The sequence below is a fragment of the Tachyglossus aculeatus genome, chromosome 6, assembly GCF_015852505.1.
Source record: "Tachyglossus aculeatus isolate mTacAcu1 chromosome 6, mTacAcu1.pri, whole genome shotgun sequence".
Taxonomy (NCBI): Eukaryota; Metazoa; Chordata; class Mammalia; order Monotremata; family Tachyglossidae; genus Tachyglossus; species Tachyglossus aculeatus.
Genome location: NC_052071.1, coordinates 39680291 through 39749673, shown reverse-complemented (window position 1 = coordinate 39749673; position 69383 = coordinate 39680291). Strand labels below are relative to the sequence as shown.

The 69383-nt window shown below is 52.2% G+C and overlaps 3 protein-coding genes across 6 annotated transcripts in view; all 3 read left to right on the top strand.

Annotated features, from left to right (window-relative positions):
• The window catches only part of LOC119929769 (dynamin-1-like protein), a 24018-nt gene extending 2999 nt beyond the window's left edge, over window positions 1-21019 (top strand). The window contains exons 2-18 of the mRNA XM_038748046.1: window positions 3495-3616; window positions 4315-4465; window positions 5504-5550; window positions 6426-6497; window positions 6591-6677; window positions 7453-7615; window positions 8269-8389; window positions 9844-9975; window positions 10078-10284; window positions 10447-10567; window positions 11163-11318; window positions 14999-15088; window positions 16076-16174; window positions 16583-16729; window positions 17983-18092; window positions 18528-18687; window positions 19706-21019. Coding sequence (XP_038603974.1) covers window positions 3515-3616; window positions 4315-4465; window positions 5504-5550; window positions 6426-6497; window positions 6591-6677; window positions 7453-7615; window positions 8269-8389; window positions 9844-9975; window positions 10078-10284; window positions 10447-10567; window positions 11163-11318; window positions 14999-15088; window positions 16076-16174; window positions 16583-16729; window positions 17983-18092; window positions 18528-18687; window positions 19706-19762 — 2022 coding nt within the window. The 5' untranslated portion in view covers window positions 3495-3514 and the 3' untranslated portion in view covers window positions 19763-21019. The remainder of the gene's footprint in view (window positions 1-3494; window positions 3617-4314; window positions 4466-5503; window positions 5551-6425; window positions 6498-6590; window positions 6678-7452; window positions 7616-8268; window positions 8390-9843; window positions 9976-10077; window positions 10285-10446; window positions 10568-11162; window positions 11319-14998; window positions 15089-16075; window positions 16175-16582; window positions 16730-17982; window positions 18093-18527; window positions 18688-19705) is intronic.
• A 7125-nt stretch (window positions 21020-28144) lies between these two features.
• Window positions 28145-57673, top strand: FAM3A (FAM3 metabolism regulating signaling molecule A). Of its 3 annotated transcripts, XM_038748000.1 has the most exons (10): window positions 28145-28329; window positions 36637-36747; window positions 37840-37863; window positions 41897-42001; window positions 42833-42956; window positions 43095-43153; window positions 50303-50353; window positions 50501-50585; window positions 53936-54062; window positions 56157-57673. In XM_038748000.1, exons 1-10 carry the CDS (start codon window positions 28317-28319, stop codon window positions 56253-56255), a joined length of 798 nt encoding a protein of 265 aa, XP_038603928.1. In that variant the 5' UTR covers window positions 28145-28316; the 3' UTR covers window positions 56256-57673. The 3 variants fall into 3 exon arrangements, with proteins under 3 accessions (XP_038603928.1, XP_038603930.1, XP_038603929.1); XM_038748002.1 differs by lacking the exon at window positions 41897-42001; XM_038748001.1 differs by lacking the exon at window positions 41897-42001 and having other exon boundaries at window positions 42800-42956.
• Window positions 57674-62059: 4386 nt separating this feature from the next.
• Window positions 62060-69143, top strand: SLC10A3 (solute carrier family 10 member 3). 2 transcript variants are annotated; one of them, XM_038748004.1, is made up of 3 exons: window positions 62063-62089; window positions 65143-65703; window positions 67382-69143. In XM_038748004.1, exon 3 carries the CDS (start codon window positions 67516-67518, stop codon window positions 68869-68871), a length of 1356 nt encoding a protein of 451 aa, XP_038603932.1. In that variant the 5' UTR covers window positions 62063-62089; window positions 65143-65703; window positions 67382-67515; the 3' UTR covers window positions 68872-69143. The 2 variants fall into 2 exon arrangements, with proteins under 2 accessions (XP_038603931.1, XP_038603932.1); XM_038748003.1 differs by lacking the exon at window positions 65143-65703 and having other exon boundaries at window positions 62060-62089.
• The last annotated feature ends 240 nt before the right edge of the window (window positions 69144-69383 follow it).

Below are 69383 nucleotides of genomic sequence, written 5' to 3'. Positions count from 1 at the left end.
TTCAGTTGTATTTATTGAGCACCTACTGTGTGTAGAGCACTGTACTAAGTGCTTGGAAAGTACAATTCGGCAACATTGCGCCCTTCCAAGCGCTTAGTACAGTGCTGTGCACACTTTAAGCGCTCAATAACTACGAATGACTGGACTTTAGGCTCTGTATCCTGCACCCCTCCATATTCCAGTAGCCACCTCCTTCCACCCTTCCCTTCCACTCTCTAACCCCCCGGCTATAAGAATAATAATAATAATTGTGGTATTTGTTAAGTGCTTACTATGTGCCAGCGCTTAGAACAGTGGCTCAGTGGAAAGAGCATGGGCTTTGGAGTCAGAGGTCATGGGTTCAAATCCCAGCTCCGCCACTTGTCAGCTGTGTGACTTTGGGCAAGTCACTTACCTTCTCTGGGCCTCAGTTACCTCATCTGGAAAATGGGGATTAAGACTGTGAGCCCCCCCATGGGACAACCTGATCACCTTGTAACCTCCCCAGCGCTTAGCACAGTGCTTTGCACATAGTAAGCGCTTAATAAATACCATTATTATTATTATTATAGTAAATGCTTAACACATGCCATCGTTATTATTATTATCATTATTATTATGTGCCAGGCACTGTACTGAGCGCAGGGGTGGATCCAAGCCAATCGGATTGGACCCAATCCCTGTCCCATGTGGGCTCACAGTCTCAAGCCCCATTTTACAGATGAGGGAACTGGGGCGCAGAGAAGCGAAGAGATTTGCCCAAGGTCCCACAGCGGACATGTGGCGGGGCGGGATTAGAACCCATGACCTTCTTCCTCCCACGCCCGCGCTCCGTCCACTCTCTGTTTTCAGGGGGCCAGGCCAACTGGCTCAACCTTTTTGTTCCAGGTATATTCATTCAGTCGTATTTATTGAGCGCTTACTGGGTGCAGAGCACTGTACTAAGCGCTTGGAAAGTGCAATTCGGCAACGTAGACAATCCCTATCCAACAACGGGCTGAATCCAGGGGACGGCCTGAGGCATTTGAGACATTGAGAAGCAGCATGGCCTAGTGGGTAGAGCCCGGGCCTGGGAGACAGAAGGACCTGGGTTCTAATTCTGACTCTGCCACTTGTCTGCTTTGACCTTGAGCAAGTCACTTCTCCTGGCCTCATCTGTAAAATGAGGATTAAGACCGTGAGCCCTATGTGGGGCAGGGGCTGTGTCCAACCTGATCATCATCAGTCGTATTATTTATTGAGCGCTTACTGTGTGCAGAGCACTGTACTAAGCGCTTGGGAAGTACAAGTTGGCAGCATATAGAGACAGTCCCTACCCAACAGTGGGCTCACAGTCTAAAAGGGGGAGACAGAGAACAAAACCAAACATACTAACAAAATAAAATAAATAGAATAGATATGCACAAGTAAAATAAATAAATAGAGTAATAAATATGTACAAACATATATACATATATACAGGTGCTGTGGGGAAGGGAAGGAGGTAAGATGGGGGGGATGGAGAGATAGCTTGTATCTCTCCCAGCGCTTAGAACAGTGCTTGGTACATAGTAAGCGCTTAACGAATATCATCATTATTTGAGGAACATATAATACTATATGTTTAATATAATAATGTATATATGTATATATGTTTGTTCATATTTATTACTCTATTTTACTTGTACATATCTATTCTATTTTATTTTGTTAGTATGTTTGGTTTTGTTCTCTGTCTCCCCCTTTTAGACTGTGAGCCCACTGTTGGGTAGGGACTGTCTCTATGTGTTGCCAATTTGTACTTCCCAAGCGCTTAGTACTATGTGCTCTGCACATAGTAAGCGCTCAATAAATACGACTGATGATAATACATACCCAAACTTGCTGCTTCTAAACACCCCAGTTACCATATTCTGCTACACCCAGCCCCCACCCCACTCCTCAGTGATTTATTGCCTCAATTCTGTCTTGGGTCAATTCAGAATTGTTCTTTTCCAGCAGACCTGCCTTTTGCATGTAGTCAAGGAGTGGGGGCTCTTGAACTTATCTGTATAAATCAATATTTGAGTCCTCACTGTCCCAAATACTAACCTTGCTGCCCTCTACGGAACTCAATTCTTTACTTCTTTTTTTTTCATAGTATTTGTTAAGAAGTGCTTACTATGTGAAGACACCTTTCTAAACGCCGGGCATGCTTGGCGAAGCAGTGTGGCTCAGTGGAAAAAGCACGGGCTTTGGAGTCAGAGGTCATGGGTTCAAATCCCTGCTCCGCCAACTGTCAGCTGTGTGACTTTGGGCAAGTCACTTCACTTCTCTGGGCCTCAGTTACCTCATCTGTAAAATGGGGATTAAAACTGTGAGCCCCCCCCCCATGGGACAACCTTTCATTCATTCTTTCATTCATTCAATCGTATTTATTGAGTGCTTACTGTGTGCAGAGTACTGTACTAAGCGCTTGGGAAGTACAAGCCGGCAACATATAGAGACAGTCCCTACCCAACAACGGGCTCACAATCTAGAAGGGGGAGACGGACAACAAAACAAAACATGTAGACAGGTGTAAAACAGGTAGGTGTCAAAACGTAGACAGGTGTAACGTAGACAGGTGTACCTTCACCTACCATTTCTTTTTTGAAAATGTGAGTCATTTCACTGAAGCTCTCTCAAGGACTTTAGGATGGAAATTTGTTCTAGCTTTTTGGTAAGAATGATCAGAATCAGCATTTTTTAAAAAAATTTAATGCCCTCTGTATGGAGGGTAAGGTCCTAGGCGCTTGGGAAATGACGCCTTGTAACCTCCCCAGTGCGTAGAACAGTGCTTTGCACATAGTAAGCGCTGAACAAATACCATCATTATTATTATTATACAAGCTATAAGCTAATCAGACTGGACACAGTCCATGTCCTACATGGGGCTCACTGTTTTAATCCTGTATTTTACAGATGAGCATAGAGAAGTGATTTGTCCAAAGTCTCAGAGCAGACAAGTGGCGGAGCCTGCATTAGAACCCAAAACCTTTCTGACTCAGGCACATCAGTCAATCCTGCTTATTGAGCGCTTACTGTGTGCAGAGCACTGTACTAAGCGCTTGGGATAGTTTAATATAACAGATATGTTCTCTGCCTATAACGACCCTACAGTCTAGAGGACTCTATCCACTGTTCTTTCCACTAGACCCTGCTGCTTTTCCCTTGCTTGGATTTGGAGGTTTATTGAGTCATGCTTTAGTGCCCGGATTTCTTGATCTTAGCTGTGGGTACAGTGTGAAAATTGCAAACGAGTTGGGTGTCAGAAAGGGTCAGAATCCCTAAGGCTGCCTCAGTTTACCTGACTGGGTCACGGAGATGCCAAAGCTAGCCGTAGCCATGAGAGCGCATCACGAGGCCTGCAGTCATTTTTGGAGTCCCAGATGGGGAGTGGAATTGTGATTTCTCCACCCGAAGTAAAGGAGGCTGCGGGAGGAGACTGACCACTAGGTATGGGCTGGTGGGAAGGCCATTCTCACCTCTTTGACCATATCTCTTGCCTGGAACAGGAACCGGAGGAGACGTGACCATGGAGACGCTGATCCCTGTGATCAACAAGCTACAGGAGATCTTCAACACTGTGGGGGCGGAGGTCATCCAGCTCCCTCAGATTGTTGTCATTGGCTCTCAGGTAATGGCCGGGGTCAGGGGGCTCCCCCGACCCCCTTCCACTTTACTCCCCCAACCAAAACACACAAACGCACACTCCTCAGCCCTCACATCCCCCGTTTAGGAGCTTGACTTTCTGCTCTGGAATTAGCCAAGGACCATCATCCCTCCTCCCACTGTTTCCTGAGAGTGGGTGTCCCTGCCTGAAATCAGGAACGTGACTTTCGGCCAGAGGAGCTCTCCCTCTGTTCGCCAATGCCTTGGTTCCCGGGTGGTCAGTGCCAGGCTTAGAGATGGGCACACAGCCTCACTTGCCTAGGCTGGAGAAGCAACGTGGCCTAGTGGAAAGAGTTCGGGCCCGGGAGTCAAAGGACCTGGGTTCTAATTCCAACTCTGCCACTTGTCTGCTGTGTGACCTTGCTAAGTCATTTCACTTCTCTGTGCTTCGGTTACCTCATCTGTGAAATGGGGATTAAGACTGTGAGCCCCGTGTCCAACCTGATTAACTTGTATCGCCGCCAGCACAGTGTCTGGCACGTAGTAAGCTTGTAACAAATACCAAAAAAATGAAACAGGAAGAGGACCAGAAAAAGGGAAAGAGGAAAACTCACTTTTAGGCTGGAAGGATAAGGAGGTACGCACTTTCTCATTATGTCATTTGTTGGTATTCTGTGGAACTTTATGTGTCTGTTTGTGTGTCTGTGTGTCTGCGTGTCACAGAGCAGTGGGAAGAGCTCAGTTCTGGAGAGTATCGTGGGCCGGGACTTCCTACCCCGGGGTTCGGGCATCGTGACCCGGCGACCCTTGGTGTTACAGTTGGTTCACGTGGCTTCGCTGGAGGAGCGGAAGGAGGCAGCAAGTGCGGAAACATGTAAGAGCTTGGATGGGGTGGGGAAGGAAGGGAGAAGGGCGGGCAGACACGGGCAGGTGGACTCTCTGCCTGCCCCATCTCCAGGGTAGAGATTCTGGAGACAGTGGGGGCACGCTCTGGTTCCGGAGGCAGATGCCTAGTTGAAGAGCAGTTGTCTTGCCAAGGGGAAAGGACCCAACAGGCCCTGGTGCCTGGTTATGCACTGCTGCTATTACTCTATTTATTTATTTATTTATTTTACTTGTACATATCTATTCTATTTATTTTATTTTGTTAGTATGTTTGGTTTTGTTCTCCGTCTCCCCCTTTTAGACTGTGAACCCACTGTTGGGTAGGGACCGTCTCTATATGTTGCCGACTTGTACTTCCCAAGCACTTAGTCCAGTGCTCTGCACACAGTAAGCGCTCAATACATATGATTGATTGATTGCTGTTGTACTAAGGTGGAGAGGCAGTGGGGAGTCTAAATGATCCCCCACGTTATACTTACCAAAAGCTGAGTCAGTGCTCAGTACGGCTTAGAGGAGGGGACAGAGCGTGGCCTATCGAGTCATCCCGACTGACGGACCCGGCTTGGACGGGACGGGACTCGTGCCTGGTTATGGAAGAATAACGGCCCTTCTGGGTCTAGGATGGCACCTGGGATGTGGAGCGGCTGCTCCCAAGACCCCTGCCACTCCCACCGAGACCCTCTGCAGGGGCCCGGAGATCGTGGTGCAGTTCTCCGGAACTGGGTCCCCAGCTGCTCCCTGCCCCCTTCTCTCCCCTCTTCTGAACAATTCGTATGGTTGCCACTCAAAGGGGCAGACCTTCCATGGACTCTGAGAGAGAAGGAGACACCATTAAGTCTCAGAGCCGGAATCCAGGTCCAGGGTGATGTCCCGAGGGGCGGCCTTATCGTGTCCCAGGGTGGAGAGGGCCGTCAAGGCACTGGGTGGTCCTTGAATCAGTCTAGTATGGGAAATGCATCACCCCCTTCACCAGGGGCCGATGCCCCCATCGAGTGCGGAGCGCTGAATCTGCTCCATATCTCTGCAGGTGTCCAGGCTGAGGAGTGGGCTACATTCCTGCATTGCAAGCACAAGGTACCTCTCTTTCCTCACTAGCTCAACTGGAACCTCCTTCTACCCTTCACACCCAGAATCAGGGGACTATTTATTTTGAACATGGAGGTCCTTGGGTGACAGGGCTCCTGAAGGGCGGGACTGGGCACAGAATGAGAAAATGTATCCAGGCTGGAACTGGAGAGGAGGACATGCAGACACACACATGCAGGCCCGGGGAGTAGATATGTTACAGACATCTGGGCTGGGGTCCGGGAGGCGGTCCCTCAGGCCCACACAGATTTGGGGCTGAGGAGGTGGAGGCATACACACTCATGGGGCTAAGAACAGGGGGACACCTAGGCACACACAAACACGCTTGGGGTTGGAAGGTACACATACAGGGTGTGAGAGAGAGAGAGAGAGACAGAAGCACAGAGTCAGGGAGGAACACACACAAACCACCCCCCCACACACACACATCCAAAGGCCAGGTTGGGCTTCGGCAAAGAGCCCACTCCCCATGGATGCCAGAGCTGAGCAGACCTCAGAGCCTCGGGATGGAGTGAATCCACCATGACCCTGGGCAGGGACGTGTCTGCTAATTCTGTTGTATCGTACTCTCCCAACCGTTTAGTACAGTGCTCTGCCATAGTAAACGCTCAGTAAATATGATTGATTGATGACCCAGTGCCTTGTGTGGCTCCAAATTCCAGGCAGCCCCTTCCTTACTGAGGGTGATGGGGTGGGCGGGCAGCCCAAAAAGCAGTGGGGCAAAACTGTTGGATATTTGCCTCAACAGTCCTCAGCCCCCATCACCTCCCCAGGAATTGACTCTGAACATCAGACTCTCAGGGATTTCAGGAACCTGGGATTGTGGGTCACTGAATTAAGGATTCTGTTCCTCCCCCCCAAAGACATTTACAGATTTCAACGAGATCCGGCAGGAAATTGAAAATGAAACTGAGAGAATGACAGGTACCAACAAGGTAAGCAAGCTCCCTCTTCTTCTCCCGGGCCACTGGACAGCGTTCTCTCCTGCAGGAGGTCCCGGTGCTATTAACCTGTCTGTCATCCTCTAGGGAATCAGCCCAGAACCCTTGTACCTGAAGATTTTTTCTCCCCAAGTGCTGAACTTGACCCTGGTTGACCTGCCTGGCATCACAAAGGTGACCTGTCCTTGGGGTGTCCTGATACTCTTTAGCATTCAGAGTTCCCAAGCCCATTTGCTAATTAATTCTCCTGCCTCCTTCCTGTTGTTCCCATTTTACAAGTAGGAAATCTGCGTTACAGGGATATGGATTCCAGTGCCCCAGGGCAGGCTGTGCCACAATTAGATCGCCCTGGGCTCAGTCAGGCATCACTGCTTGTGTCCACCCCAGTGCTTAGTACAGTGCCTGGCACATAGTAAATGCTTAACACCATTATTGTTATCATTATTATTATTATTGTCAGTCAGCTGCCCGCCTCAGTCCTCATGAATTAGTTACAGGGTGCTTTTCCTGCCTGGGTACATATATATGTAAACTAATTCTTCTTGTCCCAGCTCTTGTCTTGAATTGCTGTGTGATCGTGGGTGTGTCACTTAACTTTTCTCTTCCTCAATTTCTTCTGTATATTGGGACCGATCGCCCCACCTCCCACATTTTTCACGTGGATACTATAGGGACAAGTGTGAGGGCATTCTGAGTTATTGAGAAGGGAACTGTATAAATAAAGGGCTGTAGTTGTCTTATTATGCAGCTTTATGGGGAGGTAAGGGGATTAAGAGTGCTTTCTGGAATTTCTGGGAAAGGGAGATTAGGGATGCACCACACATATGTGGTTTTGTGTTCCTTCCCTCTCAGCCTTAAGTAGCTGTTGTGGCACAGTCCCTCTTTGGAGTGGGGAAGGTGACGTAGGGCGCAGCAGACCTTTGCCTCTGAACCCCTGTCCTCCTTGCAGGTGCCCGTGGGGGACCAGCCCCCGGACATTGAGGGTCAGGTCAAGGCCATGATCCTCTCCTACATCAGCAACCCGAATTGCCTGCTCCTGGCCGTCACCGCCGCCAACACAGACATGGCCACCTCTGAAGCCTTGAAGCTGGCCCGGGATGTGGACCCTGACGGTATGAGGTTGAAGGAACTTCTGCAGGAGTCGTCCCCCAGGCTGGGCGCCTGGCCCGGTGGATAGCACGTGGGCCCGAGAGTCAGAGGACTTGGGTTCTAGTGTCGGCTCCGCCGCTTGCCCGCTCTGTGACCTTGGGGAAGTCACTTCACTTCTCTGGGTTTCAGTTACCTTATCTGTAAAATGAGGATTAAGACTGAGCCCTTTAGGGACAGGGACTGTGTCTAATCTGATTAGCTTGGCATGTAGTACAGTGCCTGGTACATAGTAAGCACTTAACAAATACCATTAAAAGAAAAAAGAGTCAGGGCCTCTGAAAAGCTGGGGGATAGTCCCCTTCCCCAGGAAAGTGCTGCCATGGACTGAAAATTCCCCAGCCCTCAAATACAGGGTCCAAGAGCCAAAAAAAGATCAGAAGTCCGGATTCACTTCCTAGAGAGAGAAGTGGTAACGTGTATGTGAGGTTACTCCCGTGGGCTTCTGTGAGTTGCGGTTGCTGACTTTTGGCATCCTAGAGAATCAGGAGTTGGGGAGGGATGTCCCAGAAGGGGTCCCAGTCCCATTTTTGCGGTTTAGTCCCCCTCCGGGAGCCGAGCATGACTCAAGGCCCAAATGCTTTCTCTCTTCTTGCCCCCATCCGACCTCGCCTTTCAGGTCGTAGGACCCTGGCAGTGGTCACCAAGTTAGACCTGATGGACGCCGGGACCGACGCGATGGATGTGCTGATGGGACGCGTCATCCCTGTGAAACTGGGCATCATTGGGGTAGTGAATCGGTGAGTGGGGAAGCCCAGGGGAGGCATGTGGCAGGGTTAGGTTAGCATTAGCCTCGGGTTCTAACCGAGACTCCACCACTTGTCTGATGTGTGACCTTGGGCAAGTCAACTTAGCTTATCTGTGCCTCAGTTACTTCATCTGTAAAATGGGGATTAAGACTGTGAACCCCATTTGGGACAACCTGGTTAACTTGTATCTACCCCAGCGCTTAGAACAGTGCTTGGCACATAGTAAGCGCTTAACAAATACCATTATTATTATTGTTATTAAGTAAGAGGTCTCTTGGGGGCGTCTTTAGGCTGTCTGTACCCTGAACCCAGCCCTAGAGGAGGGTTCGGGGACCCAGCCTGTCTGAGCCCCCAGATCACAGGATCCACAGGCTACCCCCAGCCCATGGAGGGCCTGAGAATCAATCAATCAATCAATCGTACTTATTGAGCGCTTACTGTGTGCAGAGCACTGTACTAAGCGCTTGGGAAGTACAAGTTGGCAACATATAGAGACAGTCCCTACCCAACAGTGGGCTCACAGTCTAGGGAAGGCCGAAGTGTCACAGATGGAGCAGACAATGACATTTCTGTCCCTCTGCAGCCTCCTCTTGGGCTTTTTCCCTCTGGTAACTGGGGAGACCCTCTGCCAAGATGAGTTTTCTCTGCAACAGCAGCCTCATCTTTCCGCTTCTACCTCCTCTGCTGACAGGCACTCTGCCTTTTCCTCTTCCTTTCCGTAGCTCTCAGACTTGACTTTTTGCCTCCAACATTTCCCCTGGCTCCTCCTCCTCCTTCCTTTTTCACTTTTGTTGTTACTTCATTCATTCATTCATTCAATCTCATTGATTGAGCACTCAGTGTGTGCAGAGCACTGTACTAAGCTCTTGGGAAGTACAAATCAGCAACATAGACGATCCCTACCCAACATCGGGCTCACAGTCTAGAAGGGGGAGACAGACAACAAAACAAAACAAGTAGACAGGCGTCAATACCATCAGAATAAATAGAATAATAGCTATATACACATCATTAATGTAGTAAATGTATACCAGTATACACAAGTGCTGTGGGGAGGGGAAGGGGGTAGGTAGGTTACTGTTGTTATGTCTGTTTTCGTCTCCTTTCTCTTTCCCCTCTCTTCCCGCCTGTCTCCTGCATCCTCCACTTCCCTCATTCCCAACTCCTCCCCCTCCCGCCCTCACCCCCCGCGACCCACAGTAACCTAGTCAAGATGACGAGCCTGGGGCTGAAACCAAGGCCGAAGCCACCTCCTTCCTCCCCAAGTCCCGGTAACCTGGTTCAGGCCCAGCCGGCATCAGAAACCAGCCTGGCTCCAGTCAGCCCTCAGGGCTGGGTGAGGGGCAGCTTTCGGCTAGTGAGAGGGCATGGCTGGAGCTCCTCTGTGGCCCAGGGGGAGCAGGGCCGAATCTGGGACCTTGACTCTCCTCACATCCCTCCCACAGGAGCCAACACGACATCAACATCAATAAGAGCATCAGCGATTCCCTCCAAGACGAGCAGGGCTTCCTGCAGAAGAAGTACCCGTCTCTGGCCAACCGCAATGGCACGCGCTTTCTCACCAAGACCCTCAACAGGTGACAGCTGCGGGGGCCGGAAGCGGAGAGGGCAGCCCCGGAGGTCCCGGTCTCCCTTCCCGATCCCCGCCTTCCTCCTTTCCCCCCGCCCCGCTCCCCCAGGCTGCTGATGCATCACATCCGAGACTGCCTGCCCGAGCTGAAGACACGGGTGAACGTGCTGACGGCCCAGTACCAGTCAGTCCTGCAGAGCTACGGGCAGCCCATCGCGGACCAGAATGCCACCCTGCTTCAGATCATCACCAAGTTTGCCACCGAGTACTGCAACACCATCGAGGGCACAGCCAGGAACATCGAGACCTCAGAGCTGTGAGCCCCCAGGGGACACGGGGCCTGGGGGGTGGGCGGTCAGCCGCCACCGTTGGCTCACCCCGGGCCCCCAGCCCTAGGCATCCTGGCAATTTGGGGGGTGGCTTGGGGGAAGTGGGGCCGGAGGGTGGGTAACCCCGGGCTCCCTCCCTCCTTCCCCAGCTGCGGAGGGGCCCGCATGTGCTACATCTTCCACGAGACGTTCGGCCGGACCCTGGAGTCCATTGACCCGCTGGCCGGGCTGACCATGCTGGACATCCTGACGGCCATCCGCAATGCCACGGTAGCAGGCGGCCGCTTCCCTGTCCTGTCCGGTCGTGGGGCTGGTTGCCACCCGTGGGGGCTTGGGCTCCAGTGGAGCTGGAGAGACGGTGACCCCCAGGACCTTCCTGTGGGAGCCGAGTCTGAGCCGGTCCCGTGCAGCCCGGGGCAGGTGGGAAGTGAAGTGAGGGACCCAGAGTCTGAGCTTCCTCTCCCGAACTAAATCATACTTTTCCTACGCCCCCTTGGAGCTCCCAGAGCTTCTTCCGGCCCAGAAGGGGAGAGACAACAGGGCAGTGTTCCCCTAGGACATATCGCTGCTGGCGTTGCCCCTCGTGGGCAGCCGGCCATCAGAATTCCCCCTTGCTCTTAGAAGCCCCGACTTTGGAGATGCTGAACTTTTGGTCCCAGCTTTCTTTGTAATACACGTGACAAAGACGAGGCGAGGGGCTCCGCTCACGTCCTCCCTCCCACGCACCCCCCACCTCCCCCCAGCTCCTCTCCGCTGGGCCCCCGGCTTCGGGGCTCCCCTCTGCCTGCTCCCGGGGCCGGGGCCGGCGTCGTGGGGAACGGTAAGTAGTGACGGCATCGGGATGGGGTGTCTCGGTTGTCCCCAGGGGCCGCGCCCGGCTCTTTTCATCCCCGAAGTCTCCTTCGAACTGCTGGTGAAGAGGCAGATCAAACGGCTGGAGGAGCCGAGCCTGCGCTGCGTGGAGCTGGTTCACGAGGAGCTGCAGCGCATTATCCAGCACTGCTCCACCTACAACACCCAGGTGACCGGCCGCCCCACACCCACCACCCTCCCTGTCCTCAGCTGCACGCTGACCGTCAGGCCGGGAGTCTCTGTGTGTTTCCTTTCCGTGCCCTAGTCCGCCACGGGGATTGGAGCGGGACAGCACAAGAGGGCAAACTGGGTAGAACAATTCTGATACTCGATAAGCACTTCCTGCAGGCCAAGTGCCCGCTGAGAGCTCACCTCCTCCAGGAGGCCTTCCCAGACTGAGCCCCTTCCTTCCTCTCCCCCTCGTCCCCCTCTCCATCCCCCCCATCTTACCTCCTTCCCTTCCCCACTGCACCTGTATACATGTATATATGTTTGTACGTATTTGTTACTCTATTTTGCTTGTACGTATCTATTCTATTTATTTTATTTTGTTAGTATGTTTGGTTTTGTTCTCTGTCTCCCCCTTTTAGACTGTGAGCCCACTGTTGGGTAGGGACTGTCTCTATATGTTGCCAACTTGTACTTCCCAAGCGCTTAGTACAGTGCTCTGCACACAGTAAGCGCTCAATAAATGCGATTGATGATGATGATGAAGTGCCACACTAAGCACCAGGGAAGATGAAAGATAATCAGGTCATACAGAGGCCCTGTCCCCATGGAGCTCACAGTCTGAGGATCAAACAATCAATAATAGGTATCTGTTCAGCGCTTCCTATGTGTCAAGCGCTATTCTAAGCACTGGGGTCGATGCAAGTAATCACGTTATCCCACGCGGGGCTCACAGCCTTAATCCCCGTTTTACAGATGAGGGAACTGAGGTACAGAGAAGTGAAGTGACTACTTGCCCAAGGTCACACAGCAGACAAGTGGCAGAGGCGGGATTAGAACCCATGTCCTCTGCCTCCCAAGCTCGGGCTCCAGCCATTAGGCCACGCTGTTTCTCAATCAATCAGTCAGTCGATCATATTTATCCCTATGGAGCTCACAGTCTGGGGCGCAATCAGTCAATCGTATTTATTGAGCGATTACTGTGTGCTGAGTGTACTAAGCACTTGGGAGAGTACACTACGACAGAACTGGTGGTCACATTCCCTGCCCACAATGAGCTGACAGTCTAGAAAGGGAAACAGACATTATCTATAAATTACAGCTATGTGCATAAGTGCTGTGGGGCTGAGGGGTGGGTGAATAATAATAATAATAATGGCATTTGTTAAGCACTTACTATGTGCCAAGCACCGTTCTACACACTGGGGAGGTTACAGGGTCATCAGGTTGTCCCACATGGGGCTCACAGTCTTAATCCCCGTTTTACAGGTGAGGTAACTGAGGCACAGAGAAGTTACGTGACTTGCCCAAAGTCACACAGCAGACAAGTGGTGGAGCCGGGATTAGAACCCGTGACCTCTGACTCCTAAGCCCGGGCTCTTTCCACTGAGCCACGCTGCCTCTGTACAGATCCAGGTGCAAGGGCGACACCACCAATCAATAGCATTTATTGAGGAGGAGGGAGAACAGGTGTTGAATCCCCATTTTACAGATGGGGAAACTGAAGTACAGAGAAGTTAAGTGACTTACCCGGGGTTACCCAGCTAGCAAGTGGCAGAACCGGGATTAGAAGCTGTCTGAGGGCCGTGATCGTGTCTGCCAACTCTGTTGTACTGTACTCTCCCAAGCACTTCTCAAGTGCTTGATAAATACCACTGATTGATCGATGGAGCAGGATTAGAACTCCGGTCCTCTAAGCCACGGAGCTCTGCTCTAAATACCCACCGACATCAGTCTGCCTGACTCTTACAGCGGTCATTAAAAGAGTATCATGTTTAGGGTGTGGATGGAGGCTCGTAGGCAAATCTGTAATTCCTGGTGGATACAGGTCGGGTCAGGTGCCAACAAGCTGTCGGTGTCCTGGAACCCTAAGGCTTCATTCATTCATTCATCCGTTCATTCATTCATTCATCGTATTGAGCGCTTACTGTGTGCAGAGCACTGTACTAAGCGCTTGAGAAGTACAAGTTGGCAACATTCCCTCATCTGTAAAATGGGGATTTAAACTGTGAGCCCCCCGTGGGCCAACCTGATTTAGAGAAGCAACGTGGCTCAATGGAAAAGAGCATGGGCTTTAGAGTCAGAGGTCATGGGTTCAAATCCCTCCTCCACCAATTGTCAGCTGTGTGACTTTGGGCAAGTCACTTGACTTCTCAGGGCCTCAGTTACCTCATCTGTAAAATGGGGATGAAGACTGTGAGCCCCCCGTGGGACAACCTGATCGCCTTGTAACCTCCCCAGCACTTAGAACAGTGCTTTGCACATAGTAAGCGCTTAATAAATGCCATCATCATTATTATTATATAGAGACAGTCCCTACCTAACAACAGACAACAAAACAAAACATGTAGACAGGTGTCAAAGTCGTCAGAACAAATAGAATTAAAGCTATATGCACATCATTAACAAAATAAATAGATTCATTCAGTCATATTTATTGAGGGCTTACTGTGTGCAGAGCACTGTACTAAGCGCTTGGAAAGTACAATACGGCGATAAAGAAAGACAATCCCTACCCACAACGGGCTCACAGTGTAGAGGCGGGGAGACACCCTGGGTTCCTTTGCCCTGGGCCCCTGGACATATCTTCTCCGCAGATTCCCCTCAGCCACATAGGAGGAGCTCCTTGTGCGCAGGGAATGTTTTTACCAATTCTTTTCCATCGTACTCTTCCAATCACTTTGCACAGTGCTCTGCACACAGTAAGCACTCAGTAAATACCACTGATTGATTGAGGAGCCGAAGCATCGATCCTTCGGGTTCACTCTCCGCACCCCACCTCGAAACCTCTCCCCTTTCCCTCTGAACCATCCCTCCTTCTCTCTCCGTCTCTGTCTCTCCCTTCTTCTCTTGTGCTTACGCATTGGTATCGTGTACCTCTGGACTCCCATCATCAATCGTATTTCATCAATCGTATTTATTGAGCGCTTACTGTGTGCAGAGCACTGGACTAAGTGCTTGGGAAGTACAAGTTGGCAACATATAGAGACAGTCCCTACCCAACAGTGGGCTCACAGTCTAAAAGGGGGAGACAGAGAACAAAACCAAACGTACTAACAAAATAAAATAAATAGAATAGATATGTACAAGTAAAATAAATAAATAGAGTAATAAATATGTACAAACATATATACATATATACGGGTGATGTGGGGAAGGGAAGGAGGTAAGATGGGGGGATGGAGAGGGGGACGAGGGGGAGAGGAAGGAAAGGGCTCAGTCTGGGAAGGCCTCCTAATAATGATGATGGTATTTGTTAAGCACTTACTATGTGCAAAGCACTGTTCTAAGCGCTGGAGAGCTTACAAGGTGATCAGATTGTCCCCCGCTGGGGCTCACAGTTTTAATCCCCATTTTACAGGTGAGGTAATTGAGGCACAGAGAAGTTAAGTGACTTGCCCAAAGTCACACGGCTGACAGTTGGCGGAGCCGGGCTTTGAACCCGTGACCTCTGACTCCAAAGCCCGGGCTCTTTCCACTGCGCCACACTGCTTCCATGTATGATGAGGGGAGGGTCGGTTTCTCCTCGGTGGCTACCGGCCCTGTAGACTGCAGGCCCGGAATCCTGCGGCTAAGGCGGGCTCGGGAAGGGTTCCGGAGCAAGATCTCTTGGGGGTGTTGTGCTTTGGCAGAATTGACCTGCCTAGTCCCAGCCGTGTGCCCCCTCCCCTTCCCTCTTAGGAGCTGCTGCGCTTCCCCAAGCTGCATGAGGCAATCGTGGAAGTAGTGACCGGGGTCCTGCGCAAGCGGCTGCCCATCACCAATGAGATGGTAACGCCCCTCCTCCCCTCCCCTCCCTCAAAAACCTCCGATGGCTACCAATCAATCTGCGCATCAGGCAGAAACTCCTCACCCTGGGCTTCAAGGCTGTCCATCACCTCGCCCCCTCCTACCTCGCCTCCCTTCTCTCCTTCTACTGCCCAGCCCACACCCTCCGCTCCTCCGCCGCTAATCTCCTCACCATACCTCGTTCTCGCCTGTCCCGCCATCGACCCTCGGCCCACGTCATCCCCCGGGCCTGGAATGCCCTCCCTCTGCCCATCCGCCAAGCTAGCTCTCTTCCTCCCTTCAAGGCCCTGCTGAGAGCTCACCTCCTCCAGGAGGCCTTCCAGACTGAGCCCCTTCCTTCCTCTCCCCCTCGTCCCCCTCTCCGTCCCCCCATCTTACCTCCTTCCCTTCCCCACAGCACCTGTATATGTGTATATATGGTTGTACATATTTATTACTCTATTTTACTTGTACATATCTATCCTGTTTATTTTGTTAGTATGTTTGGTTTTGTTCTCTGTCTCCCCCTTTTAGACTGTGAGCCCACTGTTGGGTAGGGACTGTCTCTATGTGTTGCCAATTTGTACTTCCCAAGCGCTTAGTACAGTGCTCTGCACATAGTAAGCACTCAATAAATACGATTGATGATGATGATGAAGCGGGTGGCTGTGAGCTGGGCGGGAGACTGTTTCCCACCTCAGCCCTGAGAAGAGCAGGTGGGGAAGCAGAGGAGGGCATAAGAGCCATAGGAGGAGGAAGCCAGCTCTCTTTGGTCACACGAGACCGGCACTCGCTCAGAAGCATCTCCGGGTTGGGCCGCCCCGGGCGCGAACGAGTCGAATCCTGCCTGCAGCCCTGGCAGGGTTCCTGGGCCTCTCGGGACAATTGACTGGTGCCAGCTTGTCGAGAGAGCCTCCGGCACGGGGGCAGGGTGGTCTCCACGGACCTGGAAGAAATAGGGTTAAGGGTCACCCGTCCCGCCCGTTCCAGGTGCACAATCTGGTAGCGATCGAGCTGGCTTACATCAACACGAAGCACCCAGATTTCATCGACACCGCCGTCGTCTCGGCCTCCGTCAGCAGCAGCAAGGTGCGGGACCGGTGGCCGGTCAGGCCCGGGTTCTCCTTCGTCCTGTCCTGAACTGTCTCTCCCCACTCCTGAAAGCGGGGTTCACGGAAGGCCCATTGTGTGTTCGGAGCCCTCAGTGGCTCAGCTCTCGAACAAGGGCAGATGATAGAGCCGGTGACGTGGGGAGGGAGCATCACTCCGCCTCGGGCCGGCACGAGGGCCCAGACCAGCGTGCGCCGAAGTGTCTGTTCCTCCCGGAGAAGCCTGCTTCTGCTTTCCCAGCAGAGCTGTTCATACTTCTCCTCAGCCCCTCTCTTTTTCCCATTCTTACCACAAACCCTCAGATGTCCTCACCCGGGTGCCCAGGGATCACCACTAGAAGCATCGTGGATCCAGGGCCACCGGTCTGTTCTCTTTCTTCCTTCCCAGAGTGATTCCCAGCAGCCGGACGGGGGCCGGCGCTGGAAGAGCGAAAAGGGAGAGGATCAGGGCCAGGAGGAGAAGCTCAAAGGGGCCAGCCAGGCCTCCGTGTTCTCCAGCCCCAGCCGAGCCCATGCTGTCAACCTCCTGGACACAGTGAGTGGATCCCTGGCATGGTGGGGAGCAGAATAATAATTATAATAATTGTGGTATTAAGCGCTTACTAAGGGTCAGGCACTGTACTAAGCGCTGGGGTGGATACAAGCGAATGGGGTTGAACGCAGTCCCTGTCCCACGTGGGGCTCACAGTCTCAATCCCCATTTCACAGGTGAGGTAATTGAGGCACAGAGAAGTAAAGCGCCTTGCCCGAGGTCACACAGCAGACAAGCAGTAGACGGAAGGCCCGGGGAACGAGGCCGGGTAGATGCCGTTGTGCAGGGGGGGCTTTCTTCTCCACCGCGGTCGGATTTACTCCGGAAGCTGGGGACCCGTTATAGTGTAGTGGATGACGGGCCTGGGGGAATTTGTCCTATTTTGAGGGTGTGGAAGAAAAACTTCACGGTCTTTTCGTTGTTTTTAAAAAGGGTATGTCTGAGACAAGTTTATAACTGCCAGCGCTTCTTCCAGCACTCGTAGGGATCGGTGGTTGACGGGCAGAGTTTCCCCTGTTAGTCAAGGCCAGCTCAACTTTAACCAAGACAGAGTTTCTTTATGTACAGTTGGTAACAGCATTCGTGGTGATCAGAAGAGCACAATAGAGACATGCTTTAGGATAAAAAACAGAAAGTCCCTTGGGCATTTTCCCGTTCAGCACCAGACCTGCTTTGTTCTCTAGGCAATCCCAGTACTGCTCATAATCAGGGCCAGGAGTCCCGATTAGTCAAAAGAGGAGTTTCGACTACGATAGGTTGTGGTGTGCTTTACTAGAGTCAGTCGGTCGTCAAGCACACCCAGAGGCGGTCAGGCAGGCCCAGAGCTGAAACAGCTCTGAGGGGCAAATAATAATAATAATGTTGGTATTTGTTAAGCGCTTACTATGTGCAAAGCACTGTTCTAAGCGCTGGGGTAGATACAAGGTAATCAGGTTGTCCCACGTGAGTCTTCATCCCCATTTTACAGATGAGGGAACTGAGGCCCACAGAAGTTAAGTGACTTGCCCAAAGTCACACAGCTGACAAGTGGCAGAGCCGGGATTTGAACCCACAACTTCTGACTCCAAAGCCCGGGCTCTCTCCACTGAGCCACGCTGCTTCTCTTGCAAGGCCTGGACCATTATGCTTCCTCAAGGGGCTGGAAGGGAGGCGGGCCTTGGGTGCTGTGTCTCTTACCTTTGTTTTGGCACCAAGGGGCTTCTCCCGCGACGAGCCCCCCTGACCGGCCCGACCCGAACCCCTTCCTCCCCGTGCAGCCCATGCCGGTGGCCCGGAAGCTGAGCCAACGGGAGCAGCGAGACTGCGAGGTGATCCGCAGGCTGATCAAGTCCTATTTCCTTATTGTCCGCAAGAGCATCCAGGACAGGTGTGGAGGGCCAGGCTGGGACGGGACGGGGGCTCCGGGGGCCACGAGGGAGGAGGGAGCGCTAGTCTTCTGAAGGGGGGCAGGGGGACGGGTCCCCGGTTTCTAGGACTCTTAATGGGGAAAATAATTGTAACCAGTCCATCGGTGGTATTTGTTAAGCACTTACTACGTGCCAAGCACTGCACTGAGCACTGGGGTAGAGACAAGATAATCAGGCCCCACAGTTTAAGGGGGAGGGAGGACAGGTTAGCAGATGAGGGAACTGAGGCACAGGGACGTGAAACGGCTTGCCCGAGGTCACACAGACGAATGGCGTAGCTGGAATTAGACCCAGGCCCATGCTCTTTCCACTGGGCCACGCTGCTCCTCTAAGCCGGTGGCAGGAGGCCGGGTTTTAGAGAAGCCAGCCGAGCCAGCGCCTGTCCCCCCTTGCAGCGTCCCCAAGACGGTTATGCATTTCCTGGTGAATTATGTGAAGGACCACCTGCAGAGCGAGCTGGTGGGCCAGCTGTATAAGGCGCAGCTCCTGGAGGGGCTGCTGACCGAGTCCGAAGACATGGCCCAGCAACGCGGTGAGGCGGCCAACATGCTCAAGGTGAGTCACCTCCTCCCCTCCATCGCCTCCTCCATTCCTCCATCACCTCCCCCCTCCTCCATCGCCTTTCATTCAGTCAGTCAGTCGTATTTATTGAGCGCTTACTGTGTGCAGAGCACTGTACTAAGCGCTTGGGAAGTACAAGTTGGCAACATACAAAGACGGTCCCTACCCAACGACGGGCTCACGGTCTAGAAGGGGGAGACAGACAACGAAACAAAACATGTAGACGGGCGTCAGAATCGTCAGAACAATTAGAATTAAAGCTATATGCACATCATGAACAAAATAAATAGAATAGTAAATATGTACAAGGAAAATAGGGTAATAAATCCGTACAAATGTATATACAAGTGCTGTGGGGAGGGAAGGAGGTAGGGTTGGGGGGATAGGGAGGAGGAGAGGAAAAGGGGGGCTCAGTCGCCTCCCACCTCAACCAAGAAAACCACCCACGGGGAGCCCCAGAGGAGGGGAAGTTGAGGCAGGGATTGTAGCCTCCTGAAGTTTGAATGGGCCAGGGAGAGCTAGGTGGGTGCTTTCCCTCGTGGTACTGCCGACCGGCCGTCGTGCCCCGTAGCCGGCCCCTCAGTGAATCAATCAGTCGTGTTTACTGACCACTTACTGTGTGCAGAACACTGTACTAAGAGGTTGGGAGAGTCCAAAATGGCAGAGTTGATAGACACATCCCCTCCTGTCCACTCTCCCGCCCACTAAGCCGGAATGCACTGCTCCCACCCCGGCCCAGCCTCCTCTGCCGCCACGGGTGATGCCGTAAGGACCGCCAGTCCTCAAGCAACTGGGTGGCAGGGGACCACCTGAGCTGAGACGGTAGCTGGGGGGCTGCCCGCAGCCGGGGCCCTCGGGGCTGGGTGCTCAGCAGGTAGTTAGGAGCCGAGCCTTAGTCACGGACCTCAGGAGATGCCCCTCGGTGCACCGCCCCACCATCCCACAGACCCCACCGGGGCCACCAGCTTCCCTCCTGGGTCGCCAGCCCCGGTAACAGGCTCCGCTCCTCCAGGCGCTGCAGAAGGCCAGTCAGACCATCTCCGAAATCCGAGAGACCCAGCTGTGGTGAGGGAGGCCGGCGGGTGTCGCGAGCCCCCCACCCGCCTGCTCCCTGCTCCGAGCCAACCTGTGCCAAGTGGCCGCACTGCCAGCTCATGTTTACAGAGACCTCGCTGCGGACCTCGCCGTCTCCTTGGCCACCCCCTCCGTCCGTCCGTCCGTGTCACGTCGGTCAGCCCTGAGGGGCCTCGGGCCCAGGAATCCCACTGGCCCCAACAGGGGAAGCCAGGGCTCAGGAATGTTTCCCCCGGGGGGCATCTTCCTCTGCCCCCTGATGCTGTGGCAGAAAATCAGCTGGATTCGGGATCCGGGAGCTCCAAAGGCCATTTCGTAAAAGGCAGCACTGAAGGGGTCTCCGGAACTCGGGGTCCCAACCGAACCCGTTTCTCAACTAGGCCAGGGCCCTGGCTTGACATTCTCTCTTCCCCCCTCACCCCGCTTGCAGGCTGTGGGAAAGGGGGGTCGGGGAGTGAGCTGCTGCCATCACTACTCTAGAATGAAATCCCCAAACCAAGCACTGAATACCCTAAACACCCCCCTTGTCCCTGGCAGTCCTCCTGGCTCTCCTTACACGTCATGGTGTCCTGTTCCAGAGGGAAAGAGGGGTGTGTGTGGGTGTGTGTACGTGTGGGTGTGTGTTGAGTTGTCAGTGCCGATGTGGAAGTGAATCTTTACCCTGACTGTGAACTTCCCCTTGCCTGTGCCTGGGGTGACGGGCCACTGGGCCCTGTATATATATATATATACACACACATACCTCCCCGTGATGTTTGCCCGGAATGCCTCTTCTTCTCATTGTGGTCGCCCCCTTCCCCTCTGTGTTGTGGGGGGTTTTTCCTGACCTATGGAGGGACTCTGGCCTCTCCTCCCCTCCCTTTGCTGCGTGACGTCGGCATCCTCGAACAAAGCGGCTGGGGCCGACGGGAAGCCTAGAAAAACGGACTGTTTTGTTTTTTCTCATCGGGCCCAGCCCTGTCCCTGCTCCGGAGGGACGGAAGGCACCCCGACTCCTCCGTCCCCAAGCACCCGTGCCCCCCGCACAACTGAAAAGGGCCCTCGCCCCTGAGGTACCGCACCCCAAACCTGCCGGTCTCATCCACGCCAGCCTCTTCCCCCCGAGCAGCAAACCGGGCTCTTGAGTCCCAGCAGGGCTGGAGCCCCAAGAGCCCGGGGCACGGGGACGTCCGGGTGCGTGCTGGTTGAAAGCAGGAGGAGGAGTCGCCGTGTTGTTCCTATAGATTTCACAGAATAAACACTTCATGCCAAGCGTCGGCCTGGGCAGTGCTGGTTATTTAGGGGCATCCCTGCTGCTCCGCCATTCCGTCCTCCAGCTGGCTAAATGAGGTGCCAGTAGCAGACTGAGTTCCTCCGGGCTTCCTTGCTGGCACCCTCACTGAGACCCAACAATGGAGTTCTGTCTTCCACCCCCGAGCAGCAGTCAGGGGCCCTCCCCGTCACCCCCAGCCTCGTAAGTTTCCCCGGTTTGGAAGAGAAGCAGTGCGGCCTAACAGGAAGAACAGAGGATGTGGGAGAGGAGCAGCGTGGCTCAGTGGAAAGAGCACAGGCTAGGGAGTCGGCGGTCGTGGGTTCTAATCCCTGCGCGGTCACTTAGCTGTGCGACTTTAGGCAAGTCACTTCACTTCTCTGTGCCTCAGTTACCTCATCTGTAAAATGGGGATTAAGACTGTGAGCTCCACGTGGGACAACCTGATTACCTTGAATCTACCCCAGTGCTTAGAACAGTGCTTGGCACATAGTAAGTGCTTAAAAAATATGTTATTATTAATAACAATAATAATAATAAACCTGGCTCCACTGCTTACCCTGCTGTGTGACCTTAGACCAACCACTTAATTTCTCCATGCCTCAGTTTCCTCATCTGTAAAATGGGGATTAAATACCTGGTCTCCATCCCCCTCCTCAGTCATTCATTCAATTGTATTTATTCAATCATATTTATTGAGCGCTTACTGTGTGCAGAGCACTCTGTACTAAGTGCTCTGTGTGCAGAGCACTGTACCAAGTCCGTCTCATGTGGGGCTTACAGTCCATGTCTGTTCTGATGGTATCTACCCTAGCATTTAGCATAATGCTTGGCATATGGTAAGCATTTAGCAGAAAAGCAGCATGGTCTAGTGGATAGAGCATGGATCTGGGCTTCAGAAGGACATGAGTTCTAATACCAGCTCTGCCAATTGTCTGCTGTGTGACCTTATACAAGTCACTTCTCTTCGCCTCAGTTACCTCATCTGCAAAATGAGGAATAAGACTGTGAGCCCACGGGGAACAGGGACTATGTCCAACCCAATTTCCTCATATCTACCTCAGTGCTCACTACAGTATCTGGCACATAGAAGCGCTTAACACATACCGCAATGATCATTAATGATAATAATAATTTTGGTATGTGTTAAGCACTTACTATGTGCCAAGCACTGTTCTAAGCACTTGATAAGGGAACTGAGGCACAGAGAAGTTAAGTGACTTGCCCAGTCACGCAGCTGACGAGTGGCGGAGCTGGGATTAGAACCCATGACCTCTGACTCCCAAACCTGTCCTCTTTCCATTGAGCCATGCTGCTTCTCTCTAATAGTGCTTCATCAATAGTATTTATTGAGCACTAACTGTGCAGATCACTGTACTAATAATAAATAATGGCATTTGTTAAGCGCTTACTATGTGCAAAGCACTGTTCTAAGCTCTGGGGTAGATACGAGGTGATCAGGTTGTCCCACGTGGGGCTCCCAGTCTTAATCCCCATTTTACAGATGAGGTAATGCAGGCCCAGGGAAGTTAAGTGACTTGCCCAAGGTCACACTGCTGACAATTGGCAGAGCCGGGATTTGAACCCATGACCTCTGACTCCCAAGCCCGGGCTCTTTCCATTGAGCCACGCTGCTGTAACAGAGTTGGTAGTCACATTCCCTACCCACAAAGAGACTAGAGAGGAAAGAGACATGAATATAAATAAATGATAAATGTGTGTATATGTAGAGAGCAGCGTGGCTCAGTGGCGAAGAGCACGGGCTTTGGAGTCAGAGGTCATGGGTTCGAATCCCGACTCCGCCACATGTCTGCTGTGTGTCCTTGGGCAAGTCACTTAACTTCTCTGAGCCTCAGTTCCCTCATCTGTAAAATGGGGATTAAGACTGTGAGCCCCATGTGGGACAACTTGATCACCGTGTATCCACCCCCAGCGCTTAGAACAGTGCTCTGCACATAGTAAGCGCTTAACAAATGCCATCATCATTATTATTATTATTATTATGTACATAAATGATACTGCGAGGCTCAGGGAGAGATGAATAAAGGGTGCAAATGCCATCACAACCAATTTTCCAGACGTCGATGCCGCCGCTGGTAATAATAATAATAATTCATTCATTCAATCTTATTTATTGAGCGCTTACTGTGTGCAGAGCACTGTACTAAGCGCTTGGGAAGTACATGGCATTACTATGGGTCACGCGCTGTTCCAAGCGCAGGGGAAGATACAAGATCATCAGGTTGGACACAGTCTCTGCCCCACACGGGGCTCACAGTCTTAATCCCCATTTTACAGATGAGAGAACAGGCACAGAGAAGTGACTTGACACAAGTGCCGGAACCCGGATTAGAACATCCGTGCTGGCACAGAGACAGGGCAGGTTGGGAATAACCCCTCACCGGCAAGGTAGGAGGAAGTTCTCGATGGGTTAGATAATAATAATAATAATAATAATAATAATAATGTTGGAATTTGTTAGGCACTTACTATGGGCCGAGCACTATTCTAAACTCTGGGGTAGATACAGGCTAATCAGGCTGTCCCACGTGCGGCTCACAGTCTTAATCCCCATTTTACAGATGAGGTAACTGAGGCACGGAGAGGTTAAGTGACTTGCCCAAAGTCACACAGGTAAGTGGCGGAGCTGGGATTAGAACCCACGACCTCTGACTCCTAAGCCCGGGCTCTTTCCATTCATTCAATCGTACTTATTGAGCGCTTACTGTGTGCAGAGCACTGTACTAAGCGCTTGGGAAGTACAAGTTGGCAACATATAGAGACGGTCCCTACCCAACAGCGGGCTCACAGTCTGGAAAAAAATAATGGTATTTGTTAAGCGCTTACTATGTGCAAACCACTGTTCTAAGCGCTGGGGGGATACAAGGTGATCAGTTTGTCCCACATGGGGCTCACAGTCTTAATCCCCATTTTACAGATGAGGGAACTGAGGCACAGAGAAGTTAAGTGACTTGCCCAAAGTCACACAGCTGACAATTGGCGGAGCCGGGATTTGAACCCATGACGTCTGACTCCAAAAGCCGGGCTCTTTCCACTGAGCCTCCCTGCTTGGATAGGGGTCCCGTACAACAGGCTGGGAAAACACCTTTCGTTTTTAAGAGTCACAGAGTCCATTCAGCCATTTTAACGTTTCTACTTGGAAAGGAAAGTCAGATTTGGCGGGGGAAAGGGAATAGCCATGCACAATTGTTGGATCCAAAAGCTGAGCCTTAACCTTAGGGGAAGCTTTCTTCTCTTGGGCAATTTTAGGCCTAATTCAAAAATGCCCACCATCGCTTTTCATATCCGATAATAATAATAATAATAATAATGGCATTTATTAAGCGCTGACTATGTGCAAAGCACTGTTCTAAGCGCTGATGCTTCACACGCCTCAAAGTACCTAACAGAAGGTGAGTTCCACTACACACTGCATCGTGATTAGACGGTTACGGTTGGGGTGAGAAGTTAAAAGGGGTCTCTTCACCTTTTTGCTACCTCCTTAGAGAAAAAGCAATTCAAGTCTTATCTAGTTTATTATCTATTGGCTTATAAAGTGCCTCCTTTCATGCCAAGAGCCAATAAAGGTGCCCTGCCAATTAAATTATTTTAAACTTTAATAGCCACAGACCCTAAAAGCAAACACCATTTAGTCACTCAGCTAGATCGGCCAGTCTGAAGCAATTCGGGTTGGGGACCAAGCCCGACACTGGGCCAACTGGAAAGCAATCAATGTGCCCTTTTTTAAAATGGTATTAAGCATTTATGATGTGTCAAGCACTGGGGTGGATGTAAGATAATCACGGCCTAGTGGAAAGGGCAACGGCCTAGGAGTCGGAAGAACCTGGGTTCTAATTCCGGCTCTGCCACTTGTCAGCTCTGTGACCTTGGGCAAGTTACTACACTTCTCCGGCCCTCAGTCACCTTGTCTGTTAAATGGGGATTAAGACTGTGAGCCCTATGTGGGACAGGGACTGTGTCCAACCTGATTATCTTGCATTTACCCCAGTGCTTAATACAGTGCTTGGCATATAGTAAGCTCTTAACATACACCACAATTTTTATTATTATTATTAGTCTCTGTTCCACATGGGGCACCACATTTTCCATTCTCCAACTTGCTCCCCCTCCACCTAATTATTCTTATTCTTTCCCTCTAGTTGTCCTTCCTCTCTGCCAATAATAATAATAGTAATAATAACAACAATCACTGATATTTGTTAAGCACTTACCAAGGGCCAGGCACTGTATTAAGCACTGGGGTGGTTACAAGCTACTTGGGTTAGACCCAGTCTTTGTCCCATTCGGGGCTTAGTGGAAATCAATCAATCAATCAATCGTATTTATTGAGCGCTTACTATGTGCAGAGCACTATACTAAGCGCTTGGGAAGTACAAATTGGCAACAGAGACAGTCCCTACCCAACAGTGGGCTCCCGGGCTTAGGAGTCAGAGGTCGTGGGTTCTAATCCCGGCTCCGCCACTTGCCCGCTGTGTGACTTTGGGCAAGTCACTTAACTGCTCTGTGCCTCAGTTCCCTCAGCTGTAAAATGGGGATTAAGACTGTGAGTCCCACTTGGGACAACCTGATGACCTTGCATGTACCCCAGCGTTTGGAACAGTGCTCGGCAAATAGTAAGCGCTTAACAAATACCATCATGATTGTTAAATCTCCATTTTACAGTTGAGGGAACAGGCACATAGACGTGAGGCGGCTTGCCCAAGGTCGCAAAGCAGACAAGTGGTGGAGTCAGGATTAGAACTCAGGTCCTAGGCCCAAACCACTAGGCCCCTTTTCTTCTACTCTACAATCTGTGTCCCTATCCTAGTCTCCCAAGAATCAGTGTTTTTCTCATTCCTTTTCCCCCTTGACCTGTTCTCGCTTTCATTTCCCTTCCTCCTTCTCCGCACCTTCCCTTCTGTCCTCTCTTGCTTCGCCCTTCCCCACCTTCCTTCAGTCAATCCGTCCATCAATCAATCGTATTCATTGAGCGCTTACTGTGTGCAGCGCACTGGACTAAGCGCTTGGGAGAGGCCAATGTAACCGAGTCGGTAGACACGTTCCCTAACCACGAGAAGATCCCAGTCTAGAAAGGGGGATACAGGGGAATATAAATACCGTCTCTGTAGGTGAGGGGGGCAGAGCGAAGGGTGCAGGGGGGTGGGGGTGAATAAAGGGAGCAAAAGCAAGTGCTTCCCTTCCCCTCCCCACACCTCTCCTCCTCCTCCTCCCTCCCACCTTCCCTCCCCTCCCCACACCCCTCCTTCCCTGACGTCCTTCCCTCCCCTCCCCTCCCTCCTCCTCCTCCTCCTCCCCTCCCCATATCCCTCCTCCTCCCCTCCCCACATCCCTCCTCCTCTTCCTCCTCCCTCCCCTCTCCACCTTCCTCCCCACCCTCTCCTTCTTCACTTCTCCAAGTCCCCTGGTAACGTCCCCAGCGCTTAGAACAGAGCTTTGCACAGAGTAACCGCTTAAGACATGCCATCATTATTATTATTATTCTCCCCTCTTCCCCTCCCCCTCCCCTCCTTCCCCCATCTTCCTCCCTACCCCCTCCCCTTCTCCCCTCCCCCTCTCCCCACCCCCTCCTTCCCTCATCTTCCCCTCCACCCCCTCCCCTCCCCATCCCTTCCCCTCCTTCCCCCCTACTGAGAGCTCACCTCCTCCAGGAGGCCTTCCCAGACTGAGCCCCTTCCTTCCTCTCCCCCTCGTCCCCCTCTCCATCCCCCCATCTTACCTCCTTCCCTTCCCCACAGCACCCATATATACGTATATATGTTTGTACAGCTTTATTACTCTATTTTACTTGTACCTATCTATTCTATTTATTTCATTTTGTTAGTATGTTTGGTTTCGTTCTCTGTCTCCCCCATTTAGCCTGTGAGCCCACTGTTGGGTAGGGACCGTCTCTAGATGTTGCCAACTTGGACTTCCCAAGCGCTTAGTCCAGTGCTCTGCACACAGTAAGCGCTCAATAAATACGATTGATGATGATGATGATCTTCCTCTCCACCCCCTCCCCTTCTCCTCTCCCCCTCCCCTTCTCCTCTCCCCCTCCCCACCCCCTCCCCTCCTCTCCCCATCTTCCTCCCCACTCCCTCCCCTCCTTCCCCTCCCCTCCTTCCCCCATCTTCCTCTCCACCCCTCCCCTTCCCCATCTTCCTCCTCCCCACCCCCTCCCCTCCTTCCCCATCTTCCTCCCCACCCCCTCCCCTCCTCTCCCCATCTTCCTCTCCACCCCTCCCCTTCCCCATCTTCCTCCTCCCCACCCCCTCCCCTCCTCTCCCCATCTTCCTCCCCACTCCCTCCCCTCCTTCCCCTCCCCTCCTTCCCCCATCTTCCTCTCCACCCCTCCCCTTCCCCATCTTCCTCCTCCCCACCCCCTCCCCTCCTTCCCCATCTTCCTCCTCCCCACCCCCTCCCCTCCTTCCCCATCTTCCTCCTCCCCACCCCCTCCCCTCCTTCCCCATCTTCCTCCTCCCCACCCCCTCCCCTCCTTCCCCATCTTCCTCCTCCCCACCCCCTCCCCTCCTTCCCCATCTTCCTCCCCACCCCCTCCCCTTTCCCAGCTTCCTCCTCCCCACCCCCTCCTCTCCTCTCCCCATCTTCCTCCCCACCCCCTCCCCTCCTTCCCCATCTTCCTCCCCACCCCCTCCCCTCCTTCCCCATCTTCCTCCCCACCCCCTCCCCCCTTCCCCATCTTCCTCCTCCCCACCCCCTCCCCTCCCTTTCCCCATCTTCCTCCTCCCCACCCCCTCCCCTCCTTCCCCATCTTCCTCCCCACCCCCTCCCCTCCTTCCCCATCTTCCTCCCCACCCCCTCCCCTTCCCCAGCTTCCTCCTCCTCACCCCCTCCCCTCCCCTCCCCATCTTCCTCCCCACCCCTCCCCTTCTCAACCCCCTCCTCCTCCTCCTCCTCTCCTCCTCCCCTCCCCTCTTCCCCCTCCCCCTCCTCCTCCCCCTCCCGCTGTCCTGCCCCCATCCCTCCTGCTCCTCCTCCTCCTCCTCCTGCTCCTCCTCCTCCTCCCGCTCCCGCTCCCGGTGCTCTCCTCCCCTTCCGCCCTCCGGTCCCGTCCCGTCCGTCCCTCCCTCCGCCTGGCTGTGCCCGGTGCCCGGGGGCTCGGGGGGCTCGGGGGGGCTCGGGGGGGCCCCATTCCCGGGCTCCCTCCCTCCGGCCCTGTCCGGCCGTCCGTCCGTCCATCCGTCGGAGCGTGTCCAAGTGGGAGGCCCGTGGGGGCCGCGGCCTGCTCCTTGGCCGGTCCCTGGCCGGTCCCTGGCCGGTCCCGGGGCCCGAAGCGGACATGAGGCTGGCAGGTGAGGCGCCCCCGGGGCTCCCCGCAACGCTTAGCACAACCCACCCAACCGGAGAAACTGCAGGAGCCCAGGGGCCTAGCGGAAACAGCCCGGCCCGGGGGAGCCACAGCAAGCCGGCTTTTCTCTGAATTATAATAATAATAATAATAATAATGATGATGATGAGTCATTCATTCCGTCGTATTTATTGAGCGCTTACTGTGTGCGGAGCACTGGACTAAGCGCTTGGGACGTACAGTCAATCAATCAGTTGTATTTATTGAGCGCTTACTGTGTGCAGAGCACTGGACCAAGTGCTTGGGACGGACGAGTTGGCAACATCATCAGTCGTATTTATTGAGCGCTTACTATGTGCAGAGCACTGTACTGAGCGCTAGACGGTCCCCACCCAACAGCGGGCTCACAGTCTAGAAGGTAATAATGGCATTTATTAAGTGCTTACTATGTTCTAAGCGCTGGGGAGCTTACAAGGTGATCGGGTTGGCCCTCGGGGGGCTCACAGTCTTCATCCCCGTTTTACAGATGAGGGAACTGAGGCCCGGAGAAGTGAAGTGACTTGCCCAAAGTCACCCAGCTGACAATTGGCGGAGGCGGGATTTGAACCCATGACCCCTGACTCCAAAGCCCGCGCTCTTTCCACTGAGCCACGCTGCTGGCATTTATTGAACGTTTACTATGTGCAAAGCACTGTACTAAGCGCTGGGGAGGTTACAAGCTGATCAGGTTGGCCCATGGGGGGGCTTACAGTCTTCATCCTTGTGCATATTTATTCTATTTATTTTATTTTGTTAATATGTTCTGTGTTGTCTGTCTCCCCCTTCTAGACTGTGAGCCCACTGTTGGGTAGGGACCGTCTCTAGATGTTGCCAACTCGTACTTCCCAAGCGCTTAGTCCGGTGCTCTGCACACAGTAAGCGCTCAATAAATACGATTGAATGAATGAATGAATGAATCCCCATTTGACAGCTGAGGGAACTGAGGCACAGACAAGTGAAGTGGCTTGTCCATGGTCACGCAGCTGACACGTGGCAGAGCTGGGATTCGAACCCGTGACCTCTGACTCCCAATCCCGCGCTCTTTCCACTGAGCCACTCTGCTTCTCAGCGTACAGCGAACACTTGTGTCGACCCCAGCGCTTAGGAAAGCGCTTGCCACATAGTAAGCGCTTAACAAATACCGTTATTATTATTATTATTATCAATAAACGCCATCGATTGATAGATCCTGGGTAGGGGAGGGAGGGAGGGGCCGCCCCACCCCCAGACACCCCCGGACTCACCACCCCAACACCCCCCACCCCCTCAGCAGGCCCTGCTGGGGTGGGAGACCAATACCAGCCCTCGCATCATAATCACAGGAATAATCTTTGCGGGATTTGCTAAACTTACTAGGTGCCAGACACTGTACTAAGCACTGGGGCCGATACGAGACAGTAGGGTGGGACACAGTCCCCGGCCCACGTGGGGCCCTCAGCCTCAATCCCCATTTTGCCAATGAGGGAACTGAGGCACAGAGACATAAAGTGACACGCCCAGGGTCACACAGCAGACCGGCTCCCGGCCCGGGCGGCCCCGGCCACGAGCCCCCACGGACCCTGGAGAGCAGCGTGGACTAGGGGCTAGAGCTTCCAACAGTGCTTGGCACATAGTAAGCGCTTAAATACCATCATTATTCTTATTATAGAGCACGGTCCTGGGAGTCAGAAGGTCGTGGGTTCGAATTCCAGTGCTGCCCCTTTCAGTCATTCATTGTCATATTTATTAAGCACTTACTGGGTGCAGAGCACTCCACTAAGCGCCTGGGAAAGTACAGGACAACAGGGAACAGTGACATTCCCTGCTCACAATGAGCTCACAGTCCCAGTGGGGAGACAGACGTCAATACAAAAAAATAAAATGACAGTTAAGTGCTGTGGGGCTGGGAGGGTGGGGAAGAGCAAAGGGAGCAAGTCACGGCGATGCAGAAGGGTGTGGGAAATGAGGAAAAGGGGGGCTTAGTCTGGGAGGGCTTCCTGGAGGAGATGCGCCCTCAATAAGGCTTTGAAGAGGGGCAGAGGAATTGGCGGATTTGAGGAGGGATGGCGTTCCTGTCAGCTGTGTGGTCTTCACTTATCTGGGCCTCAGTTTCCTCATCCGTCAAATATGGATTAAGACTGTGAGCCTCATGCGGGACGGGAACTGTGTCCAACCCGATTTGCGCGTATCCACCCCGGTGCTTAGTACAGTGCCTGGCACATAGTAAGCACTTAACACATACCACAATTACTATCATGATTAGCCCTAAGCAGGAACAATTTCCAAGGCAGAAGCCTGAAGCCCTCCGCAGCACACAGACCTCTAAATCCCCGCATCGCTACCGCACACATAGAAACACACCATCATCATAGAGAAGAAGCGTGGCTCAGTGGAAAGAGCCGGGGCTTTGGAGTCAGAGGTCATGGGTTCGAATCCCGACCATCTAAATGTTGCCAACTTGTACTTCCCAAATGCTTAGTACAGTGTTCTGCACACAGTAAGCGCTCAATAAATACGATTGAATGAATGAATGAATGACTCTGCCAATTGTCAGCTCTGTGACTTTGGACAAGTCACTTAACTTCTCCTCAGTTACCTCATCTGTAAAATGGGGATGAAGACTGTGAGCCCCCTGAGGGACAACCTGATCACCTTGTAACCTCCCTAGCGCTTAGAACAGTGCTTTGCCCATAGTAAGCGCTTAACAAGTGCCATCATTATTATTATTATTTGCCACAGAAAGGGGCCTTCCAGTTGCCCTAGTCAAGATCTAGCTCGATTTTTTAGCCCAGAGAGGCTAGGACTTGAAGAATTAAGAGGGTTTGGGGAGAGGCGCAGTTATGCCAGAAGGTTTCCCGGTGGTATTCCCAGCTGTCCAGATTCTAAGCGAGGAATTCCTAAGTGGATCATTTAGTTCTTCCAGGTCCAAGCTGGCGGGTGTAATCCGCTAGCAGGGTGTAAAGTCTCACGTCCTTTCAGAAGCAGGAATCCAAAGAATCCTAAACCCATTCTTTAGATGCTTCCCAGGCTCACCAGCACTGGTTCTAGTTTTGCGTGAGTGAATCTCAGCCAGCTTTTCACCCTCTTATCTCCATACTGGGCCCAGTCCAAGGTACCAGTACTAGTTTGTTTGGGAAAACTTGATGTGATTGATTGGTTGATTCTGCTTGGTTCAGGGATGATCAAGGTTTGGGTGTTGTCAGTGTATTCTTGGTTTCTTTTTCTAAGCGCTTGCGTATCAAACTCAGTTCTAAGCGCTGGGGGAGATACGAGTTAATTAGGTTGGACACAGTCTCTGTCCTGCATGGGGCTCACAATCTAAGTAATAATAATAATAACGATGGTATGTGTTAAGCGCTTACTATGTGCCAGGCACTGTTCTAAGCACTGAGGTAGGTACAAGATAATGGGGTTGGAGGAGGGAGAACAGGAGAATGGAGGCACAGAGAATCAATCAATCAATCAGTTGTATTTATTGAGCGCTTACTGTGTGCAGAGCACTGTACTAAGCGCTTGGGAAGTACAAGTTGGCAACATACGGAGACAGTCCCTACCCAACAGTGGGCTCACAGTCTAAAAGAAATGAAGCGACTTGCCCAAGGTCACACAGCAGACAAGTGGCGGAGCCGGAATTAGAACCCAGTTCCTCTGACCCCCAGTGCTCTATCCACTAGGCCGTGTGGTTCCACACTGTCCGGAACTTTCCCCATCTCCATGAGGGAACTGGTGAGCACATTAATTCGATCTTCATTCATTCGATCGTACCTCGTTCTCACCTGTCCCGCCGTCGACCCCTGGCCCACGTCCTCCCCCTGGCCCGGAATAATAATAATAATAATAATGGCATTTATTAAGCGCTTACTATGTGCAAAGCACTGTTCTAAGCGCTGGGGGAGGTTACAAGGTGATCAGGTTCACCCCCAGGTGAGACGGGGGGCTCACAGTCTTAATCCCCATTTTACAGGTGAGGTAACTGAGGCCCAGAGAAGTGAAGTGACTTGCCCAAAGTCACACAGCTGACAATTGGCGGAGCCGGGATTCGAACCCCTGACCTCTGACTCCAAAGCCCGGGCTCTTTCACTGAGCCACGCTGCTTCTCCCTCCCTCCCTCCGCACATCCGCCAAGCTAGCTCTCTTCCTCCCTGCAAAGCCCTACTGAGAGCTCACCTCCTCCAGGAGGCCTTCCCAAACTGAGCCCCCTTTTTCCTTTTCTCCTCCCGCATCCCCACCGCCCTACCTCCTTCCCCTCCCCACAGCACTTGTAGATATTTGTACAGATTTATTACTCTATTATACTTCTACATATTTACTATTCTACTTATTTTGTGAATGATGTGCATCTAGCTTTATTTTTATTTATTCTGGTGACTTGACCCCTGTCCACCTGTTTTGTTTTGTTGTCTGTCTCCCCCTTCTAGTCTGTGAGCCTGTTGTTGGGTAGGGACTGTCTCTACATGTTGCCAATTTGTACTTCCCAAGTGCTTAGGCGTGTGGAGGGAGAGCATTCCAGGCCAGGGAAAGGATGTGGGCCGGGCGTTGATGGCGGGACAGGCGAGAACGAGGCCCAGTGAGGAGGTTAGCGGCGGCAGAAGTGACAAGAAGCAACTTGGCCTAGTGAATAGAGCACGGGCCTGGGGGGTCAGAAGAACCTGGGTTCTAATCCCGGCTCCACCACTTGTCTGTTGTGTGACCTTGGGCAAGTCACATCACTCCTCTGTGCCTCAGTTACCTCATCTGTAAAATGAGGATTAAGATTGCGAGCCCCATGTGGGACGGACTCTGTCCGTAGCTTGTAGCTACCTCAGCGTTTAGTACAGTGCCTGGCACATAGTGATCACACGGAGCCACAGGAAGAAGAAAAGGCAAAACCTGAAGTTTGAAAACGTTCTCCCAACTGTGTCTTTGTAAGCCTCAAAGATGGGACCTTGCACCGAGAAGGCAATCAATCAATCAATCAATCAATCGTATTTATTGAGCGCTTACTATGTGCAGAGCACTGTACTAAGCGCTTGGGAAGTACAAATTGGCAACACATAGAGACAGTCCCTACCCAACAGTGGGCTCACAGTCTAAAAGCAAGACTCCGTTGCTGGAAAAAATACAAACGGAAAGAAAGAGATCACCTCACTTACACCCTTTACAATCTCATAGCCCACAGTTAAAAAAAGTTCAGCTGTTGGGAATGAACAGTTGACTTTATACTTTATTTACCTTTGTGTTTAAATACATCATTACCGTACAAAGAAAAGGCTATGTTAAATTTGCTTACATCAAATAAGATTAACTTATAAAGATAATAGAATCTGTCATCCCCTAGATTTCAATTAATTTGATTATCTTTTTAACATGCTTTGTTGACCTCTTACTCCACACAGCAGTTGTACAATGTTTACGGTATTTAGACTGTGAGCCCACTGTTGGGTAGGGACTATCTCTATATGTTGCCAACTTGTACTTCCCAAGCGCTTAGTACAGTGCTCTGCACACAGTAAGCGCTCAATAAATACGATTGATTGATTGATTGATTGATCACTTAACAAATACCATTAAAAGCATTTAGCGGAAGTTCAGAGGCAGTGGCAGAGGTGGTATATTCTACTGAGCCACTTAACTTCTCTGTGCCCCAGTGACCTCATCTGTAAAATGGGGATGAAGACTGTGAGCCCCCCGTGGGACAACCTGATCACCTTGTCACCTCCCCAGCGCTTAGAATGGTGCTTTGCACATAGTAAGAGCTTAATAAATGCCATTAGTAGTAGTAGTAGTAGCATTTACTGAGCACCCAATTGGTTCAGTACACCACACTAAGAGCTTGGAAGTACAGAATAAAGAAGTGACATGTTCCAGCCCCCACAAGGAGCTTATATTCTAATAGGGGAGATTGACCTAAAATTATTGATGACTAGAGTAGTCAAGATCAATCTTTGAATAAACATATATTCCTGACTGCTGGGGCTGGATGTCAAGAAAATCATAAGTGCCAGAGTTGGCTGATGGCATTAGGAGTTTAGGGAGCAGGGAAGTTAAGTGGGGGAGGCTTGTTTTAGGGAGGGAATTCTAGGGGGACTTTGAGGGTGATACAATCTCTGGTCTGTCTGATGTGAGGAGGAAGGGAGCTCCTTCTTGTCTATAAACTCTTTGTGGGCAGGGAAGGTGTCTACCAGCTCTATTTTGTGGTATTTGTTAAGCACCTATTATGTGTCAAGCACTGTTTTAAGCATTGGGGCAGATACAAATTCATTAGGTCCGACATAGTCTCAAGTGGGGCTCACAGTCTAAGTGGAAGGAGGAACGGGCTTGAATCACCATTTTATAGGTGAGGAAACTAAGGCACAGAGAAGTGAAGTGACTCGCCCAAGGCCACACAGCTGACAAGTGACGGAGCTAGGATTAGAACCCAGGTCCTCTGATTCCCAGGCCAGCGTTCTTTCCACCAGGCCACGCTGCTTCTTGTACTATACTCTCCCAAGGGTTTAGCTTCTTGTATTCTCCCAAGCATTTAGTAAAATGTTTTGCCACAGTAAATACTTCATAAATACCATTGATTGGTTGATTGATTAATTCCAAGCCGGGGGAGAAGTGAAAGTGAGAGGAAGGAGGCCTGAAAGTTGAGAGCAAGGTAATGATTGTGGTATTTGTTAAGCACTTACTATGTGCCAAGCGCGGTACTAAACCCTGAGGAAGTTTTAGGCCCTCAGAGGGTAAGTAGGGAGAGCAGGTGTGGAATCCCCACTTTACAGATGGGAGAAACTAAGTCATAAGTGCTTAGTACAGTGCTCTGCACACAGTAAGCGCTCAATAAATACAATTGAATGAATAAGTGACTGGCCCAAGGTCACAGAACAGGCTAGTGGTGGAGCCAGAATTAGAGCCCAGTTAAACGATTGGCTTGGGAGGAATGAAGAGGCCAAGTTGGGACATGGCAGATGGGGTCAGATCAATCAGTTAATCAGTGGTATTTATTGAGCGCTTACTATTTGCAGAGAAGCAGTGTGGCTCAGTGGAAAGAGCCTGGGCTTTGGAGTCAGAGGTCATGGGTTCGAATCCTGGCTCTGCCAATTGTCAGCTCTGTGATTTTGGGCAAGTCACTTAACTTCTCTGTGCCTCAGTTACCTCATCTGTCAACTGGGGATTAAGACTGTGAGCCCCCCGTGGGACAACCTGATCACCTTGTAACCTCCCCAGCGCTTAGAACAGTGCTCTGCACATAGTAAGCGCTTAATAAATGCCATTACATTGTACTAACCGCTTCAGAGAGTACACTACAACAGAGTTGCTAGACAAGTTCCCTGCTCACAACGAGCTGGTAGAGAACTTTGAAGTTCAAATTTGCCTTATTCCTTTAAGCCCGGCCTACTTTCTCTCTTCCTCTTAGGCCCCAAGCATCTTAAAAATGTTTAAAAGTTACTTAATAACACTTAGACCTTCCCATAACCCCAGGGAGTAGATAAATCGGTACAATTGCATGCCAGGGCATTTCACACTGAAAGGCACTTTGGACGAGCGAGCGTTTGTGCTGGGTGTTTAGTGAGCATATTTCCAGTCCTGTTTGTGCTGGGTGTTTCTGGGCGATCAGGAGGCCCTGGGGGCAAATAAAGAAGACTGAGGAAGGGTCTGTTACCTGAAGGGACAGTGGTAACGGGAGCTGAGGGGAAGGGTCGGGGGTCTTGGTGGCTCTGGGACAGGGGAGAGAAGTCAAGGCATCTCGCAGCTGCTGTCTCACTGTCTCTGTGCCATTGCACAGAGAAGCAGCGTGGCTCAGTGGAAAAGGGCCCGGGCTTCGGAGTCAGAGGTCATGGGTTCAAATCCCGGCTCCGCCAGTTGTCAGCTGTGTGACTTTGGGCAAGTCGCTTCGCTTCTCTGGGCCTCACTTCCCTCATCTGTGGAATGGGGATTAAGACCGTGAGCACCCCCCTGTGGGACAACCTGATCACCCTATACCCTCCCCAGTGCTTAGAACAGTGCTTGCACCTGTATATATGTTTGTACAAATTTACTACTCTACTTATTTATTTTATTTGTGCATATTTATTCTATTGATTTTATTTTTTTAATGTGTTTTGTTTTGTTCTCTGTCTCCCCTTTCTAGACTGTGAGCCCACTGTTGGGTAGGGACCATCTCTATAGGTTGCCAACTTGTACTTCCCAAGTGCTTAGTACAGTGCTCTGCACACAGTAAGCGCTCAATAAATACGATTGATGATGATGACAGTGGAACTACCAGGAAAATGAGGGCTGTTTGATTGCCCACCTCTGTTGGCGTTTGTTTCCTATCTGTCTGTGTCCTCTCTAGGCCCCCTCCGGATTGTGGTCATCGTCCTCACGGCTGGGCTCATCTGGATCCTGGTCAGCATCTTGCTGGGAACCCAGAGTGGCTTGTCACGTATCCAGCAACTCCTTGCCAGTAAGTGTGAGTGCGCATGTGTGTTTTCCATACTAACTCACACTGCCTGACCCGCAGGAAAAAAAAATTGGCTCTCCCCTGTTCCACTCCCACTTCCCCAGGGAGAAGCAGCCTCAGTCACGGGGCCTACAAACTCCTCTGCTGGGTCTCGAATGGAGGCTAAGGGAGCGAGGGGGGATCACCGTGGAGGAGCAGGGTGGCCTAGGGGGAGAGGGCACGGCCCTGGGAGTCAGAAGGACCTGGGTTCTAATCCCGGCTCTGCCAGTTGTTCGCTGGGTGGCCTCGGGCAAGTCACTTCACTTCCCGGGGCAGTTTCCTCAAACCGTAAAATGGGGATACCTGTTCTCCCTGCTAGTTAGACTGTGAGCCCCCATGGGAGTCAGGGACTAGGTCCGACCTAATTAACTCTTAGCTACCCCAGCCTAAAGAACGGTGCTTGACACCTAGTGAGCGCTTAACAAATACCACTTTAAAAAAAGAGAGAAAGAAAGAGAAAGAGAAAAGAGGCTGAGCAAGAAGGGGCTGGTCCAGAGAATGTCATCGAGCTCATTATGGGCAGGGAACGTGTCTGCTAATTCTGTTGTACAAATGCGTAGTACAGTGCTCTGCTCATAGTAAGATCTCAATAAATACTATTGATTAACTGGGGGTAGAGAGTCCCATGGAGGCCCACTGGAGGGACAGCAGGAGGGCTAGAGAGAGGAGCTGCCAAGTGGGAGGCCGTGGGCTAGCCACCCCCAGCGGGTAGCACTGCAGGTTGCCGTTTCCGTGCTCCAGCTTGGGTGACCACTTCACAGGCCAAGATGCTGGAGGCCTGGGGTCAAAGATTCAGGAATCTGCCGTGCTGTTCCCTTATTCTTGAGCGGCACATAATAACGAGGCTTATTCTAGTGCCCACACCCCCGGCTTTAAGCGGCCTGGCTCCTCTAAAGGGCATCTTCCCCCTCAGGGCTGTAATCAATCACCTACTGTGGCAGCACCCTCTGGCACGGGCTAAAGGGTTTGGGCCCTCGGGGAACGAGGCCAGCTAATTGTGGGCACAGCCACTATCCAACAGTCGGATTAACACTGCTGTTTTTCTGTCCCTCCCAGATCCCGAGAACCCACCCTCGGCAGGTAAAGTGGTGGGGAAAGGATGCTGTCCTTTTCCTCTTTGGTGTGTTCTCCTCATCCCTGTTTGCGTGGCATGGAATCGGCTGCTTCCCTCCTTCTCCCCCGGCGCCTGCAGTAGTAGCAAAGTTTGCGTGATTGCTCCCCTGGGCCGAAGGGAGCTCTTGTCCGTCAGTCATATTTATTGAGCGCTTACTGTGTACGCAGCACTGTACTAAGCGCTTGAGAGAGTAGAATTCAGCAATGTAACACAGTGAGCTAGAAGGGGAGGCCGTCGTTAATATAAATGACAGATCTGTACATAAGTGCTGTGGGGCTGGGAGGGGGGATGAATCAAGGGAGCAAGTCAGGACGATGCAGAAGGGACCAGAAGAAGAGGGAAACAAGGCTAAGTCAGGGAAGTCATTCATTCATTCAATTGTATTTATTGAGCGCTCACTGTGTGCAGAGCACTGTACTAAGCACTTGGGAAGTACAAGTTGGCAACATCTAGAGACGGTCCCGACCCAACAACGGGCTCACAGTCTAGAAGGGGGAGACGGACAACAAAACAGAACATGTGGACAGGTGTCAAGTCGTCAGAACAAATAGAATTAAAGCTAAATGCACATCATTAACAAAATAAATAGAATAGTAAATATGTATAAGTAAAATAGAGTAAGAAATCTGTAGAAATGTATATACAGGTGCTGTGGGGAGGGGAAGGAGGTAGGGCGGGCGGATGGGGAGGAGGAGAGGAAAAAGGGGGCTCAGTCTTGGAAGGCCTCTTGGAGGAGATGTGCCTTCAGTAAGGCTTTGAAGTTTTGTGTGTGTGTGTGTGTGTGTGTGTGTGTGTGTGTGTGTGTGTGTGTCGGGGGGCATAATTATCTGTCGGCTATGAAGAGGGAGGGCTTTCCAGGCCAGGGTGGGCAAGAGGTCAGTTGCGACATAGGTGAGATCACGCTACAGTGAGAAGGTAATAATAATAATAATAATGGCATTTATTAAGCGCTTACTATGTGCAAAGCACTGTTCTAAGCGCTGGGGAGGTTACAAGGTGATCAGGTGGTCCCACGGGGAGCTCACAGTCTTAATCCCCATTTTACAGATGAGGGAACTGAGACCCAGAGAAGTGAAGTGACTTGCCCAAAGTCACACAGCTGACAAGTGGCGGAGCCGGGATTTGAACCCATGACCTCCGACTCCAAAGCCCGGGCTCTTTCCAGTGAGCCAAGCTGCTTCTCACTAGAGGAGCGAAGTGTACAGGCTGGGTTGTAGCAAGAGAGTATCAAGGTGTTTGAGTACACTGAGGATTCTTCTTCCACCCTTTTCTCCAAGCGTACTGCCTTTCAGTTCAATTCAATTGTACTTATTAAGCGCTTACTGTGTGCAAAGCACTGTACCAAGCACTTGAGAAAGTACAGCACAACAGTAAACAGTGACATTCCCTGCCCACAACGAGCTCACAGCAGCGTGGCTTAGTGGAAGGAGCCCAGGCTTGGGAGCCAGAGGACGTGGGCTCTAATCCCGGCTCTGCCACCTGTCTGCTGTGTGACTTTGGTCAAGTCACTTCACTTCTCTGAGCCTCAGTTACCTCATCTGTAAAATGGGATTAAGACTGTGAGCCCCACGTGGGACGTGATTACCTTGTATCTGCCCCATTCATTCATTCATTCAATCATATTTATTGAGCGCTTACTGTGTGCAGAGCACTGTACTAAGCACTTGGGAAGTACAAGTTGGCAACATATAGAGATGGTCCCTACCCAACAGCGGGCTCACAGCCTAGAAGGGGGAGACAGACAACAAAACATATTAACAAAATAAAATAAATAGAATAGTAAATATGTACAAGTAAAATAAATAGAGTAATAAATCTGTACAAACATATACACAGGTGCTGTGGGGACAGTACTTGGCACATAGTAAGTGCTTAACAAATACCATAATTATCATTATTATTATTATTAGAGGAGGGGAGACAGACATCAATACACATAAATAAAATTACAGATATATACATAAGTGCTGTGGGGCTGGGAGGGGGGCGAGAAGCAAAGGCAGCAAGTCAGGGCAATGCAGAAGGGAGAGGGAGATGAGGGAAAATGGGGCTTAGTCTGGGAAGGCGTTTTGGAGGAGATGTGCCTTCAGTAAGGTTTGGAAGAGGGGGAGAGTCATTGTCTGGAAGATTTGAGGAGGGAGAGTAATTCCAGGCCAGAGGCAGGACATGGGCCAGGGGTCGGCGGTGTGACAGGCGAGATGAAGGCACCTTGAAAAGGTTAGCACTAGAGGAGTAAAGTGTGCAGCTTGGATTGTAGAAGGAGAGAAATCTTTGCAACAATTTTCTGAATGGCCCCCTTCCACCCCTGGTGCAGAGCTGGCTAGGCCCTGAGTTGGGCCCGAGAGGTCCCAGTAGAGGCGTGGGGTCCCTGTGCTATGTTTTAGCCAGTCTGGAGGGAAACACAAAGAACCTCATCTCCGTCCTCCCTGCTGTCAAGGTCACCAGGACATCTCCCCTCTCTGGGTTTGCTTCCCTTAACCGGTGGTAGATACATCAGTGAAGAACCATGTGTCCTGGAGAGGGAGGGAGAGCTCAGGAAATCAGTCACCCCATCAGTGGTATTTATTGAGCGCTTGCTGTGTGCAGAGCACTGTACAACAGAGTAGGTAGATGAGATCCCTGCCCTTAAGGAGCTTACAGTCTAGGGGAGTAAAGCAACAGAACGGATCCCCTGAGGCTCCGCTCCTCCAGAAGGCAGAGAACTCCGTAGCCGTCTTCATCTTAAAGTTAAAAGGCTGTAGACTGTAAGCTCCGTGTGGGCAGGGAATCATTCATTCAATCAATCAATCAATCGTATTTATTGAGCGCTTACTGTGGGAACTTTTCCACCAGTTCCCACCAACTCTGTTGCGTTGTATTCTCCCAAGCGCTTAGTGCAGCGCTCTGCACACAGTGAATGCTTGATTGTTGCCATTGATTGATAGCAGGTGTCCATATGTCGCTACAAGGGACAATCTCTGGGGTGGGGGTGGGGTGTGTGCATGGTGAGGTTGGCACTCTCAGTCCTGTGGTGTCATCTTTGACAACAACTAGTCCTCTGTCATCGAAGATAGCTCTCTCTGTAAATTGTTTTGCGACTATACTTTGTAGTCAAATGTATGTGTAAAGAGAGGGAGAGAGAAATAGCCTTCTACTCATTTATAGCGGGTTTTTTATTGCTTGGCAACAGTATTTGTGAAGGGGCAATTCTTTTTACTTATTTTCTCTGTGAGTGTCTTATACAAGGGGAAGGAGATTTGGGTCAGCGGAGGAGAATGAGGAGCTCTTAGGTTAAGGAGCTCGCCCAGAATCAGCATCTCCTAGAAGATACAGCACAGGCTTGGGAGTCAGAATCAATCAATCAATCAATCAATCGTATTTATTGAGTGCTTACAGTGTGCAGAGCACTGTACTAAGCGCTTGGGAAGTACAAGTTGGCAACATATAGAGATAGTCCCTACTCAACAGTGGGCTCACAGTCTGGAAGACAGTCAGAAGGACCTGACTTCTAATCCCGTCTCCGCCACGTGTCTGCTGTGTGACTTTGGGCAAGTCACTTCACCTCTCCGTGCCTCAGTTACTTCATCTGTAAAATGGGGATTAAGACCGTGAGCCCCATTCCAACCCGATCGGCTTTTATCTACCCCAGTGATTAGTGCAGTGTCTGGCATATAGTAAGTGCTTAACAAATACCAGACCAAAAAAAAAAAAATACATTGTAGCTGAGAGCTCAGAACCATCTGCCTTGCCGATCAATCCCCCCAACCTGAGAGGGAGACCTTCCTGTTGGAGTGGGTTTGCACCCCATCCTAGTCCTCCCACCCCCACCCTGCCACCTTCCATTTATAGATACTCCACCCCTTAAGGAAACAGGGGTCACCCCAAAAATATGCCGCCCCCGCCCCGCTCCATGTCCGTCTCGACGCCGTCAGTGTTGTAGTTCCCCTTTCTGCTCCTTCCACGTGCTGTCCTGTCCTCTTCCCCCTTCTGTCTTTGCTCCCTTCTCTTCTCCCCCTTCAGTGTCAGGAAAGGGAAGCTCTGAGTGGCCCCCCCAACCCAGCCCGGCCACGGCCAAGACTAGCAGCAGCAGCAGAAGCAGCAACGGCGTCAGCCGCGGACACAACAGTGAGTTTATTCGAGTGGCAGGGGGCGAGGGACAGAGTCGGAACCCGGATGGGATCTCAGCGGGAATGGGACGGATGGAGTTGCAGTGAGAACCAAGGACTTCCCCCTTCCTTCTGCTCCATCCCCGAAGCTCCTCTCGGCCTCCTCCGGGGAATTGGGGGCAGAGAGGATTAGCGTGAATGGGGGGAAAACCTCCCCATCTCCTCTCAGCTCCCGGTTGGGCTAAAGGCAGCAGTAGTAGGACAGTTTGAGCCTCCCTTCCCTCTCTAATGATGCTTGCTGTTTCTGTTCTGCCCCCGCCTCCTCATCCTGCTCCCTCTCTTGGGCTGCTCGCCGCCGTGTCCCCCAGTCCCGGTCTCTCTGTTGCTCTCCCGCGCACCCCATTCAGTATGGTCATCCCCTAACCGCTCTACCCAGCTGGTGCTTTCCCCTCATGCCCCATCTCTCCGACTGTCACGTGTCGCTCCTCACCGTACCTCCATGCCGTGTTCCCGTGGGAAGCAGCGTGGCGTGGCGGATAGCGCACGGGCCCGGGAATCGGAAGGTCACGGGGTCTAACCCCGCCTCGGCCACTTGTCTACTGGGTGGCCTCGGTCGGGCAAGTCAGTTTGCTTCTCCGGGCCTCAGTTGCCTCACCTGTAAAACGGGGATTGGGACCGTGAGCCCCACGTGGGGCAGGGACCGTGTCCAACCCGATTTGCTTGTGTCCACACAGCGCCTGCCCTTTTCGGTGACCTTCTGGAGGGATGGGGGGCGAGGGGGTGGCGGGAGAGGAGTGTTATGCTTGTCGTCTCCCAGGTCCTGAGTGTCTCCGTGACTCTCTGTGCTCAGAGCCCAGGCCCAGGAAATACAAGTGCGGCCTGCCCCAGCCCTGTCCTGAGCAGCATTTTGCCTTCCGGGTGGTCAGCGGAGCTGCCAACGTCATTGGCCCCAAGATCTGCCTTGAAGATAAAATGTGAGTGGAGGAGGAGGAGGAGGAGGAGGAGGAGGAGGAGGAGGAGGAGCTGGGGAAGAAAACAGGGCAGGCCTCGGAGCAGGGAGAGGAGGAGGAGGAGGGAGGGCGCTGATTCTCCAGGGCTGTTCTCCTTTGCAGGTTAATGAGCAGTGTGAAGAACAATGTCGGGCGGGGGCTGAACATCGCCCTGGTGAATGGTAAGTGCCCCCAGCCCTGAGGTTGGCACTGGCTCAGACCTGCCTTTCCATTCTAAGAGTTTTCATGGTGTTTCATTCAGTCGTATTTATTGAGCACTTACTGTGTGCAAGCACTGCACTAAGCGCTTGGGAAGTACAAGTTGGCAACACAGAGAGACGGTCCGTACCCAACAACGGGCTCACAGTCTAGATTATTATTATTTGTTAACAATAATAAGTCATTATAATACGATATATTATACGTTATATAATATATAACATTCATATATTATATATTGTATTTTATCTATGTTATAATAATAATTTATTGTAATAAAATAATATATTATGTATTGTATTATATGTGATAATTATTTGTTAATAATAATCGTGTTTGTTAAGCATTTCCTATAAAAATAATAATCATAATAATGATGGTGGTATTTGTTAAGTGCTTCCTATAATAATAATAATAAAGATGGTATTTGTTAAGCACTTATTACGTTCCAAGCACTGTTCTAAGCACTGGGGGAGATACAAGGTTATCAGGTTGTCCCACGTGGGGCTCCCAGATGAGGTAACTGAGGCCCAGAGAAGTGAAGTGACTTGCTCAGAGTCACACAGCCGACAAGCGGTGGAGCCGGGATTAGAACCCACAACCTCTGACTCCCAAGCCCATGCTCTTTCCACTATGTCACGCTGCTTCCAAGCCCTGTTCTAAACACTGGGGTAGATACAAGGTAATCACGTTGTCCCACATGGGGTTCACGGTTTTCATCCCCATTTCACAAGTGAGGTAACTGAGACACAGAGAAGTTAAGTGACTTGCTCAGAGTCACCCAGCTGACAAGTGGCGGAGCCGGGATTAGAACCCACGACCTCTGACTCCCAAGCTTGTGCTCTTTCCACTAAGCCAAGCTGCTTCTATTTCTTTTTAAGCATTTACTATGTGCCAAGCCCTGAGCTAAGCGCTGGGGAGGATACAAGGTGATCAGGTTGTCCCAGGTGGGGCCCACCGTCTTAATCCCCATTTTGCAGATGAGGGAACTGAGGCACAGAGAAGTTAAACGACTTGCCCAGGGTCACACAGCAGATAAGTGGCAGAGCCGGGATTAGAACCCATGACCTTCTGACTCCGAGGCCTGTGCTGTACCCACTACACCATGCTGTTAGCAGTTCGCTCAGTTTGTATCATACTCTCCCAAGCGCTTAGTACAGTGCCCTGCCCTCAATAAATACCCTTTAGTTGTCGGTGTTCCGGATCTTCTGCTCTTCTCAATTTCTTCTCTCAGGGAACTTAGCAGTTCACTCAGTTTGTATCGTACTCTCCCAAGCGCTCAGAACAGTGCCCTGCCCTCAATAAATACCCTTTAGTTGTCGGTGTTCCGGATCTTCTGCTCTTCTCAATTTCTTCTCTCAGGGAACTTAGCAGTTCACTCAGTTTGTATCGTACTCTCCCAAGCGCTCAGTACAGTGCCCTGCCCTCAATAAATACCCTTTAGTTGTCGGTGTTCCGGATCTTCTGCTCTTCTCAATTTCTTCTCTCAGGGAACTTAGCAGTTCCCTCAGTTTGTATCGTACTCTCCCAAGCGCTTAGTACAGTGCCCTGCCCTCAATAAATACCCTTTAGTTGTCGGTGTTCCGGACCTTCTGCTCTTCTCAATTTCTTCTCTCAGGGAACTTAGCAGTTCACTCAGTTTGTATCGTACTCTCCCAAGCGCTTAGTACAGTGCCCTGCCCTCAGTAAATACCCTTTAGTTGTCGGTGTTCCGGATCTTCTGCTCTTCTCAATTTCTTCTCTCAGGGAACTTAGCAGTTCGCTCAGTTTGTATCGTACTCTCCCAAGCGCTCAGTACAGTGCCCTGCCCTCAATAAATACCCTTTAGTTGTCGGTGTTCCGGATCTTCTGCTCTTCTCAATTTCTTCTGTCAGGGAACTTAGCAGTTCACTCAGTTTGTATCGTACTCTCCCAAGCGCTCAGTACAGTGCCCTGCCCTCAATAAATACCCTTTAGTTGTCGGTGTTCCGGATCTTCTGCTCTTCTCAATTTCTTCTCTCAGGGAACTTAGCAGTTCGCTCAGTTTGTATCGTACTCTCCCAAGCGCTTAGTACAGTGCCCTGCCCTCAGTAAATACCCTTTAGTTGTCGGTGTTCCGGATCTTCTGCTCTTCTCAATTTCTTCTCTCAGGGAACTTAGCAGTTCGCTCAGTTTGTATCGTACTCTCCCAAGCGCTTAGTACAGTGCCCTGCCCTCAGTAAATACCCTTTAGTTGTCGGTGTTCCGGATCTTCTGCTCTTCTCAATTTCTTCTCTCAGGGAACTTAGCAGTTCGCTCAGTTTGTATCGTACTCTCCCAAGCGCTTAGTACAGTGCCCTGCCCTCAATAAATACCCTTTAGTTGTCGGTGTTCCGGATCTTCTGCTCTTCTCAATTTCTTCTCTCAGGGAACTTAGCAGTTCACTCAGTTTGTATCGTACTCTCCCAAGCGCTCAGTACAGTGCCCTGCCCTCAATAAATACCCTTTAGTTGTTGGTGTTCCGGATCTTCTGCTCTTCTCAATTTCTTCTCTCAGGGAACTTAGCAGTTCGCTCAGTTTGTATCGTACTCTCCCAAGCGCTCAGTACAGTGCCCTGCCCTCAATAAATACCCTTTAGTTGTCGGTGTTCCGGATCTTCTGCTCTTCTCAATTTCTTCTCTCAGGGAACTTAGCAGTTCACTCAGTTTGTATCGTACCCTCCCAAGCGCTTAGTACAGTGCCCTGCCCTCAGTAAATACCCTTTAGTTGTCGGTGTTCCGGATCTTCTGCTCTTCTCAATTTCTTCTCTCAGGGAACTTAGCAGTTCGCTCAGTTTGTATCGTACTCTCCCAAGCGCTCAGTACAGTGCCCTGCCCTCAGTAAATACCCTTTAGTTGTCGGTGTTCCGGATCTTCTGCTCTTCTCAATTTCTTCTCTCAGGGAAACTTAGCAGTTCACTCAGTTTGTATCGTACTCTCCCAAGCGCTTAGTACAGTGCCCTGCCCTCAGTAAAATACCCTTTAGTTGTCGGTGTTCCGGATCTTCTGCTCTTCTCAATTTCTTCTCTCAGGGAACTTAGCAGTTCACTCAGTTTGTATCGTACTCTCCCAAGCGCTTAGTACAGTGCCCTGCCCTCAGTAAATACCTTTAGTTGTCGGTGTCCGGATCTTCTGCTCTTCTCAATTTCTTCTCTCAGGGAACCTTAGCAGTTCGCTCAGTTTGTATCGTACTCTCCCAAGCGCTAGTTAGTACAGTGCCCCCTGCCCTCAGTAAATACCCTTTAGTTGTCGGTGTTCCGGATCTTCTGCTCTTCTCAATTTTCTTCTCTCAGGGAACTTAGCAGTTCGCTCAGTTTGTATCATACTCTCCCAAGCGCTTAGTACAGTGCCCTGCCCTCAGTAAATACCCTTTAGTTGTCGGTGTTCCGGATCTTCTGCTCTTCTCAATTTCTTCTCTCAGGGAACTTAGCAGTTCACTCAGTTTGTATCGTACTCTCCCAAGCGCTCAGTACAGTGCCCTGCCCTCAATAAATACCCTTTAGTTGTCGGTGTTCCGGATCTTCTGCTCTTCTCAATTTCTTCTCTCAGGGAACTTAGCAGTTCGCTCGGTTTGTATCGTACTCTCCCAAGCGCTCAGTACAGTGCCCTGCCCTCAGTAAATACCCTTTAGTTGTCGGTGTTCCGGATCTTCTGCTCTTCTCAATTTCTTCTCTCAGGGAACTTAGCAGTTCGCTCAGTTTGTATCGTACTCTCCCAAGCGCTTAGTACAGTGCCCTGCCCTCAATAAATACCCTTTAGTTGTCGGTGTTCCGGATCTTCTGCTCTTCTCAATTTCTTCTCTCAGGGAACTTAGCAGTTCGCTCGGTTTGTATCGTACTCTCCCAAGCGCTTAGTACAGTGCCCTGCCCTCAGTAAATACCCTTTAGTTGTCGGTGTTCCGGATCTTCTGCTCTTCTCAATTTCTTCTCTCAGGGAATTTAGCAGTTCGCTCAGTTTGTATCGTACTCTCCCAAGCGCTTAGTACAGTGCCCTGCCCTCAATAAATACCCTTTAGTTGTCGGTGTTCCGGATCTTCTGCTCTTCTCAATTTCTTCTCTCAGGGAACTTAGCAGTTCGCTCAGTTTGTATCGTACTTTCCCAAAATAAATACCATTCATTCATTCATTCAAGTATTTATTGAGCACTTACTGTGTGCAGAGCACTGTACTAAGCGCTTGGGAAGTGCAAGTCAGCAACATATAGAGACAGTCCCTACCCAACAACGGGATCACGGTCTAGAAGATTGATGATAGTAGCGGCAGGCGGCGGGGAGGAGGCTTTGGGGATTTAAGAAATGAGGGAGTGCGACTAGTGTGCTCTGGGAAGTCAGAAAAAAATGGTTTATCTGGGCCTTGGTTATCAGTGTCATGATGAGTTATTTAGACGCCCTTGATGCCCAGCTTACGGAACTATAATTATAATTTTGGTATTTGTTAAGCGCTTACTATAATAATAATAATAATAATGATGGCATTTATTAAGCGCTTACTATGTGCAAAGCACTGTTCTAAGCGCTGGGGAGGTTACAAGGTGATCAGGTTGTCCCACGCGGGGTTCACAGTCTTAATCCCCATTTTACAGATGAGGGAACTGAGGCACAGTTAAGTGACTTGCCCAAAGTCACACAGCTGTCAATTGGCAGAGCCGGGATTTGAGCCCATGACCTCCGACTCCAAATCCCGTGCTCTTTCCACTGAGCCACGCTGCTTCCCGTGCCAAGCACTGTTCTAAGCGCTGGGGAGGTTACAAGGTGATCCCGTTGTCCCACGCGGGGTTCACAGTCTTAATCCCCATTTTACAGATGAGGTAACTGAGGCACAGTTAAGCGACTTGCCCAAAGTCACACAGCTGTCAATTGGCAGAGCCGGGATTTGAACCCATGACCTCTGACTCCAAATCCCGGGCTCTTTCCACTGAGCCACGCTGCTTCCCGTGCCAAGCACTGTTCTAAGCGCTGAACTGTTGTCGGCCCCTTGGTGCTTCAGGTCCCCTGCACACTCCCAGGATCCATCAATGCTATTTATTAATTCATTCAATCGTATTTATTGAGCGCTCACTGTGTGCAGAGCACTGGACTAAGCGCTTGGAAAGTATAATTCGGCAACATATAGACACGGTCCCTACCTAACAACGGGCTCACAGTCTAGAAGGGGGAGACAGACAACAAAACAAAACAAGTAGACAGGTGAGCTCTTACTGTGTGCAGAGCACTGTGCTAACCGCTTGGGAGAATCCAGGAAAAAACAAGAGAAGCAGCATGGCCTAGCAGATAGAGCACAGGTCTGGGAGACAGAAGGACCTGGGTTCTAATCCTGGCCCCTCCACATGTCGGCTGTGTGACCTTAGGCAAGTCACTTGGCTTCTCTGGGCCCCAGTTACCACATATGGAAAATGGGGATTAAGACTGGGAACCTCTTGTGGGACAGGGACTGTCCAACCTGATTAACCTGTATAACAATAATAATACTTGTGGTATTTGTTAAGCACTTACTATGCTTACTATGCACTTACTAGAGAAGCAGCGTGGCTCAGTGGAAAGCGCACGGGCTTTGGAGTCAGAGGTCACGGGTTCAAATCCCGGCTCCACCAATTGTCAGCTGTGTGACTTTGGGCAAGTCACTTAACTTCTCTGTGCCTCAGTTCCCTCATCTGTAAAATGGGGATTAAGACTGTGAGCCCCACATGGGACAACCTGATCACCTTGTAACCTTCCCAGCGCTTAGAACAGTGCTTTGCACATAGTAAGCGCTTAATAAATGCCATCATTATTATTATTATTATTATGTGCCAGGCACTGTACTAAACACTGGGTTGAATACAAGAAAATCAGGTTGGACCGAGTCTCTGTTCCCCCTGGGGCTCACAGTCTCAAACCCCATTTTACAAATGAAGGAACCGAGTCACAGAGAAGTGAAGTGACTTGCCCAAGGTCACCCAGCGGACAAGTGGCAGAGCCGGGATTAGAACCCATGACCTTCTGAATCCCAGGCCTGTGTTCTATCTGCCCCAGTGCTTCCAACAGTGCGTGGCACGTAATAAGCCCTTAATAAGTACCATTAAAAAAAAAAATATGAGGAAAGATGCGGAAGTTGAAAAAAGTTGAGAAGCAGCGTGGCTCAGTGGGAAGAGCATGGGCTTTGGAGTCAGAGGTCATGGGTTCAAATCCCGACTCCGCCACATGTCTGCTGTGTGACCTTGGGCAAGTCACTTAACTTCTCTGACCCTCAGTTACCTCATCTGTAAAATGGGGATTAAGACTGTGAACCCCACATGGGACAACCTGATCACTTTGTATCCCCCCCAGCACTTAGAACAGTGCTTTGCACATAGTAAGCGCTTAACAAATGCCATCATTATTATTATTATTATTACATGCCAGGCACTGTACTAAGCACTGGGTTGAATACAAGAAAATCAGGTTGGACCGAGTCTCTGTTCCCCCTGGGGCTCACAGTCTCAAACCCCATTTTACAAATGAAGGAACTGAGTCACAGAGAAGTGAAGTGACTTGCCCAAGGTCACCCAGCGGACAAGTGGCAGAACCGGGATTAGAATCCATGACCTTCTGAATCCCAGGACTGTGCTGTATCTGCCCCAGTGCTTTCAACACTGCGTGGCACATAATACGCCCTTAATAAGTACCATTAAAAAAAAATATGAGGAAAGATGCGGAAGTTGAAAAAAGTTGAGAAGCAGCGTGGCTCAGTGGAAAGAGCACGGGCTTTGGAGTCAGAGGTCATGGGTTCGAATCCCGACTCCACCACATGTCTGCTGTGTGACCTTGGGCAAGTCACTTAACTTCTCTGAGCCTCAGTTACCTCATCTGTAAAACGGGTATTAAGACTGTGAACCCCACATGGGACACCCTGATCACTTTGTATCCCCCCCAGCGCTTAGAACAGTGCTTTGCACATAGTAAGCGCTTAACAAATGCCAACATTATTATTATTGTTATTATTAAAAGAAAACAGCCACCCCTCCAACACACACTTCCCAGTTAAACGGTGGCCTGGGCAATGGCCTGGTTTGCCAGTCTGCTAGATCTTGGCTCTGGCCTCCCTCTCGTTGCTCCGGAATGGTGCTAATACCCTGCTGCCTTCTTTTTTCCGATTCCAGGGGTCAACGGGGAGCTCATCGATGCCAAGTTCTTTGACATGTGGGCCGGCGGTGAGTAGCCGTGTCGCTCAGCCAGCCTTTAGCCAGGAGAGAAGAAGGAGGTTGCCCGTGCGTGTGAGGAGGGTAGGTGGGCGGGCAGTCCAGGATCCCTTGGCTAATGGGCACTTCTCTCCCCTCCCTCCTTCTCCCCCTTCCCAGATGTTAGCGATCTGCTGAAATTCATCCGGCCGCTCCACGAGGGGACCCTGGTCTTCGTCGCTTCCTATGACGACCCAGCAACCAAGTGAGTCACGGTAGACGACGGCGGTGGCTACTGAGGGCCCGCCGAGCAGGACGGAACAGGCCACCACCCCTCGAGTTCGCTGTCTGACGGAAGCCCTCAAACCTATGCCGACTGATCCGTCGATAGGATTTATTTATTTTTATTTTTATTTTTTTTAATGGCATTTGTTAAGCGCTTACTATGTGCAAAGCACTGTTCTAAGCGCTGGGGGGGGGATACAAGGTGATCAGGTTGGCCCACGTGGGGCTCACAGCCGTAATCCGCATTTTACAGATGAGGTAACTGAGGCTCAGAGAAGTGAAGTGACTTGCCCAAGGTCACACAGCAGACATGTGGTGGAGCCGGGATTCGAGCCCCTGAACTCTGACTCCAGAGCCCGCGCTCTTTCCACTGAGCCACGCTGCTTCTCAATTTATTGAATGCTTACTGTGCGCGGAGCAGTGTAGTAAGCGCTTGGGAGAGTACGGTACAACAGAGTGGGACCAGGCTTAGGACTTCGACGGAAGCCCTTGAACCTATGCTTATCGATCCATCGGTGGTATTTATTGAACATTTACCATGTGTCCAGCACTCTACTAAGCGCTTGGGAGAGTAATGATAATAATTGTGGTATTCGTTAAATGCTTACTATGTGCCAGGCACTGTACTAAGTGCTGGGGTGGATACAAGCAAATAGTGTTGGACACAGTCCCCGTCCCGCATGGGGCTCACGGTCTTAATCCTCATTTTACAGATGAGGAAACTGAGGCCCAGAGAAGTCACACAGCAGTAAAGTGGTGGAGCTGGGATTAGAACCCTTGACCAGGATTAGGGCCAGACTTTAGGGCCTCACCAGTTCCCCGGTTGAGCAGGGGTACAAAGACGTACTAGACTAAAAATAGAAGACTTCCCCTTTTGGTTAACGCAGTAGACACAGTTCCTCCCCACAAGGAGCTTATAGTCTAAAAGAGGAGAAAAGGGCCAGTGTCTTCCAAGGAGGAGTCTGGGAGAGTTATTTATTGTAGTGTGAAGAGCTCCGATTTAACTGCACAGAAAAGAATTCAGACTCTGCGGAGGGAATTCTCACGGTCTAGGAATTAGGGGGCAGAGAGGCAGGCGACTGGCCCAAAAACGAAGATTGAAAAGAGAAAAACGGCAGTATGATAGATGAAAACATTAAATCAATGGAACGTCCAGTCAATTCTGGCTAAAGGAGCAATTCTGGGGGCTGTTCCCCACAGTAGCAGGTCGGTCCCGAGCACCAATCTCCTGAGGGTTTTCACTGCTTGAAAGACTTGCTGCTGCTTCTCCTTCTTCCTGCCTCCCTCAAGGCAGGGAGCCCGGAGAGTGTTGGGGGGATGTGGAGAAAAGGGGTCGGCGCCCCTCAGGGTGTCCACGGAAGCTTGCCACGGTGAGATCGTGCCCGTCTTCTTTCATTTCTCCACCCGAAATCTCAACTCTAAAGTATGAAAGCGAGAAAAGGCTACAGGGGTGGTGGGGTCTTCCCAAATGAATTTCCCCTCAGAGGGTACACCTGCTTAATCTGTCCCTGTCACCTGCTTGAAACTCATCTTCTGTATGTAAGTAAAAAGTCTTGAGCAAGGAAAACTATTTGATCAATTCTCTTGAATTAGCCATTAACTCTTCAGAGACCAACTATATTTCCAAAATGCCCTTCATTTGTGTCTGCGTTTTCCATGGCTTTTGTTGATCTCTCGTGCGGCTTAGTGGATAGCGCCCGGGCTTGGGAGTCAGGAGGACCCAAGTTCTGATCCCAGCTCTGCCACTTGTCTGCTGTGTGACCTTGGGTAAGTCACTTCACTTCTCTGGGCCTCAGGTACTTAATCTGTAAAATAGGGATTAAGACTGCGAGCCCCATGTGGGATGAGGGACTGTGTCCAACCCAATCACCATGTATCTACCCCACTGCTTAGTAATAACAGTGGCATTTATTAAGCACTTACTATGTGCAAAGCCCTGTTCTAAGCGCTGGGGAGGTTACAAGGTGATCAGGTTGTCCCATGGGGGGCTCACGGTCTTAATCCCCATTTTACAGATGAGGTCACTGAGGCACAGAGAAGTGAAGTGACTTGCCCAAAGTCACACAGCTGACAATTGGTGGAGGCAGAATTCGAACCCATGACCTCTGACTCCAAAACCCGGGCTCTTTCCACTGAGCCACGCAGCTTACTAATAATAATGGTGGTATTTAAGTGCTTACTATGCGCAAAGCACTCTTCTAAGCACTGGGGGGATACAAGGTGATCAGGTTGTCCCACTTGGGGCTCACAGTCTTAATCCCCGTTTTACAGATGAGGGAACTGAGGCACAGAGAAGTGAAGTGACTTGCCCAAGGTCACACAGCAGACATGTGGCGGAGCTGGGATTCGAACCCATGACTCATGACCTCTGACTCCAAAGCCCAGGCTCTTTCCACTGAACCACGCAGCTTCTTAGTACACGCTGCTGCTTCTTAGTACAGTGCCTGGCACATAGTAAGCGCTTAAGAAATATCACAGTTGTTACATTCTCCCTTCATAGTTCATTTCAACATCCATCATCATCAATCGTATTTATTGAGCGCTTACTATGTGCAGAGCACTGTACTAAGCGCTTGAATGTTGTTGTCCAGAATGTTGTTGTTATTATTACGGTACTTATTAAGCGCTTACTATGTGCCGAGCACTGTTGTAAGCTCTTCGGGTGGAGATGCGTTAATCAGGTTGGACACAGTCCCTGTCCCACATGGGGCTCCCACTCTTAATCTCCATTTTACAGAAGGGGTAAATGAAGCCCAGGGAAGTGAAGTGACTTGCCCAAGGTCACACAGCAGACGTGGTGGAGCCAGGATTAGAACCCGGATCGCTCCGATTGATTCCCAGGCCCGGACTCTATCCGCTAGGCCTCGATGCTTCTGTAGCCACCTCTTGCGACAGCTCAGAGTGGGCTTGGGGGAGGCTTTTCTGTATCATCATCATCAATCGTATTCATTGAGCGCTTACTATGTGCAGAGCACTGTACTAAGCGCTTGGGAAGTACAAGTTGGCAACATATAGAGACAGTCCCTACCCAACAGTGGGCTCACAGTCTAAAAGGGGGAGACAGAGAACAAAACCAAACATACTAACAAAATAAAATAAATAGAATAGATATGTACAAGTAAAATAAATAAATAGAGTAATAAATATGTACAAACATATATACATATATTCTGTAGTATGAGGAAGACCCAGAAGCGACCGCAGGAGTGGTTTGCGGCCAGGCCCAGCGGACCCAAGGGTTGAGAGGAGATATCGGCGAATGAAAGGTCTCGGGGTGGCGACGACAAGCTCCTTCCCCACCCTCCCTCCCTCACTGCCGCTTCTTTGCAGGATGAACGAGGAAACGAGGAAAATCTTCAGTGAGTTGGGCAGCACCAACGTCAAGGAACTCGCCTTCCGGGACAGTTGGGTATTTGTGGGGGCCAAAGGAGTCCAGGATAAAAGCCCATTTGAGCAGGTAGGTAGCATTTCAGCGCTTAGTAAAATACTTGGCACATAGTAAGTGCTCAACAAATAACCATTAAAACCAAAAAAAGAGGTGAGAAGGGCGGGGCTGGGGGGGAAGTGCAAGAACAGGAACCACGCCTTGCAAAGCTCCCGGTTCTAATCACAATAATTATAATTGTAGTAATTGTTAATAGTAATAATAATGATGGTATTTGTTAAGCGCTTACTATGTGCCAAGCACTGGGGGGATACAAGGTGATCGGGTTGTCCCACGTGGGGCTCACAGTCTTTATCCCCGTTTTATAGATGAGGGAACTGAGGCACAGAGAAAAGTGACTTGCCCAAAGTCACACAGCTGACGAGTGGCGGAGCCGGGATTAGAACCCGTGACCTCTGACTCCCGAGCCCGGGCTCTTTCCACTGAGCCACGCTGCTAGTTGTTAAGCACCTACTATGTGCTAAGCGCTCGAGTAGATGCAAGAGAATCGGGTCGGACAAAGTCCCTGTCCCACATGGGGCTCCCAGACTGAGGAGGAGGGAGAACAGATCACCTTGTATCCCTCCAGCGCTTAGAACAGTGCTTTGCACATAGTAAGCGCTTAACAAATGTCATTATTATTATTAGGTATTGAATCTCCATTTTACAGATGAGGTAACAGGCCCAGAGAAGTTAAGGGACATACCCAAGGTCACACAGGAGGCAAGTGGTGGAGTCAGGATTAACCCCCATGTCCTCCGGCTCCCAGGCCTGTCTGCTTTCCGCTGGGCCACACAGTTCCTGGGCTGCTTCTAAAGTTCTCCTCGTTCCTGAACCATCTCCCTCCTCAGGAGCCTCTGTGGGCAGGAAGAGGAGAGTTTCATACAGAGTCAGGGGGTCAGACAGCTCTCTGGTTTCCAGCAAGCAGCCTGTGAGCCCCGTGTGGCGCGGGGATATGTAGCTCATATCTACCCCGGCGCTTAGAGCGGTGCTTGACACATAGTAAGTGCTTAATAATAATGATGGCATTTATTAAGCGCTTACTATGTACAAAGCACTGTTCTAAGTGCTGGGCAGGTTACAGGGTGATCAGGTTGTCCCACGGGGGGCTCACAGTCTTCATCCCCATTTTCCAGATGAGGTAACTGAAGCACCGAGAAGTTAAGTGACTTACCCAAAGTCACACAGCTGACTATTGGTGGAGCCGGGATTTGAACCCATGACCTCTGACTCCAAAGCCCATGCTCTTTCCACTGAGCCACGCTTTGCTTCACAAATGCTATCTTCACCATCATCAAGCAGTCCAGGGACTCCTCCTCACCTCCCATGCTCAATCAATCAATGAATGGTATTTATTGAGCACTTACGGTGTGCAGAGCACTGGTGTAAGCGCTTGGGAGAGTACCCTATAACAGAATCGGTTCTCTGCTCACAAGGAGCTTAGCGTCTAGAGGGAGAGACAGTCATTCATTCAATCATATTTATTGAGCACTTACTGTGTGCAGAGCACTGTACTGAGCATTTAGGAGAGTACCGTACAACAATAAACAGACACGTTCCCTGCCTACAATGAGCTTACAGTCATCATCAATCGTATTTATTGAGCGCTTACTATGTGCAGAGCACTGTACTAAGCACTTGGGAAGGACAAATTGGCAACATATAGAGACAGTCCCTACCCAACAGTGGACTCACCGTCTAAAAGTCACAGTCTAGATGGGGGGAGACAGACATCAATACCAATAAATAAATTAGAGATATGTACTTAAGTGCGATGGGGCTGGGATGGGGGAAGACCAAAGGGAGCAAGTCAGAGTGACAGAAAGGAGTGGGAGAAGAGGAAAGGAGGGCTGGGAAGGCCTCTTGGAGGAGGTGCGCCCTCAATAAGGCTTTGAAGATGGGGAGAGTGTACGTCGGTTTTGAGGAGGGAGGGCGTTTTGGGAGGGAAGGAAGAAGACCTGAATATAAGTAAATCACAGCTGTGGACATAAGTGCTGAGGAGATGAGGGTGGCGTGAATAAAGGGCTCAAATCCAAGTTTGAGGGGAAACTTGGCCCAATCCTGGAGATGTTCTCTCCCCACCCCCGCACCCCGAGCTCACTTGGCTTCTTGGCTTTTTCCCCTCAGCACGTGAAGAACAGCAAGAGCTCCAACAAGTATGAGGGGTGGCCAGAGGCTCTGGAGATGGAAGGCTGCATCCCGCAGAGGACGGCCATCGTGCAGTGAGCCGAGCCGGACGGAAACCTCCGAGGCCTCCCTCCGCTTCCTCTCGGCTGCGGGGTGGAGGAGAGTGTCTGCTGCTAGCCTGCCCTCCCTCCCTCCCGTCCTGCGCTCCGTAAGGCCCGGGGCTCTGGACCTTGGGGTGCGGTCTCGTTGGAAGGAAGGGTTAGTAGTGGCAGGCCGTACCCTGTGTCTGGGCCCACCTTGCCGGCTCCCCGAGGAAGATTCGAGGCAGGCGCAGGCCCAGCTCTCTTATTTCTCTTTCAATTGTCACTGCGCAGCGTGTGCCGAGCCCAGTCTGCCCCTCCTTATTTATTTGGCCTTCCCGGTGTCTCCGTTCCCTTTCGGAAAATGGTGGCACGGGGTGGGGGCGGCTCCGCCCTGGGCTCTCCCGGAGAAGTCGGATGCCCGGGATTCGTCCCTCGGGTGATGCCGGGAACTGGGCAATAAAACCCTTTTCTGAAGTCTTCTCTCCTCCCCTCCCCCTTCCTTCCCAGTGCCTTACTTCCTGTGGGAGCTCTTAGCAACCTTCTTAAACCAAAATCAAGTCATTTGGGCTCTGAGGGACCGAATGTAAAAGAAATCCTGGGGAGGGTGGGGTCAGAGGAGGAGGGTGGCCTCTAACAGACCTTGATCTTCTCACGTATTCATTCATTCAATCGTATTTATTGAGCGCTTACTGTGTGCAGAGCACTGTACTAAGCGCTTGGGAAGTACAAGTCGGCAACATATAGAGACGGTCCCTGCCCAACAACGGGCTTCCAGTCTAGAAGGGGGAGACAGACAACAAAACAAAACATGTGGACAGGTTTCCGAAGGCCAGGTCAAGCTGGGTTTTGCTTCTGAGCTATACGTGACTTGGCCATTTTTGCTCATTATCCCCGTCCCTTTCAGCTTCCTGGGCTTCTCAACTGCAATGTTGGGGTCTGAGCCGCCCCCTCCCCAACCCCGACTCCCGAAGACTTTGGTGGGCCTCCCGGTAAATTTTTCCCAGGCAGTTTCTCGATTTCCTTTCACCCTTGTGGGGTTCCGATTTTCCTTCAGTTTTATTGGAGACTTTGTCGGCAGCCCCTTTCTGTTCCTTCCCTACCGGAATCCTTGAGGACCATTCCGTCCCTCCTTGCTTGCCTCTGTGCAGGAGGTGGGTGGGATGGAAGCCATTTGGGGGCCCTCACCAGGGCGGAGGCCTGCTCGATCGGACTGGGAATCTTGAGGGTGGATTTGAATGGGTTTGCTTGCAGGAATCACATTGAAGGCTTTTAAATGTTTTAATCTAATCTTGACAGAAAATTCTGGGAGGCCGGAGTGGTTTATATCTCATATCTGTCGGTTCTTGTTGGTTGAGGGTCTTTCCTGAAGTTCTTCAAAAACATTTGTCCCAAATGATCTTTTAATAAAGAGAGTACCCAGCTCGGGCCCTGCTTCGTTGGTGTCTTGAAGGGAGCCTTTCTCCTGGTGTCTCCGGTGTTGAATCTCTTTTTGTTTGGGGATAATCCTTAAGCGCTTACTATGTGTCAAACGTTAGGTCGGGCACAGTATCCGTCCCACATGGGGCTCACGGTCTGAGTAGGAGGGAGAACAGGTATTGAATCCCAATTTTGCCTTTGAAGAAACTGAGGCACAGAGAAGTTCAGTGAGTCATATATATGTATATATGTTTGTACATATTTATTACTCTATTTTACTTGTACATAGCTATTCTATTTATTTTATTTTGTTAGTATGTTTGGTTTTGTTCTCTGTCTCCCCCTTTTAGACTGTGAGCCCATTGTTGGTTAGGGACTGTCTCTATATGCTGCCAACTTGTACTTCCCAAGCGCTTAGTACAGTGCTCTGCACACAGTAAGCACTCAATAAATATGATTGATGATGACGATGATGATATGTTGCCAACTTGTACTTCCCAAGCGCTTAATACAGTGCTCTGCACACAGTAAGCGCTCAATAAATACGATTGATTGATTGACTGATTGAGTTGCCCAAGGTCACACAGCAAGCCATTGGTTAGAGAAGCAGCGTGGCTCAGTGGAAAGAGCACAGGCAGTGGAGTCAGAGGTCGTGGGTTCAAATTCCGGCTCTGCCAATTGTCAGCTATGTGAATTTGGGCAAGTCACTTCACTTCTCTGTGCCTCAGTTACTTCATGTGTAAAATGGGGATTAGGATTGTAAACCCCATCTATTTTGATGCTATTGGTGCCTGTCTACTTGTTTTGTTGTCTGTCTCCCCCTTCTAGACTGTAAGCCCACTGTTGGGTAGGGACTGTCTCTATATGTTGCCAATTTGTAATCAATCAATCAATCAATCAATCAATCGTATTTATCGAGCGCTTACTGTGTGCAGAGCACTGTACTGAGCGCTTGGGAAGTAGAAATTGGCAATTTGTACTTCCCAAGCGCTCAGTACAGTGCTCTGCACACAGTAAGCGCTCGATAAATACGATTGATGATGATGATGATCCGTTGCCGAATTGTACTTTCCAAGCAGACAAGTGGCAGAGCTGGGATTAGAACCCAGGTCCTTCTGACCCCTAGGCCTGTGCTCTATACACTATTTATTAAGCATTTAACAGGCACTGTGCTACATGCTGGGGAGATTCAAGTAGGTCCCTCTGTTACGGGGGCCACAGGTTCCCCATCTGAAAAACAGAAGTGTTTGGTGTCCGTCTCCCAGACACCGGGGAGTGTCACTTTCCATGCTCGGGGCAGTGGTGAGAACAGGCGAAAAGCTGTGCAGGCCGGTGGATGGGCAGAGTGAGGTGGCCTCTCATCATCATCATCATCATCATCAATCGTATTTATTGAGCGCTTACTGTGTGCAGAGCACTGTACTAAGTGCTTGGGAAGTCCAAGTTGGCAACATATAGAGACAGTCCCTGCCCAACAGTGGGCTCACAGTCTAAAAGGGGGAGACAGAGAATAAAGCCAAACATACTAACAAAATAAAATGAATAGATATGTACAAGTAAAATAAATAGAGTAATAAATATGTACAAACATATATACAGGTGCTGTGGGGAAGGAAAGGAGGTAAGATCAGACAGGGCTTCCCTTGGGGTTCGTCAGGGACTGATAAAAGCCTGAAGCAACTTGTTCTTCCCAAGCGCTTAGTACAGTGCTCTGCACACAGTAAGCGCTCAATAAATACGATTGATTGATTGAAGCTGCTGCTAAGGTTTTTTCCAGGACTTACCACCACTACATGGGTGTGCAGAGCCGGGAAGGAAGGGGGGTGGCCCAGCCCATTGAGCACAGGCCTGGGAATCAGGAGGACATGGGTTCTAATCCCAGCTCCACCACTTGTCTGCTGTGTGGTGTTGGGCAAGTCATTTCACTTCCCTGTGCCTCAGTTCCCTCATCTGTAAAATGGGGATTAAGACTGTCAGCCCCTTGTGGGACAAGGACTGCGTCCAATCTGATTAGCTTGAATCTACCCCAGAATTTAGGACAGCGCCTGGTACGTAGTAGGCGCGTAACAAATTAAAAAAATATATATGTAGGTATACATTCAGGCCAGGTGATCCTGAAGAGGGATCAATCAATCAATCAATCGTATTTATTGAGCGCTGACTGTGTGCAGAGCACTGTACTAAGCGCTTGGGAAGTGCAAGTTGGCAACATATAGAGACAGTCCCTACCCAACAGTGGGCTCACAGTTTAGGGATGTAAAGCAGCGTGGCTCAGTGGAAAGAGCCCGGGCTTGGGAGTCAGAGGTCATGGGTTCTAATCCCGGCTCTGCCGTCTGCTGTATGACCTTGGGCAAGTCACTTAACTTCCCCAAGCCTCAATTCCCTCATCTGTAAAATGGGGATTAAGACTGTGAGACCCACGTGGGACAACCTGATCACCTTGTATCCTCCCCAGCGCTTTTAGAACAGTGCTTTGAATGTAGTAAGCGCTTAACAAATGCTATTGTTATTAAAGGTGAAAAGGTGGGGAGATGGACAAAGCTTTCTCATGATTAAGGGGCAGCATGGGCGATGAGTGGGAAGCTCAAGAGATGATAAAATGTCTGGCTCAGCAACAGGTTGGCTCAGTAGCCAAGGGGAGGGTGGAAGGACAGGATGGGGCCTGCCGAGGAAGTTGGGTGAGCTCGTTATGAGCAGGGAATGTCACTGTTTAAGTGCTCCAGCGCCTAGAACAGTGCTTTGCATAGAGTAAGCGCTTAACAAATATCATCATCATTATATTATTGCTCTTTCCCAAGCGCTTAGTACAGTGCTCTGCACACAGTAATAATAATGATGGCATTTATTAAGCGCTATGTGCAAAGCACTGTTCTAAGCGCTGGGGAGGTTACAAGTTGATCAGGTTGTCCCACGGGGGGCTCCCAGTCTTCATCCCCATTTTACAGATGAGGTAACTGAGGCCCAGAGATGTTAAGTGACTTGCCCCAAGTCACACAGCTGACAGTTGGTGGAACTGGGATTTGAACTCATGACCTCTGACTCCAAAGCCCGGGCTTTTTCCACTGAGCCACGCTGAATGAATGAATGGGAAATATAATAATAATAATAGCATTTATTAAGCGCTTACTATGTGCGAAGCACTGTTCTAAGCGCTGGGGAGGTTACAGGGTGATCAAGTCCTAACGCAATCGTTCTCTGGACCAGGTGAGCGCGGCTCCGGCGACATCCTTCCGATGCCGGGCCGGGACCCTACGGTCTGAGCCCGGGAACCAAGGCGGGTGAACGGGCGGGCGCCAGGCAGCCCCCAGACCCACCACACTGTGTGCAACCTGATTTCCTTATACCCACCCCAGCGCTTACTATGGCTCCCGGCACACTGGAAGCGCTTAATAAATCCCAGAATTATGAGAAGCAGCGTGGCTCAGTGGAAAGAGCACGGGCTTTGGAGTCAGAGGTCGTGGGTTCAAATCCAGACCCCGCCACTTATCTGCTGTGTGACCTTGAGCAAGTCACTTCACTTCTCTGGGCCTCGGTTCCCTCATCTGTAAAACGGGGATTGACTGTAAGCCCTCTGTGGGACAACCTGATCACCTTGTAACCTCTCCAGCGCTTAGAACAGTGCTTTGCACATAGTAAGTGCTTAATAAATGCCATCATATTATTATTATTATTGTTATTATCTGGGGCTCCGGGGACGGGGCGGGGCCAGATTGGAGGAGGACTGGGGCAGTGGGCGGGGCCTGATTGGACGGGACTGGGGCGGGTGGGCGGGGCCAGATTGGAGGAGGACTGGGGCAGTGGGCGGGGCCTGATTGGAGGAAGACTGGGGCGGGTGGGCGGGGCCTGATTGGAGGAAGACTGGGGCGGGAGGGCGGGGCCCGATTGGAGGAGGACTGGGGCAGGCGGGGCCCGATTGGAGGAGGACTGGGGCAGGTGGGGCCCGATTGGAGGACTGGGGCGGGTGGGCGGAGCCTGATTGGAGGGTGGCTGGGGCAGGCGGGGCCCGATTGGAGGACTGGGCGGGTGGGCGGGGCCCGATTGGAGGAGGACTGGGGCAGTGGGCGGGGCCTGATTGGAGGAGGACTGGGGCAGGTGGGGCCCGATTGGAGGACTGGGGCGGGTGCGCGGGTCCTTGGTTGGAGGGTGGCTGGGGCAGGCGGGGCCCGATTGGAGGAAGACGACTAGGGCGGGTGGGCGGGACCTGGTTGGAGGGTGGCTGGGTCAGGCGGGGCCCGATTGGAGGGGAAGTGGGGCGGGTGAGCGGGGCCGGCGGTCTCGCGCTGGGCGCGGGGCGGGGCTGGAGGCGGGCGGCGCGCGCGGGCCCGACCGGACGAAAGGGTTCGGGCGTTCGGGCGTTCGGAGGCTGGGGGATTCGGCTCTTCTCCTCCTCGTCCTCCTCCTCGTCCTCCTCCTCCTCGTCCCCGGCGGGTTCGGGTGAGAGTCGGGCCCGGGGGCGGGGGGGGGGTGATGGCGGGCTGCCCTCGGGGGCCCCAGGAGCGCCCCGGCCCCCGCCCCCGGCCCGGCCCCCTCCCCCTCCGGGGTCTGGCCTCCAGCCTCGCCGTCCCAGGGTCTCCGAGGGACAGTGTGTCCGTTCCGGGGTGTCCGAGGGGCCTCTGTTGGGGCTGGGGGGGGTCCGAGGGGCCTGGCCGGGGCTCCAGGGGTCTCCAAGAGGCCGCCCGCCCGCCTGCCTGTCTGTCTGTCTGTCTGTCTGTCTGTCCTGGGGTCCGCTTGTCCGTCCTGGGGGCCCCTAGGGGCCTGTCTGTCCTGGAGCCTTCTAGGGGCCTGCTTGTCTGTCCTGGGGCCCCTAGGGGCCTGTCTGTTTGTCCTGGGGTCTCCTAGGGGCTTGCTCGTCTATCCCTGGGACTGCTAGAGACCTGTCTGTCTGTCCCTGGGGCCCCTGGGGACCTGTCTGTCTGGCCCTGGGACTCCTGGGGATCTGTCCGTCTGACCCTGGGACTCCTGGGGATCTGTCTGTCTGTCCCTGGGACCCCTGGGGACTTGTCTGTCCGTCCCTGGGGCTCCTGGGGACCTGTCTGTCCATCCCTGGGGCTCCTGGGGACCTGTCTGTCTGTCCCTGGGGACCTGTCTGTCTGTCTGTCCTTGGACCCCTGGGGACCTGTCTGTCTGTCCGTCCCTGGAGCTCCTGGGGACCTGTCTGTCCCTGGGACCCCTGGGGACCTGTCTGTCTGTCCCTGGGACCCCTGGGGACCTGTCTGTCTGTCCCTGGGACTCCTGGGGATCCGTCTGTCTGTCCCTGGGGCTCCTGGGGACCTGTCTGTCTGTCCCGGGGGCCCCTGGGGATCTGTCTGTCTGTCCCTGGGGCCCCTGGGGACCTGTCTGTCTGTCCCTGGGACTCCTGGGGACCTGTCTGTCTGTCTCTGGGACTCCTGGGGACCTGTCTGTCTGTCCCTGGGGCTTCTAGGGACCTGTCTGGCCGTCCCTGGGGCTCCTAGGGACCTGTCTGGCCGTCCCTGGGGCTCGTCTGTCCATCCCGGAGGCTTCAGAGGGAGATTAAGGCTCAGGCCCCCATCTGCGGGCCTGCTCGACCCTCGGTTGCCCGATTCCAGTACTCGGTGTCCACCTCGGTTGCCCGATTCCGGTACCCGGTGCCCACCCCTCTCCCTCGGGGCCCTGAAGGAAGGATCCCTGCGCCTCGCCAACCTTTTAGAGCCCCACCGACAACTTCCTCCGGCCCTCTCCAGCAGGAGCCGGGAAAGGGAGGAGGGGGCTGGGGGACAAGTTTCCTACCCGAAACCCGTGGGATTCAGCTAGTCGAGCCTGGGGGCCTGTCCTCCTTCCTGCCCTGGAGTCAGCAGAGCAGAATCCAGGAACCCCGAAAGGTTATGTCGTCCATCCCCCTGCCTCCACCTAGGATCACACCTAAACCAGCCCAATCGATCCGTAGCTTTTAGTGAGGGCCTACTGAGTGCAGAACACTTGGGAGGGTACCAAAGTGAAGACACAATGCCACCCTATAATTATTTATATTAAAGTCTGCCTCCCCTCTAGACTTAGGGCAGGGAATGTGCCTGTTATATTGTTCTATTCTACTCTCCCAAGCGCTTAGTAAAGTAACAGTAAGCGCTCAGTGGATACGATTGACTCACTGTCTGACTGACCCTTAAGGAGTTTACAGTCCACCAGGGGAGACAGACGCTTGAATAATATATTTGAATAAATTACAAATAGGGATATGTACTAAGTGCCAAGGTTGTAACTAAAGTATATAGGTGGCATGGAAGCAGAAAACCTGAAATGGTGGTTGGGGAATAGGATTATGATGATTATGGTATTTGTTATGCGCTTACAATGTGTCAAGCACCGTTCTAAGTGCTGGGATGGAAACAAGATAATCAGACCCTGACCCAGATGGGGCTCACAATCGAAGTGGAGGGAGAACAAGTATTGAATCCCCATTTTACAGTTGAGGAAACTGAGGCGCAGAGCAGTTAAAAGTGACTTGCCCGAAGACACTTGGCAGGTATGTGGGGAAGCCGGGATTAGAACCCAGGTCCTCCCACCCCCAGGCCTGTGATCTTTCCACTAGGTCAGTCTGCTTCCTGTAAGAGGTGTGGAGAGTAGAGATTACTAGGGGAAGGCCTACCCTGGAGGAGATGTGATCTCAGAAAGGCCCAGAGGAAAAACTTGATTTTTCAGCCTCCAAAGCAGGAGCTACCACAGCTTCCGTCAGTAACAAATCTGGTTTCAAGAAACACTTCCATGTGTCTTGCTTAAATCCCTCATGCTGCTGCTTAACTCTCTCTGTCCTTTTGTTCTGGCCACCTTGTAGTTGGAAAATAACTTGGGTATGTCAGTCCTTTACCTGGATTTGTTCTTTTTAAGCACTCGATAGTCACCCCACGCTCATCCCCACAGCACTTATATACAGAGCCCTAATTTATTTTAATGTCTGTCTCCCCTTATAGACTATAAATTCCTTTGTGGGCAGGGAATGTGTCTAACAATTCTGTTGTATTGTTCTCCCCCAAGCATATTTTACAGGCCTGTGCACACAGTAACTGCTCAATAAATACCACAGATGGATTATAACCACTCTTTTTTTTAATGGTACTTGTTCAGCCTTTACTATGTGCCAGGCACTGCACTAAGCAGTGGGTTGGATACGAGCAGATCAGGTTGGACAAAGTCCCTGTCATCATCATCAATCGTATTTATTGAGCGCTTACTGTGTGCAGAGCACTGTACTAAGCGCTTGGGAAGTACAAGTTGGCAACATATAGAGACAGTCCCTACCCAACAGTGGGCCCTGTCCCACATGAGGCTCACAGTCTTAATCCCCACTTTACGGATGAGGGAACCGAGGCCCAGAGAAGTAAAGCGACTTGCCCAAGGTCACACTTGGAAGAGCCGGGATTAGAACCCAGATCCTCCCAGGTCCGTGCTTTAGCCAATAGGCCACGCTGCTGCCTCTCCCTTATTTAGCATCTTTTCCCAGGCTAAATAATCTTTTAACGTTTCCTCTTCAGGCGTCTTTGGGACTTGACTCCGAGACATTTTGCCCGGTGGGGCCCAGAACCGAAATCGGGCGCCCAGGCGAGCGCTGCAGCGGAGGAGGGCCGGGGGCTCCCCACGGGGTCCCCTGGGGGACCGGTGAGATCGTCTCCGGGGTCGCAGAGTCCCCCTCTGACTAAGAGCAGTAGGAAAAAGTCGGAAAAAGGGGAATTTGGCTAGAGACCCTACACCTCCCACCTGGGGAGGAGGGGCTGCCCCAGGGATTAGCCCCTGACCCCACCAAAGGGCCCTTCACTGCGGGGAAGAGGAAGTAAGTGAAGAGAGAAGCAGGAAACCAGAAGGCCGGACATTTTTCTGTTCCCTGGCCGAGGTATTTTGAAACCTGGGTTGTGGTGAGGCGCCAGGCTTGCTCTTTCCCCACCCGTGTGTCAGCGTTCCCGGCCCAGTAGGCGTCTTCCAGGGTGGAGTCCGCCCCAGCTCCCCGCACTGAGGAAACCCAAAGCCTTTCACCCCCGGGCCCTGGAGGAGAACCGAGTTGGCACCTACCCACCCCTGGGTCCCAGCCCCCGTTGTAGGTCAGTCGGAGTCGGGGCTGGGGAATCGGAGTGGGGTGGGGGGTCTCCCACGAGCGGGCAGCCCCTCGCCGGCTCCTTTCCCCTCCTCCCCGCTTCTCGTCCCTTCCCTCCTTTTCCTAATCAACCTCTCCCGGACCTACAGTCCCAGCTGCTCTCTGCGTCGTTTCAGGCCTTTCTCTATCTCCTCCTAATAATAGAGAAGCAGCGTGGCTCAGTGGAAGGAGCCCGAGCTTGGGAGTCAGCGGTCATGGGTTCAAATCCCGGCTCCACCGCTTGTCAGCTGTGTGACTTGGGGCAAGTCACTTAACTTCTCTGTGCCTCGGTTACCTCGTCTGTAAAATGGGGATTAAGACTGTGAGCCCCACGTGGGACAACCTGATCACCTTGTATCCTCCCCAGCACTTAGAACAGTGCTTTGCACATAGTAAGTGCTTAACAAATACCAAAATTATTATTATTATTATTATTAATAGTAATAATTATGGTACTCATTCACTCATTCATTCAGTCGTATTGAGCGCTTACCGTGTGCAAAGCACTGTACTGAGCGCTTGGGAGAGTACAATATGAAGCCCTTCCTGTGTGCCAAGCCCTGTTTTAAGCACTGGGGTAGATACAAAGTAATCTGGGTGGACGCGGTCTCTGTCCCACACGGGGCTCACCCTCTTAATCCCCCTTCTACAGATGAGGTAACTGAGGCACAGAGAAGCTAAGTGACTTGCCCAAGGTCACACGGCAGACAAATGGCAGAGCCAGGATTAAAATCCAGTTCCTTCTGACTCCCGGGCTTGTGCTCTCTCCACTAAGCCACGCTGCTTCATGCTGCTCCTCTCCTACCATCTTCTTAGGGTTAGGCCCGTGGAGGGTGTCCATGCAGCTGGCCCAGGTGCCCGGACGGGCAGTGCCGCTTCCATGTGGGTGGATCAGACTCCTGGTGGTCCGGCTCCGGGGGAGCTGGGGGTGAAGGGGCAGAGGAGGAGGAGGAGGGCAACTGTCCGTTTCCTTGTCTTGTTGTCCCTGAGCTGGCAACTTCTGAAAAGCCTGTCCTGCCACCTGCTACCGCTCACTCTCTGGCTCAGGATCCCTGGGATACCCCCACCTGAGGGGGGGTCCTCATGCCAGCGCCCCTCTTCTGCATCCAGATGCCCGATAAGTAGACTGCTGGGAGAGGGTGCCGTCGAAGTAGGTGGGCATCTCCCGCTGGCTCCGCCGTGTCCCTTATCGCCGAAGCCATCAGCATGGGCGGTGCGGACGGGCTCTCCTCCGTGGCCTCAGCGGCGAAGCGAAGAGCAGGCCAGGCATTGGCCGGCCGAGCATTTATCTCATCTCTGCAGGGAGGGACCGGGGTGGGGCCGTGGATGGTTCGATGGCTGGGACACGGGCAGGGCTGCTGCTTGGGCAGGCCCGCTTCTGGACCAGGTGCACACGTGTGTGTTGGGGGGACACGACACGTGTGCTCGTTCCCTGAATGGGAGCGGTGCTGTGTGACCACTTCGGCTCTCTGGGCATCACAGGGCACAAGAGGCAGGAGGGCATCTGGCAGAGGAGGTTCCAGAGACCCGGGGAGGATTCCTTCCTTCCCTCCTCATCCGAGACCTTCCCCCCACCTCTCGGGCTGGCTTTTCCCACCATCTGACCGACCGACCGACTTCTCTCCTGTCCTCCCTTCTGTCACCAGGAAGGCCCGGAGAGGCCGGGCGGGCCCGTGGCCGCGGCCCAGGCTGGCGGAGAGCGCGGCGCCCGTCAGCCCCGGTGGAGGGGATCGATGGTGGTGGGCCCCAGAGGCGGCGGAGCCCTAGGCCCGCCGGCGGCATGGCGTGGGCCATCCTGTTGGTGGCCGCGTTGGTGTGGGAGGCCCGCGGCCGACCCGACTCCAACGGCAGCGCGGCCCCGGGGCCCGCGAGCGACGGCGGCGGCGGCTACCTGAGCATCGGGGACGGCTCGGCCCTGGAGTTCGAGTTTCCCGAGCGGAGCCGGGGGATCATGGTGATCTCCAGCCGGTACCCCCGGGGCAACGGGACGGGCCCGGAGCGCCAGCCCGTCTTGACCGTCAGCTCCCTGGCCCCGGAGGTGCTGACCATCGAGAACGTGAGCGCCGCCGGGGGCCGGGCCCGGGGCCGCTTCGTGGTCAGCATCCGGTCGGGGCCGGCGGGCCTGGCCCCGCTGCGGCTGCGCCTGCTGGACCGCCGACGGGCGCTGATCGAGGAGCGGCGGGACTTCCGCATCAAGGTGTCGGCCCCGGAGGGCGACGGCGCCGGGGAGGGGGCCGCCCGGCCCGGGGGCCTGGCCCACTTCTCGGAGAACCCGCTGCTCTACCTGCTGCTGCCCCTCATCTTCGTCAACAAGTGCGCCTTCGGCTGCAAGGTGGAGGTGGAGGTGCTCCGCGGGCTGGTGAAGCAGCCCCACCCCGTCCTGCTGGGCATCCTGGGCCAGTTCCTGGTCATGCCCCTGTACGGCTACCTGGTGGCCCGGGCCCTGACCCTGCCCACGGCCCTGGCCCTGGGGCTGGTGGTCACCTGCTCGGCCCCCGGGGGTGGCGGCGGCTACCTGTACAGCCTGCTGCTGGGCGGGGACGTGACCCTGGCCATCTCCATGACCCTGGTCTCCACCGTGGCGGCCACGGGCTTCATGCCGCTGTCCTCGGCCTTGTACGGCCGCTTGCTGGGCGTCCACGAGACCCTCCACGTGCCCTTCGCCAAGATCCTGGTCACCCTGCTCTTCATCGCCATCCCCATCTCGGCCGGCGTGCTGATCAAGTGCAAGCTGCCCGGCCTCTCGCGGGGGCTCCTGCTGCTCCTCAAGCCCTTCAGCTTCCTGCTCATCCTCGGGGGGCTCTTCCTGGCCTACCGCATGGGAGCCTCCATCCTGGCCGACGTCAGGCCCCCCGTCGTGGTGGCCGGGGTCACGGTGCCGCTCTTCGGCCTGCTGGCGGGCCACGTCCTGGCCTCCTGCCTGAAGCTGGCGACGCCCCACCGCCGGACGGTCAGCCTCGAGGTGGGCGTGCAGAACAGCCTCCTGGCCCTGGCCGTGCTCCAGCTCTCCTTCCGCCGGCCGCAGGCCGACTTCGCCTCCCAGGCCCCCTTCATCGTGGCGCTCAGCGGCACCTCGGAGATGCTGGTCCTGGTGGTCGGCCACCTGGTCTACAGGAGACTGTACCCCGCCCCCTGAGGCCCCGGGACCCCCCCTCCGGCCTCCAGGCGGTCCTCCCGTCCCCGCCGTCCCCACCGTCCCCACCCCTGCCCGGGGCCTCGCCCCCCCGGTAGGTAAGTCACTGGAAACCAAAGGCCTTCTGCCCAACCTGCACTATGCACTCAGAGAGCCCAGGCTTATTATTTTTGTACCGATGTTTTTATACTCCTGCCTTGGCTCCGGTTACCCGGGCGATGCCAAGCGGGCCGGGGAGGTTGCCTGCCCGGCGTTCGGGATCCAATAAAGAGGGAGCAGGACGCTCTGAGCGCAGTCAGTTCCTCGTCGGGCGTGGGAGGGGCGGGCCCGGCTTGGGCGGGGAGGGAGTCCTGAGGGGGAGAGAGGGCGAAGTGGAAAACGACTCGCAGGGCACAGCTTGGCCCTCAGACCGCAAGAGAGGCAGGGGTGACCCGCAGCCCACCACCCCAGCTCCCGTGGTCCTCCTAGCCTGCACTGCCTCAGCCCTGCCTGGGCCCTGGCCACGACTGAGCGAG

Bases quoted from the DNA above. Each gene is read 5' to 3' on its own strand.
- FAM3A (XM_038748000.1), top strand. The intron at 43,154-50,302 runs GTAAGTGCCCCC...TTCCGATTCCAG, and splicing joins GAACATCGCCCTGGTGAATG to GGGTCAACGGGGAGCTCATC. The intron at 54,063-56,156 runs GTAGGTAGCATT...TTTTCCCCTCAG, and splicing joins ATAAAAGCCCATTTGAGCAG to CACGTGAAGAACAGCAAGAG.
- SLC10A3 (XM_038748003.1), top strand. From the start codon at position 67,516: ATGGCGTGGGCCATCCTGTTGGTGGCCGCGTTGGTGTGGGAGGCCCGC.